A 72,089-nucleotide genomic window follows, 5' to 3' on the forward strand; every position below is an offset into this window, starting at 1 on the left:
TGGAAAAGACTCTGATGCTGGGAAAGGTTGGGGGCGGGAGGAGAAGGGGACGACGGAGAATGAGATGGCTGGATGGCATCACCGACTCTGTGGACATGAGTTTGAGTGTACTCTGGGAGTTGGTGATGGACAGGGAGGCCTGGCGTGCTGTGATTCATGGGGTCGCGGAGAGTCGGACACGACTGAGCGACTGAACTGAACTGAACTGAACTCTGCATATAAATTAAGTGAACAGTGTGACAATATACAGCCTTGTCATACTCCTTTCCTGATTTAGAACCAGTTTGTTGTTCCATGTCCAGTTGTAACTGTTGCTTCTTGACTTGCAGATTTCTCAAAAGCCGGTCAAGTGGTCTGGTTTTCCCATCTCTTTAAGAAATTTCCACAGTTTGATGTGATCCACATGGTCAAAGGTTTTAGCATCGTCAATAAAGCAGAAGTAGATGTTTTTCTGGAAGTGATTTCTTTTTCGATGATCCAATGGATGTTGGCAATTTGATCTCTGGTTCTTTTGCCTTTTCTAAATCCAGCTTGAACATCTGGAAATTCACAGTTCATGTACTGTTGAAGCCTGACATGGTGAATTTTGCCTATTACTTTGAAAGCATGTGAGATGAGTGCAGTTGTGTGGTTGTTTGAACATTCTTCGGAATTGCCTTTCTTTGGGATTGAAATAAAGACTGACTTTTCGATTCCTGTGGTAGGTGCTGAGTTTTCCAAATTTGCTGGCATATTGAGTGCAGCACTTTCACAGCATCATCTTGTAGGATTTGAAATAGCTCAACTGGAATTCCATCAACTCTACTAGCTTAGTTCATAGTGATGCTTCCTAAGTCCCAAGATGTTTGGCTCTAGGTGTGTGATCACACCATCAAGGCTATCTGGGTCATGAAGATTTATTTTTACAGTTCATGTGTGTTTTCTTGCCATTTCTTCATAATATCTTCTGCTTCTGTTAGGTCCATGCCTTACTGTCCTTTATAGTGCCCATCTTAGATGAAATGATATCACTCTACACACCAGCAAATAAGACTTCCAACTACGCAAGTGCCAGAGAAGATATGTATCTGGACACTGCATATATTCTGTTCAAAGTCTACATTGGTGCTACAGTTTTCTGCAAAGGCCTGGCACTACTGCTCCTTAGCTTGTGCAATCACATACCCAGCAGTCCCTCTGGCTTGTGAGTCAGTGGGAGGAATAAGGGCACAAGGACAGGGACCCGCAAGAATGTCATCACAGTCCGTCAAAGTGGCTGGCTGTGGTAGTGGAAAGCAGCTTTTCATCACAAGAGATATTTAAATCAATAAAGAGCAGAACATGAACTTGATGAAATTATATTTAAAGACTTGTAAACATTTTCAAGCATACTCACTATGATTAGGAAACCACTGTAACCACAATGAAATTTCTAGGACACCTAGGCCATCAGGCATGAAAGGCAGCGTCATAAGCACTGGATGACCAGGATAATCCCTGTGTGACCACTTTGGAAAGCCCTGTGGCTATGTGGAGACTGTAGCATGGGCAGGTGAGGGGAAGTCAAGTTCAGTTTTAGACGGGCTGTGATGGAGGTGCCACACAGGTCGTGAGCGAAGATGTCACGTTCCGACGTACATAGTCAAATCTGGAGCTCGCAGGGAAGTCAGGGCTAGAGATACAGTTTGGAAGTGCTCGTCATGTGGACAGACTCTAAGGCTGTGAGCCTGGAGGAGGTCTCTGGAGCGGGGAGGGTGGAGAGAAGAGGGAAGATCCAAGGACTGAGGGCCCTGAAACACTTCGACTGGTGAAGGATAAGAGTCACCATGGAGACGCAGATGTAGACGGAGGGGCAGGAGGGGAACCAGGAGAGGGTGGTGTCCACAGATCAAGTGGTTTCAAGGAGGAGGGAAGAAGCAGTTGTGTCTGAGGCAGCTGAGAGGTCAAAATGAGAGCTGAGAATTGATCACGTATTCAGCAGTGTGGAGGCCACTTGTGAAGTTGTCAAGGGTAGTTCCATGGAACAGTGGCATCTGAGATCTGGAAGTGGGAGGACAGATTGGAGGAGAGGGCATGGAAATTAGACGGCTCTTCTGTGAGTTTTTCTGTCCAGGCAAACTGAGGAAAAAGCCAGATGAAGAGATAGTGGGGCCTAGAGATATTTATATGGGAGCTCATAGTTCTTATATGTAAAGGGGAACCGTGCACCTGTCAGGTGAAAGGAGACAATTACTGCAGCCAGATAGTTGTGTAAGTGTAAAGAGGACAGGATTGCCCTATACTTCCTGCTTTATTTGCCAAGTAATGGGCAAGATTTGAGCAAAGGTGATCTGGCAGATAATGTATTGCCTGAAGAGTCCAGTGCACTTCTCTTCCTCTGTAGTAAGTTTAGTCCAGGCCAGGTGATTTTAAATATTTCACCTAGGATACTGCACCCTGCCAGGGTAGGTGCAATGAGACTCTACGGCTGGCTGGTCACCCTTCCTCCCCACTCCCACAAATACTTAACAACCTCTGGCAGCAACAAAAAGCAGCAGTGTCTCAGACCACAGCAGAGCTCAGAGAAGCCTCCAGAGGAAGCAGAGGAATCAGCATGGTGGAGTTTGCACCTTTGTTTGTGCCACTGGAACGCAGGCTGCAGACCTTTGCGGTCCTGCAGTTGATCTTCTCTTACTTGGCCCTGCGTAAGGAAAACTGAGATGGGTTTGGGAGGCCTTGGGCACTTGCCACTTCAGGTGTACATGGTGCATTGATGTGGAAAGATACAGATCTTAAGGTGGATGCTGAACCTAGTGCCTGAGGATCACCTGGGCTGAGGGACATCTTGTTCACATGGCCTTGGGGAAGCTTTGCCAGCTAGAATTGTCTGACTGTCCATGCCCACATCAGCCCAGCCTGGGACCTGGGGGTATCTAGAGGAGGACAGAGGGTCAAGTTCCTTGAGTCTGGAATTAGAAGAAGGACAGGTGAGAAAAGGCATCCGAACCCTCTGATGCCATGAACAGTAGCTTGTACCTTGTACCTTATCTCAAGGGCAAAGGGGATCCCCAGGAAGCCTTTAGGTACAGGAGTGACAATGTCCAATCTGTGGGAGACAAGCTGTAATTTAGGGATCTTCTGTGTTGGAGTGTTGGGGGTGACAGATGACAGGGAGCCTTTGTTATCAAATCATATTTGAGTCTACTTATCTGAATAGGGTAAAGCTCCTAAATGATAGTGGGTTGTGGTGAAAGAAAGTGTAAGCTTTATTACAGGGGCCAAGCAAGTAGTCCAGAGAGTTAAGCCGCAAAATGCATGAAACCCCTTTGATTACCTGGGACCAGTGTCTAGAGACTGAACAAGGTAAAATTGCTGGGCGCATGAACAGCTCTTAGAGAATCGTCTGATTGCTTGTTGATGAGGTAACTGGGAGTCACCATCATCAACCTTCTGGTTTGCCCTGGTCTATGGGCTGGTGAGCAACTTCTTCCATCTGCTGGGAGTTCAGTATTTGCAAAGCTGCTCAATGATGAGTCTCAACATTATCTATGGCTCTTGGGAACAAACTAAAATTCTTTGAATTTGTGGAACGGTTAAACTGTTATTTATTGATTGATTGGGAGTGTTTTCTTTCTGTATTTATGATTTCTGTTAATAATTTTACTTTTGAAATTTGGGGAAGGCTTAGGAAGCTGAAGATTTTCTACAAATCAGAGGCAGGCAGAGAACATGAGGGACCTTTCCCAGGAAGGCTGCATAGGTCCTGCTCAATTACACAGTCACAGTCTACATCAGGGGTCACCATATAGATCCATGATCGAAATCCAGGTCCCTGATTGTTTTTGTGTTTGTACAGCCCATAAGCGAAGTATGTTTTTTTTTCCATTTTAAATGCTTGCATTTTAAATGATTCTGTGCCTATGCAATATCCTCCAAGTTTCCTTTTGAGCCCCAGTGTCTGAAATGCTTACAATTTGGCTCTTTAAAAGATTGCTTACCCTGGTCTATGGAGGCTGGCCTTGGGTGGAGAGAAGGGGCTTTTTTCCAAAGATATTAGGAATAAATCTAGAAGGCGAATTGTACAGGCCTTCAGGAAAGTTAAGTTTTCCCAGGAGGCCAGTAAATGCTGCACGTATAGTGAAGAGATGGTTCATACTGGCCTAGTATGAGCAGTTGTTTGTTGCCGCTGCTGCTGCTAAGTCGCTTCAGTCGTGTCCGACTCTGCGCGACGCCATAGACGGCGGCCCACCAGGCTCTGCCGTCCCTGGGATTCTCCAGGCAAGAACACTGGAGTGGGTTGCACAGTTGTTTGTGTAGGGGCAAAGATGTGGCCAGAAAGTTCCACCGGAACCTGTTACTGAGGACTCAGGCCCCAGCAACAAATAATTTCCAGTGGGTTATTTGTATAATCTGTTTCTTTCCTCTTTTTTAATTCACACACTCACACAGGAAGGTAAGCTCCTTTCAGATAGTTGGTCTTGTTCTCATCGCATCTCAATCTCCAAAAGAGTTAATGTTGAATAATGCTTTGTGAATGAATGAATGTTGGGAGCATGATATGGACATAATAGTAGACTTGAAACCACCACTCATCCTACTGGCTTTCTGTATGAGGTTAGCTAACCTGAATACCCTCTCTGGGTCTTGGTAAAGTGGGATCTTACGTCTTTCCTTCTTGGTATTATGAGGGGAAAGAAGGTGTTTCCTTTCTTTAGGGTCTGAAAAGGCACCCAAGTTAAGATTTTGCCTGCTGACAGTACTTAAAGGAGAGGTCAGAGTGAGGGAGACATTTAGATGGGGGAGTTTTATGGATGAAGTAGAAATACCCACATTTATAAATTATTTTTTCTGACTGAAAAACAAATACATGCTATTTTAACACATTGAAACAAAATGTGTGTTCTAAGAGTCAAAGATTTCCCCCAAATCCTACCCTACAATGAACAGCTATTAACACCTTGGTCTTATTCTCTCAACCTAGATGGAAGTTCTAATTTCTGGGTACAGAGGTTCAGTTTAGGAAGATGAAAAGAGTTCTAAGATGAAGGTTGATATAGTTACACAACAATGTGAATTAATTACACCAAATTGACTCTCAAAAATCAATTCGAGTATATGTCCATGAGAGGGGTTGCTGGGTCCTATTGTATTCTAATATTTTTATAAGAAATCTCCATACTGTTCTCCTTAAGGCCTCTGTCATGAGCCCATAATTTGGAAGGAAATAATCTCCCCAGTGTTCATAATAGCACATTAACAATAGCTAGGAGATGGAAGCCACCTCAACATCCATTCAGTTCAGTTCAGTCGCTCAGTCGTGTCCGACTGTCCGCGACCCCATGAATCACAGCACGCCAGGCCTCCCTGTCCATCACCAACTCCCGGAGTTCACTCAAACTCATGTCCACAGAGTTGGTGATGCCATCCAGCCATCTCATTCTCGGTCGTCCCCTTCTCCTCCTGCCCCCAACCTTTCCCAGCATCAGAGTCTTTTCCAGTGAGTCAAATCATCGCATGAGGTGGCCAAAGTATTGCAGTTTCAGCTTTAGCATCAGTCCTTCCAATGAACACCCAGGATCGATCTCCCTTAGAATGGACTGGTTGGATCTCCTTGCGGTACAAGGGACTCTCAAGAGTCTTCTCCAACACCACAGTTCAAAAGCATCAATTCTTCGGCGATCAGCTTTCTTCACAGTCCAACTCTCACATCCATACATGACCACGGGAAAAACCATAGCCTTGACTAGACGGACCTTTGTTGGCAAAGTAATGTCTCTGGTTTTTAATATATGATCAAGGTTGGTCATAACTTTCCTTCCAAGGAGTAAGCGTCTTTTAATTTCATGGCTGCAATCAGCATCTGCAGTGATTTTGGAGCCCCAAAAAATAAAGTCTGACACTGTTTCCACTGTTTCCCCATCTATTTCCCATGAAGTGATGGGACCAGATGCCATGATCTTCATTTTCTGAATGTAGAGCTTGAAGTCAACATTTTCACTCTCCTCTTTCACTTAAATCAAGAGGCCTTTGAGTTCCTCTTCACTTTCTGCCATAAGGGTGTTGTCATCTGAATATCTGAGGTTATTGATATTTCTCCCAACAAGGTTGATTCCAACTTGTGCTTCTTCCAGCCCAGCGTTCCTCATGATGTACTCTGCATACAAGTTAAATAAGCAAGGTGACAATATGCAGCCTTGACGTACTCCTTTTCCTATTTGGAACCAGTCTGTTGTTTTATGTACAGTTCTGACTGTTGCTTCCTGACCTGTGTACAGGTTTCTCAAGAGTCAGGTCAGGTGGTCTGGGATTCCCATCTCTTTCAAAATGTTCTACAGTTCATTGTGATCCACACAGTCAAAGGCTTTGGCATAGTCAATGAAGCAGAAATAGATGTTTTTCTGGAACTCTCTTGCTTTCTCCATGATCCAGCAGATGTTGGCAATTTGATCTCTGGTGCCTCTGCCTTTTCTAAAACCTGCTTGAACATCTGGCAGTTCACAGTTCACATATTGCTGAAGCCTGGCTTGGAGAATTTTGAGCATGACTTTACTAGCGTGTGAGATGAGTGCAATTGTGCGGTAGTTTGAGCATTCTTTGGCATTGCCTTTCTTTGGGATTGGAATGAAGACTGACCTTTTCCAATCCTGTGACCACTGCTGAGTTTTCCAAATTTGCTGGCATATTGAGTGCAGCACTTTCACAGCATCATCTTTCAGGATTTGAAATAGCTCAACTGGAATTCCATCACCTCCACTAGCTTTGTTCGTAGTGATGCTTTCTAAGGCCCACTTGACTTCACATTCCAAGATGTCTGGCTCTAGGTCAGTGATGACATTATCGTGACTATCTTGGTCATGAAGATCTTTTTTGTACAGTTCTTCTGTGTATTCTTGCCACCGCTTCTTAGAGTAATGCATAAACAAGATGCCATAATACAGGCAATGGAATATTACTCAGTCACAAAAAGGAACATATTAACACCATTTTCAGCACCTGTGTGAACATGGAGATGGTCAAACTGAGGGAAGATAGTCAAAGAAAGACAAATATCACATGATATCACTTATATGCAGAATCAAAAAAGAGGTACAGATCTACTTATTTACAAAACAGAAGTAAGAAAAAAACACATGGTTAACAGGGGATAGGGGCGAAGGATAAATTGGGAGATTTGGATTCACAACACTACCCTCTGTATAATAGATAATAATAAGAATCTGCTGTTAAGCACTGGAATTTGTACTCACTACTCTGTAATGATCTGTATAGGAAAGGAATTAAAAAGCAAACCAGAGTCAATATGTGAATGAGTTTAACAGATTTACTTTCCTATACAACTGAAACTAATACAACATGTAAATGAACTATACTCTAATGGAAACTTTAAAAAAAAGTACCAAAGAGTCACTTTGATAACTGGTATATGATAAACATATTTTGCCATCATTATCATTGAAAGGACAAAACAAAGTGCTCCAAACACAACCCTGAAGCCAGCACAAGGAGGGCAGGAATTTCTGTCCATTGTTCACGGCTTAACCACCGGCACCCAACAGGTTGGAAGTGCTCTGTAGAAAGCGAACCTCTGTGAGCCCCAAACTACTTTGATTTATGCATTTTGCTACTATTCAGACTGGGCTTTCCCAATGCCTCAGCAGTAAAGAAACTGCCTGCATGCAGGAGCCACAGGAGATGCGGGTTTGATCCCTGAGTTTGGAGAGTCCCTAGTGGAGAGCATGGCAACTAAAACGAGTGTTCTTGTCTGGAGAATCCCATGAACAGTGGAGCCATGAGGGCTACAGTCCACAGGGTTGCAAAAACTCAGACAGCACTGAAGCAACTTAGCACCCACACATGCAAGATTCAGACTGGGTCGAAAGACCCCTCCTCCAGGAAGTCGGACATGAATGACAGTCTTGGTTTACCCTACTTTCAAACAGACTACAGGTGGGGGACGAACTTCTTTATGAGTATGAGCAAAGGGTGTCGAGTGGAGACAACGGAATGGAGAGAATGCAATATTCTCTAACAGAGAGGCTCAGTCAGCATCAGATTAGAGACAGCCCTGAAGACCACCTGACCCTGAGTCAAAACCAGGATTAGCCTGTAAAGAAACTCAGAATCATAAGGCTCGGAGGTATTGCTCACCGGGGCTGTTTCTAGCCCTGCTGCAGTCCTGATGAAGAAGCCAAGCATGAGTTGCCCTCTTCCTCCCTCCTTTCTTCAGTGGGACAGGGCCTGGCAGCAAAGGAAAGAGCTCAGCAAAAGCTAGAGCTCAGGGAGTTGTATCAACAGAGCCGCTTAGTGTAGCTGGAACATGAGGCATGAGCCGGAACATGGTGAGTGAGACTGGAACAAGAGAGGGTTTGGGCCACCAGTGGGGAGTATGAGCTCAGGCTGAGCTGCTTGAGCTGAGTGTCAAAGTTATAAGAAGTCATGGGGGCACTTTACCTAAAGAGGGAATGTGGTGGGATGTATCTATGGAAAGATGGGCTGGGAGTAGACAGGAGCTGGGCTGGGTAGAGAGAATACCTTTCCTCTGGGGTTCTAAAGATTGGGTACCAGAAAAGTTCAAGCTGTCACATCTCCATCAGGCCTTTAGTGAGCATCTGGTGGATACAGAGAGAAAAGGAGGTGGAGGGGGAAGACTCAAATGAGTAAGCAATCTGGTGCAGTGGGTCAATGCGAGTTTGAAATTAGGCCAACTGGTTTCAAATCCAAGCTCTCAATGTGCTACTGGTGATGTTGACAACATTCTCCCTTCCTCCAAACCTTGGGAAGCTGATCTCTTCCTCCTAGGAGTGGGGCTGGAATGGATAGTGCTGCTAGAGCTGGGTAAACAGGGAGAGCTTGTTCCTTCATATCTCTGACCACTAATGGTCCCTCTTTCTTTTCCCAGACTTTGTCTGCAGCATAGTCTTCATTGGACTCCTGTTCACAAGATTCTGGTTGATCAGTATCCTGTATGCAATCTGGTGGTACCTGGATCGAGACAGGCCATGGCAGGGGGGCAGGCAGAGTGCTTTCATAAGGCGCTGGACCATATGGAAGTACACGAAGGACTATTTCCCCATCTCGGTGAGTATGGGGCAGACTAGGGAGTGGTCAGGACCACAGTCCCCACGTGTCCATGGGGATGTTTGACCCTGTGTGCAGTGAGCAGAATACTGGGCCAGGAGCAGGAGACAGGCTTCTACCACTATATGGCTAGGGGAAGAATCAACTACTGTCTGAATATGGTTGTCTGACTTCAGTGAGGTGAGGACACTATGACAAATGATGAATGAACAGGATTTGAGGAATGGCAACCCACTCCAGTAGTCTTGCCTGGAGAATCCCATGGACGGAGGAGCCTGTATACTACAATCCATGGGGTCGCTAAGAGTCGGACATGACTGCGCGGCTTCACTTTCACTTTTCACTTTCATGCATTGGAGAAGGAAATGGCAACCCACTCCAGTGTTCTTGCCTGGAGAATCCCAAGGACAGGGCAGCCTGTTGGGCTGCCATCTATGGGTTTGCACACAGTTGGACACGACTGACGTGACTTAGCAGCAGCAGTAGGCCATGTAGTGCAGCTCACTTATGTATCTTACAGGTGTAAATCCCTCAACAGTCTAAGTTTGGGGTGAAGCAATCTGTAATGGAAACAAGATTTTCAGAGCATCTGGATGACACTTTATCAGATGAGGGTACTGATACCCTGAGAGAGAAGAAGGTGTGAGCAAGATATAAAGCAGCTTCTGTTACTGCTTTTAAAGTGTGTGCATTGGCTCTGAGAATAGAAACAGAGCAGAGAGCCCTCAGGGTGACCCTGTGTGTCTGGTATGTTGTGTGTCCTTGGACAGAGCTTTGCTTATTCTCAATCTCAGCTTCCTCCGGCATCCACTAAACAGTCCAGTTCCTCCTCTTCTGCCTATCTCTTAATCTCTGATCTCTGGCTCATGGTACCTCACGTCCATTTTGTACACTGAACTCTGGACCAAGGATCAATCCTTAGGGATGCAGGTCCCTAAATTTTAGGGACTGATGTTTGCTCCATTCTGAATCCCAGACAGACTGAATGCTTGGATGTCAGCAGCTGTGATGGCTGATTATCTAGTGGGACTAGGAAGAGGGAGGCAGCGAGCACACAGAGAGGAGCCAGGCAGGGACAGGCGGCCCTCTCTGGACACAGGAGAGAAGGATGTATACAGTGACACCTCTGCGAGTGGATATCATAGGTTCTAATACAGGGTCTGCAATACGCCCGTTGTACGACCTTGGGTGAGTTACACATGCTCTCTGATGTTCAATTTCTTCATGTGTAAAGTGGAAATCTGCCACATTCATCAGTGGCTTGCGTGGATTCCAGGAGACATCAGGTGATCCTGGGGCTTGCAAGGACAGCATCTGGCTCTCCTTTCACCCCTGCAACTGCTGTCATTTGTACATCTGGCAGAAAAACTCTGCTGAGCGTCTCTATGCTGGTCTTATCTATGTCTGTTCTGTTCCTCCTTTAACCAGGTTTCTCCCCCAGAGGATTTCTCAAATAGGACACTACTGACAATGTGGCAAACATTTTTGCAGAAATTTCATGAGCACAGTGTTCCGATTTGTAGGCCACTGCAGTCCTGTGGCAACAACAGCTGCAGATGGCGGGCAGTACCAATGAGTGGCCAGCAGAGGGAGAGATGACATGCACTTCCACCGCCCTGTCCTGGACTGGGGCCTGCAGGAGGTGCTGCGGCTCACAGATTCTGGACTCTTGTCACCTCCCAGGACAACTTCCAAATCATCCACACACCTTAGCAGAGCAGGCCCTGCAGGAATCTTTGGTTGGCAGTGGATAGGGGCGTCAGAGAGTCTCTGCTATCTACTGGAAACAAGTGTACAACCTTAGGGTTGTCAGGTGTTTTGTTCTGAGGCCTTTCTGAGGACTGTATTCAGAGACAGCCTCTCAGAAATCTCTGAGGAGCTGTTCTGAAAGGGAAGGGAGAAGTCAGTACTTACGGGACTTTGTTGGAAAAAACAAAACAAAACAAGCCATGTAGCTAAACATCAAAAAATTGCTGCCAGTCAAAAAGCAGACATCTCCAGTTAATGATTTTCATGTTTTTCTACATACGGGGAGATACAAAATCTGGGCTCACTGCAATTATTCCTGTGATGTGCATGCTCACTCTCTGTGACCAGTATCCTATTATCTTCCATCCCAAATTCCTTTCAAGGCCCATTGTCAATTGCAGCTACAGTGGTGGCTGACTTGAAGGCAGGCAAGCAACATCCCTTGTCCTAACAACTCTGCTGGGATTACTCCACTCACAGTCTCTGTGCTGTGATTTTATGAGCTAGTGCCTAATGGTAGAGTTTCTAGAGAATTTAGGAGACTACTTCTGAGCACTGGAGCATCTTAATGCACCTTATGGACTTCCTACAGAGGTAATGGTGGAGAATCAGGCCGTGCTTCCCCGAGGACAATTGATTCCCCCTCATCCTGTGATCAGTTCAGGAGCTGGGTTTATGTGTAAGATATCATTTTCCAGGAACAGTAGTGTCTACACAGTCCAAGACCTGGCAGGGATGCAGTGCTGTTGGCAGGCTGTGACCTGGTATCAGGAAGTGCTGCAGACTTGACAGGATACCTCCCTGACCCCTCTCCACCCACACCTGTGGGCATCACTAGAGACTTCATGGCCCTCCTCCCAACCTCTATCTTCTATACCCTGGGGTCTCTTACACAGAGTCACAGGGTCTCAGGTTTCCAGCTCTTTACCCAGAATAGAACTCCAAATGCCACAAAACTTGGTGAGAGGCTCACTCCCTCCTGTTCTGGCTCCTTCATTTTGGTCATGCTCTCCCTGGGACATGGTCTACCTTCATATAGGACAGTGGCTTGTCTCCTGTCTTCTTCCTAGGTGTCCTACCTCTGCATTGTGCAGGGTTCTTCCTTTCCTGGCATACGGCATTGGCCTCATCCATTCGTGGTACTGTGTTCTCTGTCTTTATTCCATAGCCTCCCTGAGTATCTCCTCTGTTTCATGCTTGCACCAGGGACAAGGATCCTCAGACAAGTCATCTCCCATCACAGGACACTCACATGGAGTGTGATAGCACAAGAGATCAGCCCAGAAACTTAGCAGGCAGACAAGAGTGGGGTTTGGGGGGAGTGGGTGAAGCCCTGATTCAACAGATTGCTGTCCCTATAGCTGGTCAAGACTGCTGAGCTGGACCCCTCCCGGAACTACCTCGCTGGCTTCCACCCTCATGGGGTCCTTGCCACTGGAGCATTTACCAACCTGTGCACAGAGAGCACGGGCTTCTCCTCAGTTTTCCCAGGCATCCGCTCACATCTGATGATGCTGCACTGGTGTTTCTGGGCCCCGTTCTACAGGGATTACATCATGTCTTCAGGTGAATTTTTCCACTCTTTCTATCCCAGGACTATGGGGGCTGAATTCATGAGGAGGGATTTGTAAGGAGAACGGCCAATTGTTCTGTACTTCTTCCAAGTGAAGGTGCAGTGGACAAGGAGATGAGACCCAAGGAAGTATTTCCCATAGCTCTGTGCTCAGTGATGAGCTTGGTGGGAGAATTGGGAAAAGGGGTAGTGCTCGGTGCCTGTCATTAGGGGACTGCCAGCTGGGGAGTGGGGAGAGCCCAAGTCACATACTCCTGAACTGTGCTTGCCGCCTTCACACTGTACGTGACCACTTTCCTCTCTCCCCAGGGCTGGTCTCATCAGACAAGGAGAGTGCTACTCACATTCTGAGCAGGAAAGGAGGTGGCAACCTGCTGTCCATTGTTGTTGGGGGCGTCCAGGAGTCACTGAATGCCAGGCCGGGAACCTACAAGCTGGTGCTGAGGAACCGCAAGGGCTTCATCAGGCTCGCCCTCATGCACGGGTATTGGGGAGAGGATTCTGGTTCAGCTGGAGATTGGCAAGGATTATAGTTTGGAGGGAAGACTGCAGAGGCAAATGTAGGTCCTATTTTGGCAGGTAAAGTCTCCATTCATTAACAATGAAGAGTGTATGTTGGTGATAGAAGCACTGTCTCAGGCCCACATACCCAGAGAAGATTCTAGAAGGAAAATTTTGTGACTAAAGGGATTAAGTCTTAAAGGTCATATTGCTGAAAGTTTGCATTCCATCTGATATCTAGGAACTCTAGAGAATGGAGCTTGGGACATAACTTAAAGCTATTCTCCTATCTTTAAACATCTGTGAAGAATACAAAGCTAGCTGGAGGAGATTTTTCCCAGAAAGTCTGCAGATTTTTTTTTTTTTTTTTTAATCTTGGAGGACTCACAGCAGCATTCTGGTTTGTCTCTCATGATCCAGTAACCAGAAAGGGTTAATCTTGGACTTGTGCTGGACCTGCTTCTGTAACTTTAACCCTCATCTTGCAGCTTTTGTTACTGTGGGAACATATAATGGGCTACCTAAGGAAGGTAACCTGAGCTGCCCTGCTGTAAAGGACTGTAAGGAAGTGAAAATTAAACATTCTCCTGCCTGAGGATCCCCATTCTTGGGGACATTTGCAAGGATTAAATAGTCTTTTCAGTTTGTTTCCTCACCTATATCCCAATCTATGATCCATGAAGAACTTGGCAACCTGGCCCTTCAGGATGGTTATTTGGAGGCACTAGCGTGCCATCTTCTTGGTCAGCCACTACGAATAAAGTCCCTTCCCCATCCCAACACTACATCTCAGATCACTGGCCTATCTTGTGGCAAGCAGAGTGAGCATGGACTCAGTAACAATCAAGTGCCAGTCTTTGGCCCTGAGAAGAGCCAAGACCTGCTTGAAGTTCTAAGACAAGACTGTGGCAGTTCTGGGAGAAACTCGAGACCTCTTACTCTTGTCCCAGGGCTCTGTCCTCTGCTCCAGTTCCTGCTCACTAGGTCCCTTCAGGGGGCTAGTTGACCAGCTATGCCTTCTTGCCCCTCCACACGCCCTCTCTCCTGTCTCCCTCTAGGGCAGCTCTGGTGCCGATCTTCTCCTTTGGGGAGAATGACATATATGACCAGGTTGAGAGCTCTCCTGGTTCCTGGTTGCGGTGGTTTCAGGACCGACTTCACAAGAGCATTAGAGGCTCCATCCCTCTCTTCTATGGCCGTGGAGTCTTCCAGTACAGCTTTGGTCTTATGCCCTACCGCCGACCCATCACCACTGTGGGTGAGCCTAGACCCCGGGCTGGGAGGGGAAGGGCTATAGAGAAAGAGGCCTGGGCTTGTGCTGCAAGGAGACCTGGACACAGAGCAGCGCACCCTTCACTTTGTGGAGCACAAGTTCTAGAGTGTGAGACAGACACAGAGGCAAGTAACCCTATGAAAGGCAGTCTAGAATGAGAAGAGTAACAGGGGCGTGAAGCCCAGTAGCCACTACTGATTCCTGAGCCCCTGCAGTGTGTCAGGCACTGCACTGGCTCCTAACATGTGGCAGCTTAGTTTTCCCAACAACTTGTGAGGAGGGACTCTCATCCCCATTTTTTTGATTGCAAACACAGACCCACAGAAGGTAAATCACTTCCAAGAGATCAGGCTGCCCTTGGTATCAAAGTTGAGGTTTGATAGGGGTATTTGACTTTTTATTATGCAAGAGAAGGAGGGTATAATTCTGACTACAGGATCTAATGACAGTAATTAGAGAGGGTGGATACATGACCATGGCAGCTCTGTTAGAATTCTGTGTAAAATGGAAATCAGCAGGCTTTGAAGGAGAGCCAGAGGAATTTCCTTGTAAATAGTGGGCATGGGCTCTAGTCCATAGACTTAGCACCATCTTTCAGCTATTTGCTTTCTTCTTGAATTCCAGCTGGGTTCCAAGGCAGTACTAATAGAGCTGTTCACCTCTACTCACCCAGTCATTTCTTAGTTGAGTCCAGGCAACCCCCTCTAACAAACTTTCTTTACATTGTGTGGTGCATTCCATGAATGTTTATAGTGCTGCTTCCTCCAGACCATTCCCAAGAAAGAAGACATGGCAGCTGCTTTCTGATCCACCTCCTCCCATAGCCACAAGTTCTTCCAATCATGGCATCTGAGAATCCCAGATTCACCTTTCCCTGAAGCTAAGCGTGCATCCCAAGGGCTTACACCCTGGTACTGATTGTTCCTGGCTATGTGACCTTGAACAGGCTATTTAACCTCCCTGGGCCTCATTTCCTCAGCAGTCAAATAGGAATAATACCAGGTAATATCCCCATAGGGTTGTTAAGATAACATAAGAGATAATGCATGCAAATGCCTGCTGGCTGTGTTGTTGATATATCAGAATCTTGAAGTTGACCTTACATCTTAGTAACACAAAAAAGAATTGAAAGGGAGGGAGTTAGAGTGCTTACCTGGTCAGATGACCATTGCAGTGGGAACACCAAGGTCCCTGTGCCTTCAGTGGTTCCTCATCTGGACCACCACTCACCTCTGTGTCTTGCAGTGGGGAAGCCCATCGAGGTGCAGAAGACACCACATCCCTCCCAGGAGGAGGTGGACAGGCTTCACCAGCGCTACGTGAAGGAGCTGGAAAATCTCTTCGAAGCCCACAAGCTCAAGTACAACGTCCCCAGAGACCAACACTTGGAGTTCTGCTGAGCACCTCCCCAGAGTAGGGGCTCTTCCAAAAGGCAGGGCTGGAATTAGGGAGGATGGAGGGAGGTGCTGTGATCTGAGAAGGCTTCCTGGAGGTGTCTGTTGAACACATCTCTAGAGCCTTCACTGACCTCTGAAGCTCCACCCCACACCAGGCCTTGGGTCACAGCTGGCTTCTGTGAGAGGAGACCAACTCTGGCATCAGTGATTTACTCTTTTGCTGTGACTCCTGTGTAATGGGTCCTCTTCATGTCTGCCCACCTGAGAAATGGGAGAGATGCTGGGAGAGAATGATGTCTGTGTCTCTGTCCTTTGTGATCTTGACACTCAATAAGCGGGACAAAGAGCAGCTCCAGTGAGCAAGTTTCTCTTCCTCTGCCTTGAGTGACAGCACAGACAGACAGCAAGTGCAGGGCTTCTCCTAGAAGCTCCTGCATCCTGCATCGTTCCTGTCCCAACTCCTCCCTCCCAGAGCTGGAGAGGAAGGCCAGGCCACAACCTCTTGATTCATCCAGGCACCTTTGAGTTTCTGATCGTATGAGCCCCAGGCTGGCATCCAGAGGGGCCCGTGAGGTGCGGAAGGAGAATTCAGCTCTGTCACTGGCTAAATGACCATGACCAGACTTCTTCACCCTTCTTCTGAGTCTCTGTTTTCCTGCTTGACTAAAGTGAGCTCTCACCTCACTCTATGTCACAAGAGTTGAGAGCTCCATGAGATAGCCCCTACTCATCCTTTGTAACTTCAGCCCTGAGCTTGACACAAAAGGGAGCTCCATAAATGTCAATTTATCAGTGAAAGGATTCTGTTTCAGCCTTCTCCTTTTCTTCCTCCCTACTCCCCAACTGGGAACACTGATCAAAGCCTTGCATTTAATCCCAACCTGGTCCTACAGCCCTGCTGCCATGTTTCCCCTTCCCACATGGTGGATCCAATGGTGCACAGATAGCATGTTGCGTCTTCCTCCCTGACCAGTCAGCTCCAACTTACCACCTCACCTCTGCCCAGCTCTGTGGGAGACAAGGGAGAGGCTAAGTACAGACACAGGGTATACCAGGGAGAGAAGGAACATGAAGAGTGCATGGTCCTGTGTGTCTGCAAGCAGGGAGGGCAAGGGCATGATCTGATGAGAGATATTCTGGGCCACTGGTCAGTGATACACATCATAAGGGAGGGTACAGGATGGGAGCGTTGGGCCAGTAGTCTGAGCCCTAACACACATGTGGGCACTGGGAGCAACTGAGGCTTCCCACTCAGTTCATTCATGAGGAGGCAGCCAACCCGTCCTAGTGTGGAGGGGCAAGAGCTTTGACTTGGGCTGGGGGACCCACTCTCAAGCTCACTCACAAAGCTTCTGGCAGAAGGCTTCAGAGCCCTGCTAGTAGGCTGGTCAATTACCTGGTAGTTGCCACTGACCAGACTTCTCCAGAGCAAGCCTGTCACGAAGGAAAGACAGAGGCTGAGAGAATGAGAGAGCAGCACACACCTTCTAGTACCTAAAATCTCAGTCACTTGGCATCAGTTCTGCCTTATTCTCTCAGTTGGATTCGAGTCCCTAAGTCCATTTCACACTCAGGAGGAGGAGGTGACACCTGGAGGTGATGTCACTGGAGGCATCTTGCCGGCATTACCACAGTGATAGCCCATGAGCCCTCAGAGACTAGACGAGGCAACTCCAGTGCTGTGGGTGCTGCTGGAGGCAGTCTGCCTGCAGGACAAAAGCTGAATAGCCCACACAGCAGAGCCCCATGTGGGGCAAAGTTGTGAGCATAGGTCAGAGGTAAGAATCATGGTTGTGATCCCAGGCCTGGCTGGAACACAGCACAAGGTGCCAATTAGACTTTGGGCACCTGGATGGGGGGTGGGGGATGGGGAGAGATTGATTGGTCCAGAGGGAGGAAGATCCCCTCATTCCCACGACTTTGGGAAAAAAGGAAGCAGAAAGCCTGAACTCAGAGGAGTGCAGCCTAGTGAGGACCCAAATATTATATCCGCACTGGAGTTTATGTGAACAAAGATGTGCTTCAGTGTGTTAAGCACTGACACTGGGCTGCTTGTTCTGCAGTCGGCATCACCATGGATACAGAGAGCCAGGGCTGCACAGCTAGAGTCCAACACTACACAGACCCTGCTCCCTGACAGCCCACAGTGCTCTCAGTCTGCCTGAAGGGACTTGCCCTCATAGGAAGATCTCCCCCCAACATACAGGCTGACTCAGACAGTCCAAGGACCACAGGAGCTGTCAGGTATGGTAGAGAGGCTCAGAGGCCCTCAGGGTTGGGCAGAGCTGGAGTCTCCTCCTGAAATCAGGCTGCTGTTGACCTGGAACAAGTTCTCAGACATCATGACCCACAGGGGACAAAGGACCTACTGGGGTCTAACCTGGTGACACTTCTGGATGGTAATGAAGTGACAGTTGACATGGGGTCAGTCAGCACAGATCTGTCTGCAATTATGTGGGCTGGCCAAGCCTCACCCTTGCATGTGGAATGGACTTTGCTAGGGTCAGGAGATGGGAGAGGTGGGAGTATGGGAGCTGTGAGAGAGCAAAGGCAGAGAGGAGGGAGCGGTCAGAGCACACGTGGGTGAGATTTCGTGGTAAGAGTCAGGGTCAAAGTGAGGTTTAGGAAACAGGAGGCTAAGGTTTAGGAAATAGCAAACTTCTATGGAGATGAAGTGGGCTGTCAGACAGGGTGCCTGTGAATTACTGCCTGCTGTCTGGGGGACTACTGTCCTGTCCAAGGGTTAGGAATTCATCCCCGGGTAGGGAGGAGGCCTGGGAGGTGCCTGGGCTGAAGCGAGTTATGGACCAGATAGAAGGGCAGTGGATGCCTCAGGCTGGACCGAGCGTCTGTCTTAGTTTCCCCACAGCAGGGCAGAGTCAGCTGCCTGAGCAACTTGCTAGTGAGCGCCGACTCTGAGCTGGCCTTGGGTGGATGCTACGCATGCAGGATCTCAGTGTAACTAACTGACCTCCTCATAGACATGAGGTTCTCAACAAGGGTTAAAGACCTTTCTAGAATCCTGATCCCATTATGAAACCTGTGTTCCCAGGTGTCCTTCTATCACCTTGCCTTCTGTGTCCTCAATCTGGGCAGAATTGTACACTGAAAACAGCACTGGAATCAGCTGGGTTCACGCCCCACCCACCAGACCCACCTGCTGGCTGCATGTCCCCTCACAACACTCATTCCCTCCCATCTTCATCTACAAATGGTTCATCCACAACTGAGGGTCCAACTAATGCCGCTCTTCCTCATCCTTTCTGTTGATAAATGCTTGGAAAGGGTTTTAAAAAACCTGAGCCTGTTTGTGTCAAGCACCAACTATGTATAGAGTTTTGTTAGAATCCATATCTTTCTCTCACTCCCTACCAGAGAGCTAAGCTGAATGTTTCCTTCTTCTACAGGTTGAACTGGTGCCATGTCTGTCAAGTTACATCCCTAGTGAGAGAATGAATAGAAACAGATGGGCAAGAAGTCTCCGTCTCTCAGCTATTTTATCAGGGGCCCTGAATCGAACAAGAACAGCATCAAACCCTGGTCTTATCACTAAATATCAATGATGAAGAATTAAAAGGACCATCTTCCTCAAAAGGTGTTAAAAACGTTAGAAATTCTTGTTGGAATTACCCTAGATTAGTGGGAAATATTACCTCAATATCTTATTTTAAAGGTCCAGATTTTTGGACTATTTCCTTTTTTCTAATCTAGCATGGACTAAACTATTTTTAAGTTTTGTTTTTGTTGTTGTTTTGGCACTAACTTGTGTTTAACTCTTTGTGATCCCATGAATTGTAGCCCACCATCCTCATCTGTCTATGGCATTTCCCATGCAAAACTACTGAACTCAGTTGCTCTTTCCTTTTCCAGGGGATCTTCCCAACTTAGCATCGATTCTGTGTCTCTCAAAATTCTCCAAGACAGGCTTCAGCAATATGTGAACCGTGAACTCCCAGATGTTCAAGCAGGTTTTAGGAAAGGCAGAGGTAACAGAGATCAAATTGCCAACATCCGCTGGATCATGGAGAAAGCAAGAGAGTTCCAGAAAAACATCTATTTCTGCTTCATTGACTATGCCAAAGCCTTTGACTGTGTGGATCACAATAAACTGTGGAAAATTATGAAAGAGATGGGAACCCCAGACCACCTGACCTGCCTCTTGAGAATACTGTATGCAGGTCAGGAAGCAACAGTTAGAACTGTACATGGCACAACCAATTGGTTCCAAATAGGAAAAGGAGTACGTCAAGGCTGTATATTGTCACCTTGCTTATTTAACTTATATGCAGAGTACATCATGAGGAACGCTGGGCTGGAAGAAGCACAAGCTGGAATCAAGATTGCTGGGAGAAATATCAATAATCTCAGATATGCATATGACACTACCCTTATGGCAGAAAGTGAAGAGGAACTCAAAAGCCTCTTGATGAAAGTGAAAGAGGAGAGTGAAAAGGTTGGCTTGAAGCTCAACATTCAGAAAACAAAGATCATGGCATCTGGTCCCATCACTTCATGGGAAATAGATGGAAAAACAGTGGAAACAGTGTCAGACTTTATTTTTTTGGGATCCAAAATCACTGCAGATGCTGATTGCAGCCATGAAATTAAAAGATGTTTACTACTTGGAAGGAAAGTTATGACCAACCTTGATAGTATATTAAAAAGCAGAGACATTACTTTGCCAACAAAGGTCCGTCTAGTCAAGGCTATGGTTTTTCCCGTGGTCATGTATGGATGTGAGAGTTGGACTGTGAAGAAAGCTGATCGACGAAGAATTGATGCTTTTGAACTGTGGTGTTGGAGAAGACTCTTGAGAGTCCCTTGTACCGCAAGGAGATCCAATCAGTCCATTCTAAGGGAGATCGATCCTGGGTGTTTATTGGAAGGACTGATGCTAAAGCTGAAACTCCAGTACTCTGGCCACCTCATGCGACGAGTTGACTCACTGGAAAACACCCTGATGCTGGGAAAGGTTGGGGGCGGGAGGAGAAGGGGACGACAGAGAATGAGATGGCTGGATGGCATCACCGACTCTGTGGACATGAGTTTGAGTGAACTCCGGGAGTTGGTGATGGACAGGGAGGCCTGGCGTGCTGTGATTCATGGGGTCGCGGAGAGTCGGACTTGACTGAGCGACTGAAATGAACTGAACTGAACTGAACTGTATTGGCAGAAACTCTCTTTACCACAGAGCCACCCAGGAAGCCCAACCATTTGAAAATGCAATATAATTTACCCGAGAAATGAAGGGAACAAAGGCAAGCTGTTTAAATCCAGTTATTAGGTTCAATACACATAGAACTTCTGTGCCACATTTCTGTATGGTTTATAAGCGGTTACTCTTCATCTCTGTACTTTTCTTGTCAAGAACCAGGAACAGGCAGCTCATGGACAAGGCAGGGCCTCAGACCACCCAGGAGCAGCACTGCCCCACTACGTGTGATGCTGCCTGGTGCCGGTGCCAGCCGGCAAAGAGAACAGGTCCAGACCGCAAAGACGTAGAAGCCTGAGAAAAGAATTAAGGAGTAAAGAATGGGGTCGAGAGGACTGAATGCTCGTGAGGCAAATCAGCGACTTTACTGAAAAGGGCCAGGGTTTTTATACAAAGTGAGACAGGGAACAGGGTACATAAAAATACCAAGTCATTTACCAGGTTAGTTATTGCATGTATAGAAGATTACAAAGGCTTGTTTGCTTTCTAAGACAAGCTTGGTATTTAGATTAATGCTCACGAGATAAGTAAAACTAGTCCGCAGGCTATAAAGATTAGGGAGTACATTCTTAATCTATTTTAAGAGATAAGGAAAACATACCTACATAAATCTGGGGGAAAAAACAAGAAGCCTATCAAAGGATTATTTGCTCTGTTTTTCTCAAGGAAGAACAAATAAGGCCTGGTAAACGTTTTATGACTCTCTTAAGGGGTGGCGGGACAGGGAAGAGCACTTACAAGGCATTCCCAGCGCCAACATTTGGGGCCTTGTTCAGGCCGGCTCCCCGCAGCCTGGCCGTTGGCCTGTAAAGGTGGTTGCGAGGTGAGGGGCATAGACTCCCTGGTGGACTTCTGAGCATTGTTCACTGGTCAGTTGGGGCCATCATCTTAGCCCCTGATACCTGGTAGGATGAGTGGCTCTGGGAAGGGAAGTGTCTGAAGTCACAGACACTATGTATTTGAAGTCACATAGCTGGAAAGCGAGCAGCACAGGACTGGCCTCAACTCTCATCAGGACTCTTCCAATCTGCCTTGAAGGAGGACCCTGGAATATGCCTCCCAGATGCACCTGCAAGAAAGAGGGGTGGTCCCAGTTGCAGAGCTGCCTGCACAGGGGCAACTGATCCTAGACAGATCCAGGAGGGATGTCAGCCTTGGCCACTTTAGCCCAAATCAGGACCACTCTGATGGGCCATTTTGGTTCACCTTTGCCCTCTGCACAATTCCACTCTCTTCCTTCCTCATAAATTTTCCAATAGGAGGAAATGCAATGAATGATCACCATTTGCGTGAACATTTGCATGTTCACCATTTGTGATGAGGAAATAGAAATCAATACCTTGACCTGATATCATTCTACACACCAGCAAATAAGATGTCTGACTACACAGAGAGCCAGAGAAGAGATGTATTTGTGAACACTGCATATATTCCATGCAGAGTCTACATGAGTACTTCAGTTTTGTATAAAAGCCTGGCACTACTGCTCTTTAGCTTGTGCAATCACATACCCAGCAGTCCCTCTGGCTTATGATTCTGTGGGAGGAATAAGGGCACAGGGACAGGGACCAGCGAGAATGTTATCATCAGAGTCCATCAAAGTGGCTGGCTGTGGTGGTGGAAAGCAGCTTTCCATTGCAAGAGATATTTAAATCACAAAAGAGTAGAGCATGAACTTGTAATAAAAGGATATTCAACTGACTTGTAAACATTTTCAAGAATACTCACCTCCATTAGGAAAGCACTGTAACCACAATGAAATTTCCAAGGCACCTAGGTGATCAGCCATGAAAGGCAGAGTCCTAAGTACTGGATGACCAGGATATCCCCTGCCTGACCACTTTGCTAGACTCTGTGTGTATGTGGAGACTGTAGCATGGGCAGGTGAGGAGAAGTCAAGTTCAGTTTTAGACGGGCTGTGATGGAGGTGCCGAGCAGGCTGTGAGTGAGGATGTCAAGTACCCACCTACATAGTCAAGTCTGGAGCAGAGAGGGCGGTCAGGGCTGGAGATGCAGATTGGAAGTCTTTGTCTTGTAGACAGACTCCAAGGATGAGGTCTCTACGGGAGAGAAGGTAGAGAGAAGAGAGAGTTCCAAGGATGAGGGGACAGAGGGGTCCTGAAACACTTAGTCTGGTGAAGGGTAAGAGCCACCATGGCAACCCAGGGGCAGCCAGAGGGGCAGGAGGGAAAGCAGGAGAGTGTGGTGTCCACAGACCAAGTGACTTCAAGGAGGAAGGAGGGAATGGCTGTGTCTGGCTGCTGAGAGTTCAAGACCAGAGCTGAGAATTGACCACTAGATTTAGCAGTTTGGAAAACACTGGTGAAGTTGTCAAGGGCAGTTCCATGGAGCAGTGCATCTGAAGTCTAGAGGAGGGAGGACAGAATGGCAGGGGAGGGTGTGGAAATCAGACGGCTCTTCCATGAGTCGTACTGTCCAGGCAAACAGAAATAGGGCAGGAGATGGTGGAGTTGGTGGGGCCTAGAGATATTTAAATGGGAGCTGGTACTGATTATTTGTAAAAGGGAACCATGAACCTGGCAGGTGAAAGGAGACAATAACTTAGCCAAGTAGTTGAGTAGCTGGGAAGAGGGCAAGATTGCCCTATACTCGCTGATTCACTTGCCAAGTAATGGGCAAGATTTGAACAAAGGTGATATGGTAGATAATGTATTGCCTGAAGAGTCCATTGCACTTCTCTATCTCTGTTATAAGTTTATCCAGGCCAGGTGAATTAAAAGTTTTCACCTGGGATACTGGTCTCTGCCAGGGTAGGTGCAATGAGATTCTAGGGCTGGCTGGATACACCAGAAGAACACCCCAGCCCCCACAAATGCTTCGCAACCTCTGGCAGCAAAAAAACCCAGGAGGTGTCTCAGACCACAGCAGAGCTCAGAGAAGCCTCCAGAGGAAGCAAAGGAATCAGCATGGTGGAGTTTGCATCTCTGTTTTTGCCACTGGAACGCAGGCTGCAGACCTTCGCGGTCCTGCAGTTGATCTCTTACTTGGCCCTGCAAAAGGAAAGCTGAGATGGGTTTGGGAGGCCATGGGCACCTGCCGCTTTAGGTGCACATGGTGCATTGATGGGGAAAGATACAGATCCTAAGGTGGATGCTGAACTTAGTGCCTGGGGATCACCTGGGATGAGAGACATCTTGCTTACATGGCCTTGGGAGAACTTTTCCATCAAGAGTGTCTCTGACTGTCCATGTCCAGTTTAGCCCAGCCTGGAACCTGGGAGTGTCCAGAGGAAGATAGAGAGTCAAGTAACCTTGGGCCTGGAGCTAGAAGGAGGGCAGCTATAAAAGGCATCCGGACCCTCTGATGCCAGGAACAGCAGCTTGTACTTTGGCCCTTATCTCGAGGACAAGGGGATCCCCAGGAGGGCTTTAGGTACAGGAATGACAAGGTCCAAACTGTGGGTGACAAGCTGAAATTTAGGGATCTTCTGTGTTGGGGTGTTGGGGGAGACAGATGACAGGGAGCAGTTGTTAGGAAATCAGATTTGACTCTTCTCGTGGGAACAAAGTAAAGCTCCTAAACTGACAGTGGCTTGTGGTGAAACAAACTGCAGGCTTTATAGGAGGGGCCAAGGAAGGAATCCAGGGAACTAAGGCTCAAAATCCTATCATTTTGCCCTTTGTTACTGTTCATGGGGTTCTCAAGGCAAGTATACTGAAGTGGTTTGCCATTCCCTTCTCCAGTGGACCACATTCGGCTGTGGTCCATGTGATCAGATTGGCTAGTTTCCTGTGATTATGATATCAGTCTGTCCGCCCTCTGGTACCCCCTAGCAATACCTACCGTCTTATTTGGGTTTTCTTACCTTGGTCGTGGAAAATCTCTTCAGAGCCGCTCCAGCAAAGTGCAGCCGCTGTACCTTACCTTGGGTGAGGGGTATCTCCTCGAGGCCGCCCCTCCTGACCTTGAACGCGGAGTAGCTCCTCTCGGCCCTCCTGCGCCCGCGCAGCCACCGCCAAAGGGCAAAATGATAGGATACTGAATGAGGAATTCCCCAGGTCAGTAGGTGCCCAGTATGCTACTGGAGCTCAGTGGAGAAATAACTATAGAAGGAATAAAGGGATGGAGCAAAAGCAAAACCAATACCCAGTTGTGGATGTGACCAGTGATAGAAGCAAGGTCCGGTGCTGTAAAGAGCAGTATTGCATAGGAACCTGGAATGTTAGGTCCATGAATCAAGGCAAATTGGAAGTGGTCAAACAGGAGATGGCAAGAGTGAACGTTGACATTCTAGGAATCAGTGAATTAAAATGGACTGGAATGGGTGAATTTAACTCAGACGACCATTATATCTACTACTGTGGGCAGGAATCCCTTAGAAGAAATGGAGTAGCCATCATGGTCAACAAAAGAGTCCGAAATGCAGTACTTGGATGCAATCTTAAAAATGACAGGATGATTTCTGTTCGCTTCCAAGGCAAACCATTCAATATTACAGTAATCCAGGCCTATGCCCCAACGAGTAATGCTGAAGAAGCCGAAGTTAATCGGTTCTATGAAGACCTACAAGACCTTTTAGAACTAACACCCAAAAAAGATGTCCTTTTCATTATAGGGGACTGGAATGCAAAAGTAGGAAGTCAAGAAACACCTGGAGTAACTGGCAAATTTGGCCTTGGAGCACGGAATGAAGCAGGGCAAAGGCTAATAGAGTTTTGTCAAGAGAATGCACTGGTCATAGCAAACACCCTCTTCCAACAGCACAAGAGAAGACTCTACACATGGACATCACCAGATGGTCAACACCGAAATCAGATTGATTATATTCTTTGCAACCAAAGATGGAGAAGCTGTATACAGTTAGCGAAAACAAGACCAGGAGCTGACTGTGGCTCAGATCATGAACTCCTTATTGCGAAGTTCAGACTTAAATTGAAGAAAGTAGGGAAAACCACTAGACCATTCAGATATGACCTCAATCAAATCCCTTATGATTATACAGTGGAAGTGAGAAATTTAGATTTAAGGGACTAGATCTGATTGATAGAGTGCCTGATGAACTCTGGACGGAGGTTCGTGACATTGTAAAGGAGACAGGGACCAAGACCATCCCCATGGAAAAGAAATGCAAAAGAGCGAAATGGCTGTCTGAGGAGGCCTTACAAATAGCTGTGAAAAGAAGAGAGACGAAAAGCAAAGGAGAAAAGGAAAGATATAAGCATCTGAATGCAGAGTTCCAAAGAATAGCAAGGAGAGATAAGAAAGCCTTCCTCAGTGATCAATGCAAAGAAATAGAGGAAAACAACAGAATAGGAAAAACAAGAGAGCTCTTCAAGAAAATTAGAGATTCCAAAGGAACATTTCATGCAAAGATGGGCTCGATAAAGGACAGAAATGGTATGGACCTAACAGAAGCAGAAGATATTAAGAAGAGGTGGCAGGAATAAACAGAAGAACTGTACAAAAAAGATCTTCACGACCAAGATAGTCACGATAACGTGATCACTGACCTAGAGCCAGACATCTTGGAATGTGAAGTCAAGTGGGCCTTAGAAAGCATCACTACGAACAAAGCTAGTGGAGGTGATGGAATTCCAGTTGAGCTATTTCAAGTCTTGAAAGATGATGCTGTGAAAGTGCTACACTCAATATGCCAGCAGATTTGGAAAACTCAGCAGTGGCCACAGGACTGGAAGAGGTCAGTCTTCATTCCAATCCCAAAGAAAGGCAATGCCAAAGAATGCTCAAACTACCGCACAATTGCACTCATCTCACACGCTAGTAAAGTCATGCTCAAAATTCTCCAAGCCAGGCTTCAGCAGTATGTAAACCGTGAACTCCCAGATGTTCAAGCAGGTTTTAGAAAAGGCAGAGGCACCAGAGATCAAATTGCCAACATCCGCTGGATCATGGAGAAAGCAAGAGAGTTTCAGAAAAACATCTATTTCTGCTTTATTGACTATGCCAAAGCCTTTGACTGTGTCGATCACAATAAACTGTGGAACATTCTGAAAGAGATGGGAATCCCAGACCACCTGACCTGCCTCTTGAGAAACCTGTATTCAGGACAGGAAGCAACTGTTAGAACTGGACATGGAACAACAGACTGGTTCCAAATAGGAAAAGGTGTACGTCAAGGTTGTATATTGTCACCTTGCTTCTTTAACTTATATGCAGAGTACATCATGAGGAATGCTGGGCTGGAAGAAGCACAAGCTGGAATCAAGATTGCTGGGAGAAATATCAATAACCTCAGATATGCAGATGACACTACCCTTATGGCAGAAAGTGAAGAGGAACTCAAAAGCCTCTTGATGAAAGTGAAAGAGGAGAGTGAAAAGGTTGGCTTGAAGCTCAACATTCAGAAAACAAAGATCATGGCATCTGGTCCCATCACTTCATGGGAAATAGATGGAAAAACAGTGGAAACAGTGTCAGACTTTGTTTTTTTGGGCTCCAAAATCACTGCAGATGCTGATTGCAGCCATGAAATTAAAAGACGCTTGCTCCTTGGAAGGAAAGTTATGACCAACCTTGATAGTATATTAAAAAGCAGAGACATTACTTTGCCAACCAAGGTCCGTCTAGTCAAGGCAATGGTTTTTCCCGTGGTCATGTATGGATGTGAGAGTTGGACTGTGAAGAAGGCTGACCGCCGAAGAATCGATGCTTTTGAACTGTGGTGTTGGAGAAGACTCTTGAGAGTCCCTTATACTGCAAGGAGATCCAACCAGTCCATTCTAGAGGAGATCAATCCTGGATGTTCATTGGAGGGACTGATGCTAAAGCTGAAACTGCAATACTTTGGCCACCTCATGCGACGAGTTGACTCACTGGAAAAGACTCTGATGCTGGGAAAGGTTGGGGGCGGGAGGAGAAGGGGACGACGGAGAATGAGATGGCTGGATGGCATCACCGACTCTGTGGACAGGAGTTTGAGTGAACTTCGGGAGTTGGTGATGGACAGGGAGGCCTGGCATGCTGTGATTCATGGGGTCGCGGAGAGTCGGACACGACTGAGCGACTGAACTGAACTGAACTGAACTGAAGGCTCAAAATGCCTGAAACTCCTTTGATTACCAGGGAACAGGGTCTAGAGACTTTGTGAGGTAGAGTTTCTGGGCACATGATCAGCTCCTAGAGAGTCATCTGATTACTTGGTGGTGAGGTAACTGGGAGCCACCATCATCAACCTTCTGGTTTTTCCTTGTCTGAGGTCTATGGGCTGGTGAGCAACTTCCTTTACCTGCTGGGGGTTCAGTATCTGCAAAACCTCTCAAAGATGAGTCTTAGTATTATCTTCGGGTGTCAGGAACAAACTGAAATCTTTGAATCTGTGGAATTGTTAAATTCTTACTTCTTTTTCTTGCTTAACTGTTTTCTTTTCTTTCTGTGTTTATGATTTCTCTCAAAAATTTTATTTTTGAAATTTGGTGAAGGCTCAGGAAGCTGAAGATTTTCAACAAGTAAGAGGCAGGCAGAGAACATGAGGGATCTTTTCCAGGAGGGCTGCATAGGTCCTGCTTGATTACAAGGTCACAATCTACAAAGGGGGTCAACATGTAGACTCAGGGGCCAAAACCAGCCCCCTGATTGTTTCTGTATTTGTACAGCCCGTGAACGATGAATGGTTTTTACATTTTAAATGCTTGTATCTTAAATAATGTTGTGCCTATGCAATATACTTCAAGTTGCCTCTTGAGCCCAAATGTCTGAAATATTTATGATTCAAAAAGGTTTACTTGGTTCTGGTCAAGTGAGACTGGCAATGGGTGGAGAGAAGGGGCTCTTCTCCAGTGATAGTAGGAGATGAGTCTACAGGGCAGAATGCACAGGCTGGCATGAAAGTAAGGGTTTCTGGGGGTCAGTAAACACTGCAAATATAGTGACAAGCTCGTTCACGTTGGGCGTAGAGCCGGTGATTGGGGAGGGATGAAGTGGCCAGGAAGGTCACTGAAGACTGGGATGTCACTGAAGACTCCGATCCCAGAAAGAAATAGTTTCCAGTGGGTTACTTGTTTAATCTGTTTCTTTCCTCTTCTCTATAATTCACAAACTCACGCAGGAAGGTAAGCTTCTTTCAAATAGTTGGTCTTGTTCTCATCTGCATCTCCATCTCCGAGAAGAGTTGATGTTGATAAATGTTTGCTGAATGAATAAATCTTGGGAGCATCATATGGACATGATAGTAGAGTTGAAACCACCACTCATCCTACTAGTTTTCTATGTGAGTTTATCCAATCTGGATATCTTCTCTGGGTTTCAGGAAAGTGGAATATTACATTTTTTCCTTCTTGGTGTTATGAGGGGCAAAAAGGGGTTTCCTTTCTTCAGGAACTGGAAAATACACCCGAGTTAGGATTTAGCCTGCTGACAGGGCTAAAGGGTGAGCCCAGAGTGAAGGAGATGTTTAAATGTGGGTAGTTCTATCTAATCAAGTGGAAATGCCAGTATTTTTAAATTCTTTATTTCTGACTAAAAAACAAATACATACTATTTTAGCACATCCAAACAAAATGTGTGTTCTGAAAGTGAAAGACTTCCACCAAATCCTACTCTACAAGTAACTGCTATTAACAACTTGGTTTTATTCTCTCGACCTCGATGGGAGTTTCTGTTTCATGGGTACAGAGGTTCAGTTTAGGAAGATGAAAAGAATTCTGAGATACAGGCTAGTATAGTTATACAACAGTTGTGAATTAATTTATTGCTGCCAAATTGTCTCTCAAAAATCATTTTGAGTATATGCCCAGGAACAGGATTGCTGGGTCCTATGGTTAATCTAGTTTAGATTTATAAGGAATCTCCACCAGTTCAGTTCAGTTCAGTCGCTCAGTTGTGTCCGACTCTCCACGACCCCATGAATCACAGCACTCAAGGCCTCCCTGTCCATCACCAACTCCCGGAGTACACTCAAACTCATGTCCACAGGGTCGGTGATGCCATCCAGCCATCTCATTCTCCGTCGTCCCCTTCTCCTCCCGCCCCCAACCTTTCCCAGCATCAGAGTCTTTTCCAGTGAGTCAACTCGTCGCATGAGGTGGCCAAAGTATTGCAGTTTCAGCTTTAGCATCAGTCCCTCCAATGAACACCCAGGATTGATCTCCTTTAGAATGGACTGGTTGGATCTCCTTGCAGTATAAGGGACTCTCAAGAGTCTTCTCCAACACCACAGTTCAAAAGCATCAATTCTTCGGCAATCAGCTTTCTTCACAGTCCAACTCTCACATCCATACATGACCACGGGAAAAACCATAGCCTTGAGTAGACAGACCTTGGTTGGCAAAGTAATGTCTCTGCTTTTTAATATACTATCAAGGTTGGTCATAACTTTCCTTCCAAGGAGCAAGCGTCTTTTAATTTCATGGCTGCAATCAGCATCTGCAGTGATTTTGGAGCCCAAAAAAATAAAGTCTGACACTGTTTCCACTGTTTTTCCATCTATTTCCCATGAAGTGATGGGACCAGATGCCATGATCTTTGTTTTCTGAATGTTGAGCTTCAAGCCAACCTCTTCACTCTCCTCTTTCACTTTCATCAAGAGGCTTTTGAGTTCCTCTTCACTTTCTGCCATAAAGGTAGTGTCATCTGCATATCTGAGGTTACTGATATTTCTCCCAGCAATCTTGATTCCAGCTTGTGCTTCTTCCAGCCCAGCGTTCCTCATGATGTACTCTGCATATAAGTTAAATAAGCAGGGTGACAATATACAACCTTTATGTACACCTTTTCCTATTTGGAACCAGTCTGTTGTTCCATGTCCAGTTCTAACGGTTGCTTCCTGACCTGCATACAGGTTTCTCAAGAGGCAGGTCAGGTGGTCTGGGATTCCCATCTCTTTCAGAATGTTCCACAGTTTATTGTGATCGACACAGTCAAAGGCTTTGGCATAGTCAATGAAGCAGAAATAGATGTTTTTCTGAAACTCTCTTGCTTTCTCCATGATCCAGCGGATGTTTGCAATTTGATCTCTGGTGCCTCTGCCTTTTCTAAAACCTGCTTGAACATCTGGGAGTTCACGGTTTACATATTGCTGAAGCCTGGCTTGGAGAATTTTGAGCATGACTTTACTAGCGTGTGAGATGAGTGCAATTGTGCGGTAGTTTGAGCATTCTTTGGCATTGCCTTTCTTTGGGATTGGAATGAAGACTGACCTCTTCCAGTCCTATGGCCACTGCTGAGTTTTCCAAATCTGCTGGCATATTGAGTGTAGCACTTTCACAGCATCATCTTTCAAGACTTGAAATAGCTCAACTGGAATTCCATCACCTCCACTAGCTTTGTTAGTAGTGATGCTTTCTAAGGCCCACTTGACTTCACATTCCAAGATGTCTGGCTCTAGGTCAGTGATCACGTTATTGTGACTATCTTGGTCGTGAGGATCTTTTTTGTACAGTTCTTCTGTGTATTCCTGCCACCTCTTCTTAATATCTTCTGCTTCTGTTAGGTCCATACCATTTCTGTCCTTTATCGAGCCCATCTTTGCATGAAATGTTCCCTTGGAATCTCTAATTTTCTTGAAGAGGTCTCTTGTTTTTCCTATTCTGTTGTTTTCCTCTATTTCTTTGCATTGATCACTGAGGAAGTCTTTCTTATCTCTCCTTGCTATTTGGAACTCTGCATTCCGATGCGTATATCTTTCCTTTCCTCCTTTGCTTTTCGCCTCTCTTCTTTTCACAGCTATTTGTAAGGCCTCCTCAGACAGCCATTTCGCTCTTTTGCATTTCTTTTCCATGGGGATGATCTTGGTCCCTGTCTCCTGTACAATGTCACGAACCTCCGTCCAGAGTTCATCAGGCACTCTATCAATCAGAAAGGAATCTCCATACTGTTCTCCATAAGGTCTCTGTCATGAGCCCATAATTTGAAAAGATAAAAGCACCCCAATGTTCATAACAACACATTAAAAATAGCTAGGACATCGAAGCCACCTACCTATCCATTAGAGTAATGGATATAGAAAATGTGGCATTATGATAATGGAATATTACTCAGTCATAAAAAAGGAACAAATTAATTCCATTTCCAGTAGCATGTATAGACCGTGAGATTGTCAAACTGAGTGAAGATAGTCAAAGAAAGACAAATATCACATGGTATCACTTATATGCACAATCGAAAAAAGGTATACTAATGCACTTACTTACAAAACAGAAGTAGAGAAAAAAACTTATAGCTACCTGGGGCTAAGGGAGAAGGATAAATTGGGAGATATAGATGGACAAAGAACACTACTATATATACAATAGATGACAATAAGAACCTCCTGGATAGCACAGGGATCTCTACTCAGTGCTCTGTAATGGTCTATATAGGAAAAGAATTAGACAAAAACAGAGTGGATATATGTATGTGTATAACAGATTTACCTCTCTATACACCTGAAACTACTACAACATTGTAAATGAACTATACTCAAAGAAAACTTTAAAACAACACTAAAATACCAAAGTCATTTCAATGACAAGTATTTTGTTAAAGGTATTTTACCACCATAAAAATTGAAAGGAGAAAATAAAGTGCCCCAAACACAACACTGAATTCAACAGCACGAGGGCAGGAATTCCTGTCTGTTGTACACGGCTGTACCGCTGGCACCTGGCACTGTAGGTACTCTGTAGAAAGAGCCTCTGTGAGCCCTGACCTGCTTTGGCTTATGCATTGGACTACTATTCAGACTGGGCTTTCCAGTCGCTCAGCTGTAAGAATGTGCCTGCAATGCAGGAGCCATAGGAGGTATGAGTTCGATCCCTGGGTTGGGAAGATACCCTGGAGGAGGGCATGGCAAGTCATTCCAATATTCTTGCCTGAAGAATCCCACAGACAGAGGAGCCTGGCTGGCTATAGCCTATACAGTTGCAAAGAGTCAGACACAACTGAAGCAACTGAGCACCCACACATGCACTATTCAGACTGGGTCAAAGTCCCCTTCTCCAGGAGGTAGGCTATGAATGACAGGCCCGGTTTACCCTACTTCACGTGGAGAATGAACTTCTTTAAGAGTATAAGCACAGGGTGCTGAGTGGAGGGAATGGAACAGAGAAGATGCAACATTCTCTAACAGTGCGGCTCCATTGGCATGAGATTAAAGACAGATCCACAGACCACCTGACTCGGAGTCAAAGCAGGGATTCATCTGTGAAAGGGACTCAGAATCATAAGTCTGGGAGGAATTGCTCACTGGGGCTGTTTCTAGCCCTGCTGCAGTCCTGATGAACAGTCCAGGCACGAGTTGTCCTCTTCCTCCTTCCTTCCTTCAGCAGGAGAGGGCCTGGCAGCAAAGGAAAGAGCTCAGCAAAAGCTAGAGCTCAGGGAGTGGTATCAGCTGAGCAGTTTTGTGTAGCTGGTGTAAGGTCGCGGAAACGGGCGTCTCAAGCTGTAGGGAAATAACCCAGACACCAAGGGAAAGTAACAGGCTTTATTGGCAGTGTGCTCCGGGGCAGAACCCACTGACCGCAAGAATGGCCACGAGGAGTTCTGCCCCGAACAAAGGCAGGGTGAGATTTTTATGCCTTCGGGGCAGGAAGTGGCATCATATAACCTGGACAGGCCTAAGATAAGGTAAAGCTCGGGAATGCGAGATTGTGAGTGGTCAGCTAGACCGGGTTGGTCACTCTGGAGGTCAGGAAGGGCGAGATAGATCTCGGCAGAGGGTTATTACGTCAGAAATTCCTCAGCGGTTTGGCGGGACTTTTTCCCTCCAGCAGGGGATGGAGAGGGGAAGAAGGAGCCAAGATAGCCACCGGGAAGGGGAAGCCAAGAAGGCCACCAGGGTCCGACCTTACAGTTGGAACATGAGGTGCATGTGGTGAGTGAGACTGGAGCAAGAGAGGGTTGGGCCACCAGTGGGGAGCATGAGCTCAGGCTGAGCTGCTTGAGCTGAGCCTCAAAGTTATAGGAAGTCACGGGGCAATTTTAACTAAAGGAGGAATGTGGTGGGATTTATCTATGAAAAGATGGGCTGGGGGTAGACAGGAACTGGGCTGGGTAGACAGAAAACCTTTTCTCTGGGGTTCTAAAGAATGGATACCAGAAAGAGTTCATCCTGTCATATCTTCATCAGGCATTTATTGAGCACCTGGTGAATACAGCCAGAGAGTGAGGTGGAGGGGGAAGTGAGTAAGCAATCTGGTGCAGTGGGAAAATGCGAGTTTGAAATTAGGCCTGCTGCTGCTAAGTTGCTTTAGTCGTGTCCAACTCTGTGCAACCCCATAGAAAGCAGCCCAGCAGGCTCCCCCATCCCTGGGATTCTCCAGGGAAGAACACTGGAGTGGGTTGCCATTTCCTTCTTCAATGCATGAAAGTGAAAAGTGAAAGTGAAGTCGCTCAGTCGTGTCCGACTCTTAGTGACCCCATGGACTGCAGCCTACCAGGCTCCTCCATCCATGGGATTTTCCAGTCAAGAGTACCAGAATGGGGTGCCATTGCCTTCTCTGGAAATTAGGCCAACTGGTTTCAAATCCAGGCTCTCAGTGTGACACTGGTGGTGTTGACTGCATTCGCTCCTCCTTGAAGCCATGGGAATCTGATCTCTTCCTTCAGGGGTGAGGGCTGGACTGGACAGTGCTGCTAGTGCTGGGTGGATGAGGATAGCTCATTCCTCATACCTCTTACCACTGAAGGTTTCTGCTTCCCTTCCCAGACATTATCTTCTATGTAGTTTTCACCGGTCTCCTGTTCACAAGATTCTGGATGATCAGTATCCTGTATGTGATCTGGTGGTACCTGGATTGAGACACCATGGCAGGGGGGCAGGCAGAGTGCTTTCCTAAAATGCTGGACCATACGGTAGTGCACGAAGGACTATTTCCCCATCTCAATGAGTAGGGGGCTGGCTAGGGAGTGGTCAGGACCACAGTCCCCATGAGTCCATGGAGAAGTGTGACCCTGGGTGCAGTGTGCAGAATATTGGGCTGGGAGGCAGGAGACAGTTCCCCACCACTCTGTGGCCAGTGGAAGAGTCAGCTTCTCTCTGGCTACTGTTCTCCAACTTCAGTGAGGTTGGAGAGTGAGGCCACTATGAGGACTTGGTGAAAAAAACAGGATTTGAGGAACCCCGTAGACCACGAAGTGCAGCACAATTATGATGCTTACAGGTGTAAATCTGTAAGGAATTTACAGATTTTACAGTGGGGTGAAGGAGTCTGTAATGAAAACAAGATTTTCCGAGAGCACCTAGCTGACACTTTATCCGACGATGATACTGATACCCTGAGAGGGAAGAAAGTGTGGTCAAGGACATAGAGCAGGGTCTTTCATTGATTTTAAAGCGTGTGCATTAGCTCTGAGGTTAGAATCAGAACAGAGAGCTCTCAGAACGTATCCTGCCCCAACTTTGATATGCTTTGTGTCCTTAGACAGAACTTGGCTCATTCTGAATCTGTTTCCCCAGAGATCTGCTAAACAGTCCGATTCCTCCTCTTCTACCTATTTCTTAATGTCTGATCACTGACCCATGGTACCTTATGTCCATTTTGTACACTGACCCTGGACCCAAGGATCAGTCCTTAGGGATGCAGCCCTCTGAATATGAATGAACTGACCTTTGTCCATTCCTGACTCCCAGATAGGCTAAACCCTTGGATGTCAGCAACTGTGATGGTTGATTATCTAGTGGGGCTAGGAAGAGGAAGGCAGTGAGGACACAGAGAGGAGCCAGTGGGGACAGGCGGTCCTCTCTGGACACAGGAGACAAGAATGTATGCAGTGACACCTCTGCGAGTGGACATCATCGGTTCTAGGACAGGGTCTGCAACATAGCAGCTGTATGACCTTGGGTGAGTTACACATGCTCTCTGAGCTTCAGTTTTTTCATGTGTAAAGTGGAAATGCTGCCACATACATCATTGCACTGTGTGGATTCCATGAGACATCAGGTCATTCTGAGACCTTCTAAGGACAGCATTTGGCTCTCCTTTCACACCTGGAGGGGCTGTCAATTGCACATCTGGCAGAAAAGTCATGCTGAGCATGTCTGTACTTGTGAGAGGATTTCTCAAATAAGGCACTGTTGAAATTGTAGGAAACTGAACCTGATTTGCAGAAATTTCACCTGCACAGAGTTCAGAATTGTGGGCTTCCATGGGAACTCAACGGTAAAGAATCTGGCTGCAATGCAGAAGACCTGGATTTGATCCCTGGGTTGGAAAGATCCCCTGGAGAAGGGAACCACTACCCGCTATGGTTTTTGGGCCTGAACGATTCCATGCTCTGTATGGTCCATGGGGTTGCAAAGAGTCAACACGACTGAGCGACTTTCCTTTTCACTTTCACTGCAGTCCTGTGGCATCAACACCTGCAGAGGGCGGGCAGTACCCCAGTGGGGCCAGCAGAGGGAATGATGACATGCACTTTGACTCCCCTGTCCCAGAGTGAGGCCTGCATGGGGCACTGTGGCATGCAGATTCTGGACTTTTGTTATCTCCTAGGAGAACTTCCAAGGTATCCACAAACCTTTACAGAGTAGCCCTTGAGGAGTTCTTAAGATGGCAGTGAATAGGGGGCCAGGGAGTCTCTACTGTCTACTGAAAACAGGTGCACAACCTAAAAGCTGTCAGTGGTTTTGTTCTGACACATTGCTGAGTACTGTAGGTGGGAGATAGCCTCTCAGGAATCTCTGAGGAGGTGTTCTAGAAGGTAAAAAGGGAGGAGTCAGGACTTATGGGTTTTTCAGGGGGAAAAGAAAAACCAAAACATGTAATTAAACATCAAAAGATTTTGCCAGTCAATAAGCAGATGTCTCCAATTAATGATTTTCATGTTTTTCTACATGCTATGCTATGCTATGCTAAGTCACTTCAGTCGTGTCCGACTCTGTGTGACCCCATAGACGGAAGCCCACCAGGCTCCCCCTTCCCCGGGATTCTCCAGGCAAGAACACTGGAGTGGGTTGCCATTTCCTTCTCCAATGTGTGAAAGTGAAAAGTGAAAGTGAAGTCGCTCAGTCGTGTCCGACCCATAGCGACCCCATGGACTGCAGCCTACCAGGCTCCTCCATCCATGGGATTTTCTAGGCAAGAGTACTGGAGTGGCTTGCCATTGCCTTCTCCGGTACATATGGGGAGATAAAAAGCTGGGCTCATTGCAATTATTCCTTTGATGTGCATCCTCATTCTCTGTGTCCGGTAACCTATTTTCCTCCATCTTGAGTTCCTTTCAAGGCCCATTGTCAGCAGCAGCTACAGTGGCTGCTGGCTTGAAGGCAGGCAAGCAACATTCCTTGTCCTATCAACTCTGCTGGGCCTACTCCACATCACAAGCATTTGCGCTATGATTCTATGAGCTACTACCTAGTGGTAGAGTTTCTAGCAAAATTCGGAGACTACTTCTGAGCACTGGAGTTTTCTAAATGCACCGTATGGGCTTCCTATGAGCTAATGGTGGAAAATCAGGATATCCCAAGGACAACTGCTTCCCCCTCATGCTGAAGATCAGTCTAGGAGGTGGGTTTCTGTGTAAGATATCATTATCCAGGAACAGCAGTGTCTACACAGACCAAGAGAGCAGGGATGAAGTGCTGTGGGCAGGTTGTGACCTGGTATCAGGAAGTCCTACAGACTTGGCAGGACAGCTTCCTGGCCCCTCTCCACCCACACCTGCGGGCATCACTAGAGACTTCATGCCCCTCCTCCCAGCCCCTACCTTCAGCACCCTGGGGTCTCTTACACTGAGTCACAGCGACTTAGGGGTCCAGCCCTCCACCCGGGACAGAGCTCCAGCTGCCACAGTCCTTGGAGAGATGCTCACTCCCTCCTGCAATGGCTCCTTCATTCTGGGTGGGCTCTGCCTGAGACAGGGTCTCCCTTCATGTAGGACAGGGGCTTGGATCCCTGTCACCCTCCCAGGAGTCCCACCTCTGCCTTGGGCAGGGGCCTTCCTCCCCTGTGGGCTTTATCAGCTTCATCCATTCGCATGTCTGTTCTCTCCCTCTTCATCCCACGGTCTCCCAGAGCATCTCCTGTGCTCCAGGCCTGCCCTGGGGACAAGGATCCTCAGATAGGCTGTATCTAACCTCAGGACACTCACATGGGGGTTTATAGCACTTGGGCAGAGGGGACAAAGAAGAGGTCCACACAGAAAATCAGCAGGTGGACCAGCAGGGGAACAAGGTGCAGCCCTGATTCACCAGATTGCTCTTTCTTCTGCTGGTCTAGACCGCCGACCGGGACGCTTCCTGGAGCATCCTCATTGGCTTCCACCCTCATGGGGTCCTCGCCACTGGAACTTTTACCAACCTGTGCACGGAGGGCACGGGCTTCTCCTCAGCTTTCCTAGGTATCCGCTTGCATCTGATGATGCTGCACTGGTGTTTCTGGGCCCCTGTCTACACGGATTACATCATGTTTTCAGGTGAATTTTTCCACTCTTTCTATCCCAGGACTATGGGGGCTGAAGACATGAGGAGGGATTTGGAAGGAGGATGGCCAATTGTTCTGTACTTCTTCCAAGTGAATGTGTAATAGACAAGGAGATGAGACCCAAAGAAGCGTTTCCCATACATAGCCTTTGCTCAGTGATGAGCTTGGTGGGAGAATTGGGAAAATTCCTTGTTGGCAGGGAACTCCCAGCTGGAGAGTGGGGTGGAGCCCAGGCAACATATTCCTGAACCATGCTTGCCCACTTCACACTGCACGTGACCACCTTCCTCTCTCCCCGGGGCTGGTCTCATCAGACAAGGAGAGTGCTGCTCACATCCTGAGCAGGAAAGGAGGCGGCATCCTACTGACCATCGTAATTGGGGGCGTCCAGGAGTCCCTGAATGCCAGGCCTGGAGCCTACAAGCTGGTGCTGCGGAATCACAAGGGCTTCATCAGGCTCACCCTGATGCATGAGTATTAGGGAGAGGATTCTGGTTCAACTGGAGATTGGCAAGGATTGTAGTTTGGAGGGAAGACTGCAGAGGCAAATGCAGAACTTATTTTGGCAGGCAGAGTCTCCATTCATAACAATGAAGATTGTATATTGTTGATAGATACACTGCCTCAGGTCCACATACCCAAAGAAGATTCTAGAAGAAAGATTTTGTAACAAAAAGGGTTAACCTCAACGGTCATATTGCTGAAAGGTTGCATTGCATCTGAGATCTAGGATCTCAGGGAGAATGGAGCTTGGGACAAAGCTTAAAGCTATTCTCCTATCTTTAAACATCTGTGAAGAATACACAGCTAGCTGGAAGAGATTTTCCCAGAAAGTCTGCAGATGTTTTATATCTGGGAAGACTCTCAGCACTCTTCTGGTTTCTCTCATGATCCTGTAACCAAAAAAGGTTAATCTTGAATTTTTTCTGTACCTGATCTGTGACTTTAACCCTCATCTTGCGGCTTTTGTTACTGTAAGAACGGATAATGGGCTGCCTAAGGAAGATAACCTGAGTTGCCCACCTGTAAAGGACTGTAAGTGAAACTAACACATTCCCCTGCCAGACACTCGCCTTCTATTAGACATTCGCAAGGATCAAATAGTTTTTTTAGTTTATTTCCTCACCTATATCCCAATCTATGATCCATAAAGAACTTGGCAACCTGGCCCTTCAGGATGGTTATTTGGAGGCACTAGCGTGCTGTCTTCTTGGTCACTAAATTCGAATAAAGTCCCTTCCTCATCCCAAAACTTCCTCTCAGATTCACTGGCCTATCTTGTGGCAAGCAGAGTGAGCATGGACCATCCCAGTGCCAGTCGTTGGCACTGAGAAGAGCCATGACCTGCATGAAATTATAAATCAAGAACGTGGCAGTTCTAGATGACACCCGAGGCCTCCTACTTTTGTCCCAGGACTTTGTCCTCTCCTCCAGTTCCTGACCCCTAGGTACCTAAGGGAGGCTAGGCGACCAGCTTGTGCCCCTCCACATGCCCTCTCTCCTGTCTCCCTCTAGGGCAGCTCTGGTGCCGATCTTCTCCTTTGGGGAGAATGACATATATGACCAGGTTGAGAGCTCTCCTGGTTCCTGGTTGCGGTGGTTTGAGGACCAACTTCACAAGAGCACTAGAGGCTCCATCCCTCTCTTTTATGGCCGTGGAGTCTTCCAGTACAGCTTTGATCTTATGCCCTACCGCCGACCCATCACCACTGTGGGTGAGCCTAGACCCGGTCTGGGAGGGGGAAGTGTTATAGAGTTAGAAGCCTGCACTTGTGCTGCAAGGAGACATGGACCAGAACACCCTTGACATTGTGGAGGACACTTTCTAGTGTGTGAAATAGACACACAGGCAAGTAACCCTATGAAAGGCAGTAGAATGAGAAGAGTAACAGGGACACAAAGGTCAGTAGCCACTACAGATTACTGAGCCACAGCAGTGTGTCAGACACTGTACTTAGTCCTTACATGCAGCAGCTTATTTTTCCCAATAACTTGGGAGGTAGGATTCTCATCCACATTTTATTGCTTGGAAACCCAGATCCACAAAAGGTAAATCAATTCCAAGAGATCACCCTGCCCTTGGTAACAAAGTTGAGGTTTGATAAGAGTACTTGCCTTTCTATTATGCAAGATAGTTCAGTTCAGTTCAGTTGCTCAGTCGTGTCCGACTCTTTGCGACCCCATGAATCACAGCACGCCAGGGTCTCTATCCATCACCAACTCCCTGAGTTCACTCAGACTCATGCCCATCGAGTCGGTGAAGCCATCCAGCTATCTCATTCTCTGTTGTCCCCTTCTCCTCCAACCCCCTATCCCTCCCAGCATCAGAGTTTTTTCCAGTGACTCAACTCATCGCATGAGGTGGCCAAAGTATTGGAGTTTCAGTTTTAGCATCAGTCCTTCCAATGAACATCCAGGATTGATCTCCTTAGAATGGATTGGTTGGATCTCCTTGCAGTCCAAGGGACTCTCAAGAGTCTTCTCCAGCAACACAGTTCAAAAGCATCAATTGTTTGGCGCTCAGCTTTCTTCACAGTCCAACTCTCACATCCATACATGAACACGGGAAAAACCATAGCCTTGATTAGACGGACCTTTGTTGGCAAAGTAATGTCTCTGCTTTTAAATATACTATCTAGGTTGGTCATAACTTTCCTTCCAATGAGTAAGCGTCTTTTAATTTCATGGTTGCAATCAGCATCAACAGTGATTTTGGAACCCCCAAAAATAAAGCCTGACAGTGTTTCCACTGTTTCCCCATTTATTTCCCATGAAGTGATGGGACCAGATGCCATGATCTTCGTTTTCTGAATGTTGAGCTTCAAGCCAACTTTTTCACTCTCCTCTTTCAATTTCATCAAGAGGCCTTTGAGTTCCTCTTCGCTTTCTGCCATAAGGGTGGTGTCATCTGCATATCTGAGGTTATTGATATTTCTCCCGGCAATCTTGATTCCAGCTTGTGCTTCTTCCAGCCCAGCGTTCCTCATGATGTACTCTGCATATAAGTTAAATAAGCAGGGTGACAATATACAACTTTGACATACTCCTTTTCCTATTTGGAACGAGTCTGTTGTTCCATGTCCAGTTCTAACTGTTGCTTCCTAACCTGTATACAGGTTTCTCAAGAGGCAGGTCAGGTGGTCTGGTATTCCCCTGTCTTTCAGAATTTTCCACAGTTTATTGTGATCCACACAACCTTACAAATAACTGTGAAAAGAAGAGAAGCGAAAAGCAAAGGAGGAAAGGAAAGATATAAGCATCTGAATGCAGAGTTCCAAAGAATAGCAAGGAGAGATAAGAAAGCCTTCCTCAGCGATCAATGCAAAGAAATAGAGGGAAACAACAGAATAGGAAAGACTAGAGATCTTTTCAAGAAAATTAGAGATATCAAGGGAACATTTCATGCAAAGATGGGCTCGATAAAGGGCAGAAATGGTATGGACCTAACAGAAACAGAAGATATTAAGAAGAGGTGCCAAGAATACACAGAAGAACTGTACAAAAAAGATCTTCACGATGAAGATAATCACAATGGCGTGATCGCTCACCTGGAACCAGACATCTTGGAATGTGAAGTCAAGTGGGCCTTAGGGAGCATAACGACGAACAAAGCTAGTGGAGGTGATGGAATTCTAATTGAGCTATTTCAAATCCTGAAAGATGATGCTGTGAAAGTGCTGCACTCAATATGCCAGCAAATTTGGAAAACTCAGCAATGGCCCCAGGACTGGAAAAGGTCAGTCTTCATTCCAATCCCAAAGAAAGGCAATGCCAAAGAATGTCAAACTACCACGCAGTTGCACTCATCTCACACGCTAGTAAAGTCATGCTCAAAATTCTCCAAGCTAGGCTTCAGCAATATGTGAATAGTGAACTTTCAGATGTTCAAGCAGGTTTTAGAAAAGGCAGAGGCACCAGAGATCAAATTGCCAACATCCGCTGGATCATGGAGAAAGCAAGAGAGTTGCTTGATAAGGAGGGTTTAATTCTGACCACAGGGTCTAATGACAGTAACTGGATAAGGTGGATACAAGACCATGGCAGGTCTGTTAGATCTGTGTTTAAAGTAGCAATCAGCAGTCTCTGAAGGAGAGCCAGATGGATTTCCTTCGAAATAAAGGACATGGGCTTCAGTCCATAGACTTAGCACCATCTTTCAGCTATTTGCTTTCTTCTTGAATTCCAACTAGGTTCCCATGGCAGAACTAATAGAGCTGTTCATCCCTGCTCACACAGTCATTTCTTAGTTGAGTACAGGCAAACCAACTACCAAACTTTCTTTGCATTATGTGGTGATAGTCTCATGAATGTTTATAGTGCTGCTGCCTCAGGATCATTCCCAAGAGAAGAAGACAGGACAGCTGCTTTCTGATCCACCTCCTCCCACAGACACAGTCTCTTCCAATCATGGCATCTGAGACTCCCAGATCCACCTTTCCCTGAGGCTAAGAGCCCATCCCCAGGGCTTAAATCCTGGTACTGACTTTTTCCTGGCTACGTGACCTTGAACAAATTATTTAACCTCTGTGGGCCTCACTTCCTCACCAATCAAACAAAATAATAGCAGGTATATCCCCACAGGATTGTTAGGATATCATAAGAGATAATGCATGCAAATGTCTGCTGGCGGTGCTGTTCATACAGAGATTTTGAAGTTAACCTAACATCTTGGATTCTATAACCCAGAAGAGAATTGATAGGGAAGGATTTAGAGTGCTTACCTGCTCAGATGACCATTGTAGTGGGGACACCAATGTCCCTGAGCCTTCAGTGGTTCTGACTCTGAGCCACCACTCACCTCTGTGTCTTGCAGTGGGGAAGCCCATCGAGGTGCAAAGGACACTACATCCCTCCCAGGAGGAGGTAGACAGGCTTCACTAGCACTACATAAAGAAACTGGAAAAACTCTTCGAAACGCACAAGCTTAAGTACAATATCCCCAGAGACCAACAGTTAGAGATCTGCTGAAAGCCACCCAGAGGATGGGCCTCTCCAAAATGTAGGGCTGGCATTAGGGAGGATGGAGGGAGGTTCTGTGATACCAGAAGGCTTCCTGGAGGTGTCTGTTGAACACATCTCTAGAGCCTTCACTGACTCCTGAAGCTCCACCCCATGTTAGTCCTTGCGTCACAGAAGGCTCCTGGGAGAGGAGACCAGACTTTGGCATCAGTGATTGTTCTCCTGCTGTGACTCCTCTGTAATGGGTCCTCTTCATGTCTGCCCTGCTGAGAATGGGAGAGATTCTGGGAGACAATGATGTCTGTGTCTCTGTCCTCTGTGATCCTGTCACTCAATGAGCAGGACAAAGAACAGCTCCAGTGAGCAGGTTTCTCTTCCTCTGCTTTGAGTGACAGCACAGAATCCACCAGCAAGTATAAGGCTTTCTCTTACAAGCTCCTCCAGCCAAAACCTCCTGATTCAACCAGGCACCTTTGAGTTTCTGAGTCATTTGAGCCCTGGGCTGGCAGCCAGAGGGGCCCATGAGGTGGGGAAGGAGACTTCAGCTCTGTCACTGGCTAAATGACCATGAACATACGTATTCACCCTTCCTCTGAGTCTCTGTTTTCCTGAGTGGCTAACGTGATCTCTGACCTCTGGTCTGATGTCACATGAGTGGAGAGCTCCATGAGATAGCCCCTACTCATCCTCTGTAACTTCAGTCCTGAGCTTGACACAAAAGGGAGCTCCTAAAGTCAGTTTGTCAATGAAAGGATTCTGTTTCAGCCTTCTTCTTTCCTTCCACCCTACTCCCCAACTGGGAACACTGATCAAAGTCTCCCATTTAATCCCAGCCTGGCCCTGCAAACCTGCTGCCATGTTTTCCCCTTCCCACATGGTGGATCCGATGATCCACAGAATGGCATGTTACCTCTTCCTCCCTGACCAGTCAGCTCCAACTTACCACCTCTGCCCTGTTCTCTGGGAGAGAAGGGGGAGGGTATGTACAGACACAGGGCAGACCAGGAGGAGAAGAAACATAGGAGTGAATGGCCCTTTGTATCTGCAAGCAGGGAAGAGGAGGACATGCCTCTGATGAGAAGTATTCTGGGCCACTCGTCAGTGACACACACCATAAGGGAGGGGACAGGATGGGAGCATAGGGCCAGTATTGTGAGCCCTAACAGCTATGTGGGAAAATAGCTTTTCTTCCAACAGAAGGTAATACCACCAATAACTATGAATGTGGTCCATCTCAGGAATGCAAATATGTGTCCAAGCCTGACTTAAACCTTATCATTGACCATGCGCAAGTCACATCCCCTGAAAACTTCAGAGAAACAAGCATCATGATGTGCACCTCGAATCTTAGGAGTGGAATAGAGTCAATGAAATAATTAACCACTGTACATCTTGTGAGGAACAGCGGGAAAGTAAAAGTCACTCAGGCATGTCCAACTCTTTGGGACTCCATGGACTGTAGCCTGTCAGGTTCCTCTATACATGGACTTCTCCAGGCCAGAATACTGAGTGGGTTGCTTTCCTTCTCCAGGGGATCTTACCAATCCAGGGATTGAACTCAGTTCTCCTGCATTGCAGGTGGATTCTTTACCATCTGAGCCACTAGGTAACCAACAGGTTGGCAGGTGTAACTAGAAGTCAGGTCGTATATAACCCAACATCTCATGATGGCCTGTTCTGACCTGATCAGGTGGGTGTTATATGTTCCTAAGACAAGTGGGAATCAAGAGCAATAGGTTTGAGATGGGGAGTGATGGTTTCCATCAGGGAAGACCGAGGAGGTGGCAGGTGGACACGAACATGAAGGCAAGGCAAAATTCCCCAAAAGGATAAATTCCTGCCCACTGCAATTTTCCATTCTTGGGTAAGAAACCACTGCAGACCTTAGTGTCTGAAAGCAGCATGGAGTTATTATGCCTTCACTTTTCTGGGTGGCTCGGTGGTTTTCCATGTGTTCCTGCTCTCTCATCTACTGTGTTCTGGAACCTGCAGATCTCTTTCCTTGGACACCTTATCTCCTCAGATTGGTCAGTGACTGTCCCCTCCTTTGTCACATCAGCTCCACGCTCCCCACGATCCCAATCCCTTTCCGCCCCAGCTCACTCTCCTGATCACAGTCAGTGACTCGTGTTGTGGGCTTGCTTGGGGTGAAAGGTCATGAGCATTAATGGATGAGTGGTCAATTATGTACCCTGGGCACTGGGAGCAACTGAGGCTTCCCCTCAATTCATTCATGGGGGGGCAGCCAACCCGTCCTAGTGTGGGGGGACATGAGCTTTGATTTGGACTGGAGGACCCACTCTCAAGCTCACTCGCAAAGCTTCTGGCAGAAGGCTTCAGAGCCCGGCTACTGGGCTTGTCAGTACCTGGTAGTTGCCACTGACCAGACTTCTCCAGAGCAAGCCTGTCACGAAGGAGAGACAGAGGGTGAGAGAATGAGAGAGCAGCACACACCTTCTAGTACCTAAACTCTCAGTCACTTGGCATCAGTTCTGCCTTATCTCTCAGTTGGATTCGAGTCCCTAAGTCCATTTCACACTCAGGAGGAGGAGGAGACACTTGGAGGTGATGTCACTGGAGGCATCTTGCCGGCATTACCACTAGACTAGGCAACTCCAGTGCTGTGGGTGTTGCTGGAGGCAGTCTGCCTGCAGGACAAAGGCTGAATGCCCACACAGCAGAGCCCCATGTGGGGCAAAGTTGTGAGCACAGGTCAGAGGTAAGAATCATGGCTGTGATCCCCGGCCTGGCTGGGAAACAGTACAAGGTTCCAATCAGACTTAGGGCACCTGGATGGGGGGTGGGGGGTGGGGAGAGACTGGCTGGGCCAGAGGGAAGGAGATCCCCTCATTCACCGCAACATTGAGCCACACAGAAGGAAGCAGAGAGTGTGAACTCGGAGAAGTGCTCAGTAGTGAGGAACCCAAATAGTTACATCCCCACTGGAGTTTATGTGAACAAAGATGTGCTTTTATGTATTAAACACTGACACTGGGATGTTTTTTGGCATTGCCATGGATACAGAGAGCCAGGAGCTGCACAGCAAGGGTCCAACACTACACAGCACCTGCTCCCTGACAGCCCGCAGTACTCTCAGCCTGCCCGAAAGGACTTGCCCTCATAGGAAGATCTCTCCCCAACACACAGGCTGACTCAGACAGTCCAAGGAGCACAGGAGCTGTCGGGTATGGCAGAGAGGCTCAGAGGCCCTCAGGGTTGGGCAGAGCTGGAGCCTCCTCCTCAAATCAGGCAGCTGTTGACCTGGAACAAGTTCTCAGACACTACTACACACAGGGGTCTAACCTGGTGACACTCCTGGATGGTAATGAAGTGACAGTTGACATGAGGTCAGTCAGCACAGATCTGTCAGCAAACACGTGGACTGGTCAAGCCTCACCCTTGCATGTGGAATGGACTTTGCTAGGGTCAGGAGATGGGAGAGGTGGGAGCGTGGGAACTGTGAGAGAGCAAATGCAGAGAGGAAGGAGCGGTCAGAGCACACGTGGGTGAGATTTCGTGGTAAGAGTCAGGGTCAAAGTGAGGTTTAGGAAACAGGAGGCTAAGGTTTAGGAAACAGCAAACTCCTATGGAGATGAAGTGGGCTGTCAGACAGGGTCCCTGTGAATTTTGCCTGCTGTCTGGGGGACTACTGTCCTATCCAAGGGTTAGGAATTCATCCCCAGGTAGGGAGGAGGCCTGGGAGGTGCCTGGGCTGAAGCGAGTCATGGACCAGATAGAAGGGCAGTGGATGCCTCAGGCTGGACCGAGCGTCTGTCTTAGTGACCCCACAGTAGGGCAGAGTCAGCTGCCTGAGCAACTTGCTAGTGAGCGCCTACTCTGAGCTGGCTCTGGGTGTCCGCTACACATGCAGGATCTCAGTGTAACTAACTGACCTCCTCATAGAGATGAGGCTCACAACAGAGGATAAAGACCTTTCTAGAATCCTGGTCCCATTATGAAAGCTGTCTGCCCAGGTGTCCTGCTCTCCCCTTGCCTTCTGTGTCCTCAGTCTTGGCAGAATTGTACACTGAAAACAGCACTGGAATCAGCTGGGTTCACGTCCCACCCACCAGACCCACCTGCTGGCTGCATGTCCCCTCACAACACTCATTCCCTCCCCTCTGCATCTATAAATGGTTCATCCACAACTGAGGGTCCAACTAATGCCAGCTCTTCCTCATCTGTTCTTTTCATAAATGCTTCCAAATGGCTTTAAAAGATGTGAGAGGGTTTGTATCAATCACCAACTAGGTATGGACTTTTTAAAAATTCCATGTCTTCCTCTCACTCCCTACCAGAGAGCTGACCTGAGTGTTTCCTTCTTCTACAAGTTGAACTGGTGCCACGTCTCTCAAGTTATATCCCTAGTGAGAGCTTAGATAGAAATAGATGGGCAGGAAGATTCTTTCTCTCAGCTATTTTACGAGGGGCCCTGAATATTAACAAGAACATCATCAAGCACTGGTCTTATCAGTAAATATCAGTGATGCAGGATTAAAAGGGCTACGTCCCTCACAAGGTGTTAAAAATGTCAGTTGTTCTTATTGTAGTTACCCTAGATTAGTGGGCCTCCCTTGTGGCTCAGCTGGTAAAGTATCCGTCTGCAATGTAGAAGACCTGGGTTCAATCCCTGGGTTGGAAAAATCCCCTGGAGAAAAGAAGGGCTACCCACTCCAGTATTCTGGGCTGGAGAAGTCCATGGACTGTATAGTCCACAGGGTCACAATTCACTTCACTTGATTAGTGGGAAATATTACCTCAATATGTTATGTTAAAGGTTGATATTTTTGCCTTATTTCTTTTTTGTAACCTACCACGAAGTTATTTATTTTTAATTGCTTTTGTTGTTGTTTTGGCAGTAAGTTGTGTCCAACTCTTTGTAAGCCCATGAAGTGTAGCCTACCAGACTCCTCTATTTATGGGATTTCACAGGCAAAAATAACTGAACTCAGTTGCCATTTCCTTCTCCAGGGGATCTTCCTGACCCAGTATTGATCCCACATCTCTTGCATTTGCAGGCAGATTCTTTACCACTGAGCTACCAAAGAGGACCATCCATTTGTAAAATACAATATAAATTACCAAAGAAATGAGAAAACACACATTTCAAATCAAGTTTTTAATAATTAGTTTTATACACCTACAACTTTTTTGCCACATTGTTCAAAGGTTTCTGAGCAGTTACTCTCCAATTCTGTACTTACCTTGTCAGGAACCAGTAACAGGCAGAACCAGACAAAGCAGGTCCTCAGACCACAGAGGAGTCACACTGCCCCAGGACATAGGGTGCTCCCCGGTTGTTTACTTTAAGGGGGTTGTAAACAAGTTGACTCACTGGAAAAGACTCTGATGCTGGGAAAGGTTGGGGGTGGGAGAAGAAGGGGACGATAGAGAATGAGATGGCTGGATGGCATCACCGACTCTGTGGACATGAGTTTGAGTGAACTCCAGGATTTGGTGATGGACAGGGAGGCCTGGCGTACTGTGATTCATGGGGTCGCGGAGGGTCGGACACGACTGAGCGACTGAACTGAACTGAACTGAATGTGAAGGGCAAAGAACAGCTGGTGGACTGCTGAGCACTGTACATGGGTCAGTAGGGGCTCCCATCTTAGCCCCTGATATCCAGTAGGATGAGGAGCTCTGAGAAGGGAAGGACTTGTCTGAAGTCACACAGCTGGGAGGTGGCCAATACAGGACTGGTCTCAGCTCTCATTCAGGGCTCTTCCAACCTGTCTTGAGGGAGGACCCTGGAAAATGACTGCTAGATACAACTTCAAGACAGAGGGGTGGTCCCAGCTGCAGAGTTTCCTGCACAGTGGTAACTGATCCTAAGACAGATCCAGGTGGAATGTCAGCTTTGGTGACTTTAGCCCAATTCAGAACTTCTCTGAGAACCTATTTTGGTTCAACTTCTCTCTCTCAATTTCACTATCTCCTTTGCTCATAAATTTTCCAATAGGAGGAATGCAATCAATAAAATCATGTTCACCATTCATGATGAGGAAATGGAAATCAATACCATGATCCGATCACTCTCAGTTCAGTTCGGTTCAGTCGCTCAATCATGTCCAACTCTTTGTGATCCCATGGATTGCAGCATGTCAGGCTTCCGTATTCATCACCACGTCCCAGGGTTTACTCAAACTCATGTCCATAGAGTCAGTGATGCCATTCAATATCTCATTCTCTATTGTCCACTTCTCCTGACTTCAATGTTTCCCAGCATCAGGGTCTTTTCCAACAAGTCATTTCTTCGCATCAGATGGCCAAAGTATTGGAGTTTCAGTTTCAGCATCAGTCTTTCCAATGAATATTCAGGATTGATTTCCTTTAGGATGGACTGGTTGGACCTCCTTGCAGTCCAAGGGACTCTCAAGAGTCCTCTCCAACACCACAGTTCAAAAGCATCAATTCTTTGGCGCTCAGCTTTCTTTATAGTCCAACTCCCACATCCATACATGACTACTGGAAAAACCGTAGCTTTGACTAGATGGATCTTTGTTGGCAAAGTAATGTCTCTGCTTTTTAATGTGCTGTTTAGGTTAGATGACCATTATATCTACTACTGCGGGCAGGAATTCCTTAAAAGAAATTGAGTAGCCATCATGGTCAACCAAAGAGTCCGAAACGCAGTACTTGGATGCAATCTCAAAAACAACAGAATGATTTCTGCTCATTTTCAAGGAAAACCATTCAATATTATAGCAATCCAAGCCTATGCCCCAACCAGTAATGCTGAAGAAGCCGAAGTTGAATGGTTCTATGAAGACTTACAAGACCTTTTAGAACTAACACCCAAAAAAGATGTCCTTTTCATTATAGGGAATTGGAATGCAAAAGTAGGAAGTCAAGAAACACCTGGAGTAACAGGTAAATTTGGCCTTGGACTAAGGAATGAAGAAGGGCAAAGGTTAATAGAGTTTTGGCAAGAGAACGCACTGGTCATAGCAAACAGCCTCTTCCAACAACACAAGAGAATACTCTACACATGGACATCACCAGATGGTCAACACCAAGATCAGGTTGATTATATTCTTTGCAGCCAAAGATGGAGAAGCTGTATACAGTTAGCAAAAACAAGACCGGGAGCTGACTGTGGCTCAGATCATGAACTTCTTATTGCCAAATTCGGACTTAAATTGAAGAAAGTAGGGAAAACCATTAGACCATTCAGGTATGAGCTAAATCAAATCCCTTATGATTATACAGTGGAAGTGAGAAATAAGTTTAAGGGACTAGATCTGATAGACAGAGTGTCTGATGAACTATGGACGGAGGTTATTGACATTGTACAGGAGACAGGGATCAAAACTATCCCCATGGAAAAGACATGGAAAAAAGCAAAATGGCTGTCTAGGAGGCCTTAAAAATAGCTGTGAAAAGAAGAGAAGCGAAAAGCAAAGGAGAAAAGGAAAGATATAAGCATCTGAGTGCAGAATTCCAAAGAGTACCAAGGAGAGATAAGAAAGTCTTCCTCAGAAATCAATGCAAAGAAATAGAGGAAAACAACAGAATAGGAAAGACAAGAGATCTCTTCAAGAAAATAAGAGATACCAAGGGAACATTTCATGCAAAGATGGGCTCCATAAAGGACAGAAATGGTATGAACCTAACAGAAGCGGAAGATATGAAGAAGAGGTGGAAGAAAACACAGAAGAACTGTGCAAAAAAGATCTTCACGACCCAGATAATCACAGTGGTGTGATCACTCACCTAGATCCAGACATCCTAGAATATGAAGTCAAGTGGTCCTTAGAAAGCATCACTACGAACAAAGCTAGAGGAGGCGATGGAATTCCAGTTGAGCTATTTCAAATCCTGAAAGATGATGCTGTGAAAGTGCTGCACTCAATATGCCAGTAAATTTGGAAAACTCAGCAGTGGCCACAGGACTGGAAAATGTCAGTCTTCATTCCAATCCCAAAGAAAGACAATGCCAAAGAATGTACAAACTATCGCACAATTGCACTTATCTCACCCGCTAGTAAAGTCATGCTCTATATTCTCCAAGCCAGGTTTCAGCAATATGTGAACTGTGAACTTCCAGATGTTCAATCTGGCTTTAGAAACGGCAGAGGAACCAGAGATCAAATTGCCAATCTCCGGTGGATCATGGAAAAGGCAAGAGAATTCCAGAAAAACATCTCTTTCTGCTTTATGGACTATGCCAAAGCCTTTGACTGTGTGGATCACAACAATCTGTAGAAAATTCTGAAAGAGATGGGAATACCAGACCACCTGACCTGCCTCTTGGAAACCTATATGCAGTTCAGGAGGCAACAGTTAAAACTGGACATGGAACAACAGACTGGTTCCAAATAGGAAAAGGAGTACGTCAAGGCTGTATATTGTCACCCTGCTTATTTACCTTATATGCAGAGTATATCATGAGGAACGCTGCGCTGGAAGAAGCACAAGCTGGAATCAAGATTGCTGGGAGAAATATCAATCACCTCAGATATGCAGATGACACCACCCTTATGGCAGAAAGTGAAGAGGAACTAAAAAGCCTCTTGATGAAAGTGAAAGAGGAGAGTGAAAAAGTTGGCTTAAAGCTCAACATTCAGAAAACGAAGATCATGGCATTGGCCCCATCACTTCATGGGAAATAGATGGGGAAACAGTGGACTTTATTTTTTTTGGCTCCAAAATCACTGCGGGTGCTGATTGCAGCCATGAAATTAAAAAATGCTTACTTCTTTGAAGAAAAGCTATGACCAACCTAGACAGCAAATTAAAAAGCAGAGATATTACTTTGCCAACAAACGTTCTTCTAGTCAAGGCTATGGTTTTTCCAGTGGTTTCATGTATGGATGTGAGAGTTGGACTGTGAAGAAAGCTGATCTCTGAAGAATTAATGCTTTTGAACTGTGGTGTTGGAGAAGACTCTTGAGAGTCCCTTGGACTGCAAGGAGATCCAACCAGTCCATTCTAAAGGAGATCAGTCCTGGGTGTTCACTGGAAGGACTGATGCTAAAGTTGAAACTCCAATACTTTGGCCACCTCATGCGACGAGGTGAGTCACTGGAAAAGAGTCTGATGCTAGGAGGGATTGGGGGTTGGAGGAGAAGGGGACGACAGAGAATGAGATGGCTGGATGGCATCACCGACTTGTTGGACATGAGTTGAGTGAACTCCGGGATATAGTGATGGACAGGGAGGCCTGGCGTGCTGTGATTCATGGGGTCACAAAGAGTCGGACATGACTGAGTGAACTGAACTGAACTGAACTGAGGTTAGTCATAGCGTTCCTTCCAAGGAGCAAGTGTCTTTTAGTTTCATGGCTGCAGTCTCCATCTGTAGTTATTTTGAAGCCCCCCAAAATAAAGCCTGTCACTGTTTCCATTGTTTCCCCATCTATTTGCCATGAAACGATGGGACCAGATGCCATGATCTTAGTTTTCTGAATGTTGAGTTTGAAGCCACATTTTTCACTCTCTTTCACTTTCATTAAGAGGCTGTTTAGTTCTTCTGCACTTTCTTGCGTAAGGGTGGTGTCATATGCATATCTGAGGTTATTGATATTTCTCCCAGCAATCTTGATTCCAGCTTGTGCTTCATTTAGCCTGGGAATTCTCATGATGTACTCTGCATATAATTAAATGAGCAGGGTGACAATATATAGCGTTGATGTACTCCTTTTCCTATCTGGAACCAGTCTGTGTTCCATGTCCAATTCTAGCTGTTGCTTTTTGACATGCATGGAGATTTCTAGAAGGCAGGTCAGGTGGTCGGTATTCCCATCTCTTTAAGAAATTTCCCCCTTTGATGTCTCTTGCCTTTCTTTAATGGACCAGAACCTGGTGGTCCAGAGTTGACGATGAGAAAGTGAAAGAAGGAAAGAGACTAATATCCCTGTGTTACACATAAAACCTATAAAGCGCTATACTCTGTGTGAGTATATATACCGTTTTAGAAGGTAACTTCTTCAGATAAAGATCAAAAGACCAGACTTTACAAGTTACCAAGGAAGCAAGGAGTAATAGAGGCCATAAAGCCAAAAAGACAAACCATATCAAAAGAGGGTCGTAAATAATTACTTTCACCACATGGAAAAGCTAATCAAGGAAATCCTATACATGCATTCCCTCTCATGATCTCAGTCCTGGGAGCAGTGTGCCACTCTGCTAGTTCCTGTCCGGAACTGATAAGGAACAGCGGGCTCATGAGAGACTGGAAACAGCACACAGGAATCCTACCGTTAAATATTCCCTGACAGATGTCATCCACAAGGTCAAAGGTTTTGGCATAGTCAATAAAGCAGAGGTAGATGTTTTTCTGGAACTGGATTTCTTTTTCGAGGATCCAATGGATGTTGGCAATTTGATCTCTGCCTCAAAGAGATCAGCCTCTTCTAAATTCAGCTTGAACATCTGGAAGTTCACAGTTCATGTTCTGTTGAAGCCTGGCTTGGAGAATTTTGTGTATTACTTCGAAAGCATGTGACATGAGTGCAATTTGTGGTTGTTTGAACATTCTTTGGCATGGCCTTTCTGTGGGATTGGAATGAAAACTGACTTTTCCAGTCCTTTGGCCACCGCTGAGTTTTCCAAATTTGCTGGCATATTGAGTGTAGCACTTTCACAGCATCATCTTTTAAGATTCGAAATAGCTCAACTGGAATTCTATCACCTCCACTCGCTTTTTTTCATAGTGATGCTTCCTAAGGCCCAGGATGTTTGACTCTAGGTGAGTATTCACACCATCATGGTTATCAGGGTTTTGAAGACTGTTTTCGAAAGGTCTTCTGTGTTTTCTTGCAATTTTTCTTAATATCTTCTGCTTCTGTTAGGTCCATACCATTTATTTTTTTAATATAAATATATTTTAATTGGTGGCTAATTAATTTACAATATTGTATTGGTCTTGCCATACATTGACATGACACCACCATGGGTGTACATGTGTTTCCCATCCTGAACCCCCCTCCCACCTCCCTCCGCATTCCATCCCTTAGGTCATCCCAGTGCACCAGTCATGAGCATCCTGTATCTTGCATCGAACTTGGACTGGCGATTCCTTTCACATTTGATAATATACATGTTTCAATGCCATTCTCCCAAATCATCCCACCCTCACCATCTCCCACAGAGTCCCAAAAACTGTTCTATACACCTGTGTCTCTTTTGCTGTCTCGTATACAAGGTTAAGATTACCATCTTTCTAAATTCCATATATATGCGTTCAGTCAGTTCAGTTCAGTCGCTTAGTCGTGTCTGACTCTTTGCGACCCCATGAACCACAGCACACCAGGCCTCCCTGTCCATCACCAACTTCCGGAGTTCACTCAAACTCATGTCCATCGAGCCTGTGATGCCATGTCAGCCATCTCATTCTCTGCCGTCCCCGTCTCCTCCTACCCCCAATCCCTCCTAGCATCAGATACTTTTCCAGTGAATCAACTCGTAGCATGAGGTGGCCAAAGTATTGGAGTTTCAGCTTTAGCATCAGTCCTTCCAATGAACATCCAGGATTGATCTCCTCTAGAATGGACTGGTTGGATTTCCTTGCAGTCCAAGGGACTCTCAAGAGTCTTCTCCCGCACCAAGTTCAAAAGCATCAATTCTTTGGCACTCAGCTTTCTTCACAGTCCAACTCTCACATCCATACATGACCACTGGAAAAACCATAGCCTTGACTAGATGGACCTTAGTTGGCAGAGTAATGTCTCTGCTTTTCAATATGCTATCTATGCTGGTGATAACTTTTCTTCCAAGGAGCAAGCGTCTTTTAATTTCATGGCTGCAATCAGCATCCGAAGTGATTTTGGAGCCCAAAAAAATAAAGTCTGACACTGTTTCCACTCTTTCCCCATCTATTTCCCATGAAGTGATGGGGCCAGATGCTATGATCTTCGTTTTCTTAATGTTGAGCTTCAAGCCAACTTTTTCACTCTTCTCTTTCACTTTCATCAAGAGGCCTTTGAGTTCCTCTTCACTTTCTTCCATAAGGGTGGTGTCATCTGCATATCTGAGGTGACTGATATTTCTCCTGGCAATCTTGATTCCAGCTTGTGCTTCTTCAAGCCCAGCGTTCCTCATGATGCACTCTGCATATAAGTTAAATAAGCAGGGTGACAATATACAACCTTGACGTACTCCTTTTCCTATTTGGAACCAGTCTGTTGTTCCATGTACAGTTCTGACTGTTGCTTCCTGACCTGCATACAGGTTTCTCAAGAGGCAGGTCAGGTGGTCTGGTATTCACATCTCTTTCAGAATGTTCCACAGTTTATTGTGATCCACACAGTCAAAGGCTTTGGCATAGTCAATGAAGCAGAAATAGATGTTTTTCTGGAACTCTCTTGCTTTCTCCATGATCCAGCAGATGTTGGCAATTTGATCTCTGGTGCCTCTGCGTTTTCTAAAACCTGCTTGAACATCTGGAAGTTCACGATTCACATATTGCTGAAGCCTGCTTGGAGAATTTTGAGCATGACTTTACTAGCATGTGAGATCAGTGCAATTGTGCGGTAGTTTGAGCATTCTTTGGCATTGCCTTTCTTTGGGATTGGAATGAAGACTGACCTCGTCCAGTCCTGTGGCCATTGCTGAGCTTTCCAAATTTGCTTGCATATTGAGTGCAGCACTTTCACAGCATCATCTTTCAGGATTTGAAATAGCTCATTTGGAATTCCATCACCTCCACTAGCTTTGTTCATCGTGATGCTCTCTAAGGCCCACTTGACTTCACATTCCAAGATGTCTGGTTCCAGGTGAGTGATCACACCATTGTGATTATCTTCATCGTGAAGATCTTTTTTGTACAGTTCTTCTGTGTATTCTTGCCACCTCTTCTCAATGTCTTCATGCAAAGATGGGCTCGATAAAGGACAGAAATGGTATGGACCTAACAGAAGCAGAAGATATTAAGATATGTGAATCGTGGATCACAATAAACTCTGTGGATCACAATAAACTGTGGAACATTCTGAAAAAGATGGGAATCCCAGACCACCTGACCTGCCTCTTGAGAAACCTGTATGCAGGGCAGGAATCAACAGTCAGAATTGTACATAAAACAACAGACTGGTTCCAAATAGGAAAAGGAGTACGTCAAGGTTGTATATTGTCACCCTGCTTATTTAACTTATATGCAGAGTACATCATGAGGAATGCTGGGCTGGATGAAGCACAAGCTGGAATCAAGATTGCCAGGAGAAATATCAATCACCTCAGATATGCAGATGACACCACCCTTATGGCAAAAAGTGAAGAGGAACTTAAAGGCCTCTTGATGAAAGTGAAAGAGGAGAGTGAAAAAGTTGGCTTGAAGCTCAACATTCAGAAAACGAAGATCATGGCATCTCGTCCCATCACTTCATGGGAAATAGATGGGGAAACAGTGGAAACAGTGTCAGGCTTTATTTTTTTGGGCTCCAAAAAAACTTCGGATGCTGATTGCAGCCATGAAATTAAAAGACGCTTGCTCCTTGGAAGGAAAGTTATCACCAGCCTAGATAGCATATTGAAAAGCAGAGACATCATCTAGTCAAGGCTATGGTTTTTCCAGTGGTTATGTATGGATGTGAGAGTTGGACTGTGAAGAAAGCTGAGCGCCGAAGGATTGATGCTTTTGAACTGCGGTGCGGGATAAGACTCTTGAGAGTCCCTTGGACTGCAAGGAGACCCAAACAGTCCATTCTAGAGGAGATCAATCCTGGGTGTTCAGTGGAAGGACTGATGCTAAAGCTGAAACTCCAATACTTTGGCCACCTCATGCCACGAGTTGACTCACTGGAAAAGTGTCTGATGCTGGGAGGGATTGGGGGTAGGAGGAGATGGGGACGGCAGAGAATGAGATGGCTGGATGGCATCACCGACTCGATGGACATGAGTTTGAGTGAACTCCGGAAGTTGGTGATGGACAGGGAGGCCTGGTGTGCAGTGGTTCATGGGGTCGCAAAGAGTCAGACACGACGGATCGACTGAACTGAACTGAACTGAACTTCTCAATATCTTCTGCTTCTGTTAGGTCCATACCATTTCTGTCCTTTATCGAGCCCATCTTTGCATGAAATGTTCCCTTGATATCTCTAATTTTCTTGAAAAGATTTCTTGTTTTTCCTATTCTGTTCTTTTCCTCTATTTCTTTGCCTTGATCGCTGAGGAAGGCTTTCTTATCTCTCCTTGGTATCTTTGGAACTCTGCATTCAGATGCTTATAACTTTCCTTTTCTCCTTTGCTTTTAGCTTCTCTTCTTTTCACAGCTATTTATAAGGCCTCCTCAGACAGCCATTTTGCTTTTTTGCATTTCTCTTCCATGGGGATGGTCTTGGTCCCTGTCTCCTGTACCATGTCACGAACCTCCGTCCAGCATTCATCAGCACTCTATCACATCTAGACCCTTAAATCTATTTCTTACTTCCACTGTATAATCATAAGGGATTTGATTTAGGTCATATCTGAATGGTCTAGTGGTTTTCCCTACTTTCTTCAATTTAAGTCCGAATTTGGCAATAAGGAGTTCATGTTCTGAGTCACAGTCATCTCCTCGTCTTGTTTTTGCTAACTGTATACAGCTTCTCCATCTTTGGCTGCAAAGAATATAATCAATCTGATCTTGGTGTTGACCATCTGGTGATGTCCATGTGTAGAGTCTACTCTTGTGTTGTTGGAAGTAGGTGTTTGCTATGACCCGTGCGTTCTCTTGGCAAAACTCTATGAGCCTTTGCCCTGCTTCATTCTGTGCTCCAAGGCCAAATTTGTCTGTTACTCCTGGTGTTTCTTGACTTCCTACTTTTGCATTCCAGTCCCCTATAATGAAATGGACATCATTTTTGGGTGTTAGCTCTAAAAGGTCTTGTAGGTCTTCATAGAACTGTTCAACTTCGGCTTTTTCAGCGTTACTGGTTGGGGCATAGACTTGGATTACTGTAATATTGAATGGTTTACCTTGGAAACGAACAGAAATCATTCTGTCGTTTTTAAGATTGCATCCAAGTACTGCATTTTGGACTCTTTTGTTGACCATGATGGCTACTCCATTTCTTCTAAGGAATTCCTGCCCACAGTAGTAGATCTAATGGTCATCTGAGTTAAATTCACCCATTCCAGTCCATTTTAGTTCACTGATTCCTAGAATGTCAACGTTCACTCTTGCCATCTCCTGTTTGATCATTTCCAATTTGCCTTGATTCATGGACCTAACATTCCAGGTTCCTATGCAATATTGCTCTTTATAGCATCGGACCTTGCTTCTATCACCAGTCACATCCACAAGTGGGTATTTGTTTCACTTTGGCTCGATCCCTTCGTTCTTTCTGGAGTTATTTCTCCACTGATCTCCAGTAGCATACTGGGCAACTACCGACCTAGGGAATTCCTCATTCAGTATCCTATCATTTTGCCTTTTGATACTGTTCATGGGGTTCTCAAGGCAAGTATACTGAAGTTGTTTGCCATTCCCTTCTCCAGTGGACCACATTCTGTCAGACCTCTCCACCATGACCCGTCCGTCTTGGGTGGCCCCACACGGCATGGCTTAGTTTCATTGAGTTAGACAGGGCTGTGGTCCATATGATCAGATCAACTGGTTTTTTGTGATTATGATTTCAGTGTGTCTGCCCTCTAATGCCCCCTCCCAATACCTACCGTCTTATCTGGGTTTCACTTACCTTGGTCGTGGAGTATCTCTTCACAGCTGGTCCAGCAAAGTGCATCCGCTGAACCTTACCTTGGACGAGGGGTATCTCCTCAAGGCCACCCCTCCTGACCTTGGTTGTGGAGTAGTTCCTCTCGGCCCTCCTGTGCCCGCGCAGCCACCGCCTCTTGGACATGGGACAGCTCCTCTCAGCCACTGCCCTGAACTTGCACGTGGGGTAGCGCCTCTTGGCCGCTCTTCTGTGCGTGGTCGGTTATGCCGAGCCAGTGGCTCTCGCGTTAGTATACTGTATTGGTGTTTTTCTTTCTGGCTTAATTCACTCTGTATAATAGGCTCCAGTTTCATCCACTTCATTAGAACTGATACAAATGTATTCTTTTTAATGACTCAGTAATACTCCATTGTGTATATGTACCAAAGCTTTCTTATCCGTTCGTCTGCAGATGGACATCTAGGTTGCTTCCATGTCCTGGCTATTATAAACAGTGCTGCAGTGAACATTGAGGTACATGTGTCTCTTTCAGTTCTGGTTTCCTCACTGTGTATGCTCAGGAGTGGGATTGCTGGGTCATAAGGCAGATATCTGAATGGTCTAGTGGTTTTCCCTACTTTCTTCAATTTAAGTCTGAATTTCGCAATAAGGAGTTCATGATCTGAGCCACAGTCAGCTCCTGGTCTTGTTTTCGCTAACTGTATACAGCTTCTCCATCTTTGGCTGCAAAGAATATAATCAATCTGATTTTGGTATTGACCATCTGGTGATGTCCATGTGTAGAGTCTTCTCTTGTGTTGTTGGAAGAGGGTGTTTGCTATGACCAGTGCATTCTCTTGACAAAACTCTATTAGCCTTTGCCCTGCTTCATTCCGTGCTCCAAGGCCAAATTTACCTGTTACTCCAGGTGTTTCTTGACTTCCTACTTTTGCATTCCAGTCCCCTATAATGAAGTGGACATCTGTTTTGGGTGTTAGTTCTAAAAGGTCTTGTAGGTCTTCATAGAATTGATTAACTTCGGCTTCTTCAGCATTACTGGTTGGGGCATAGGCTTGGATTACTGTAATATTGAATGGTTTGCCTTGGAAATGAACAGAAATCATTCTGTCATTTTTAAGATTGCATCCAAGTACTGCATTTCAGACTCTTTTGTTGACCATGATGGCTACTCCATTTCTTCTAAGGAATTCCTGCCCACAGTAGTAGATATAATGGTCATCCGAGTTAAATTCACCCATTCCAGTCCATTTTAATTCACTGATTCCTAGAATGTCGACGTTCACTCTTGCCATCTCCTGTTTGACCACTTCCAATTTGCCTTGATTCATGGACCTAACATTCCAGGTTCCTATGCAATATTGCTCTTTACAGCACCGGACCTTGCTTCTATCACTGGTCACATCCACAACTGGGTATGGTTTTGCTTTTGCTCCATCCCTTTACTCCTTCTAGAGTTATTTCTCCACTGAGCTCCAGTAGCATCCTGGGCACCTACCGACCTAGGGAATTCCTCATTCAGTATCCTATCATTTTATTACCATCTTATTTGGGTTTCTCTTACCTTGGTCGTGGAAAATCTCTTCACAGCTGCTCCAGCAAAGTACAGCCGCTGTACCTTACCTTGGACGAGGTGTATCTCCTCAAGGCCGCCCCTCCTGACCTTGAACGTGGAGTAGCTCCTCTCGGCCCTCCTGCGCCCGGGCAGCCACTGCCTGTTGGACGTGGGGTAGCTCCTCTCGGCGCCGGCCCTGGCCTCAGGCGTGGGGTAGCTCCTCACGGCCGCACCTCTTTGCCTGGTTCGTTGCGCCGGGGCCGGCGTCTCTCGCGTCGCGTCTGCGTCGCCAGGGCCGGCGTCTCTCACATCGCGTCTACTAGACCATTCAGATATGACCTCAATCAAATCCCTTATGATTACACAGTGGAAGTGAGAAATAGATTTAAGGGACTAGATCTATATAGAGTGCCTGATGAACTCTGGACAGAGGTTCGTGACATTGTACAGGAGACAGGGACCACCATGGAAAAGAAATGCAAGAGAGCGAAATGGCTGTCTGAGGAGGCCTTACAAATAGCTGTGAAAAGAAGAGAGGCGAAAAGCAAAGGAGAAAAGGAAAGATATAAGCATTTGAATGCAGAGTTCCAAAGAATAGCAAGGAGAGATAAGAAAGACTTCCTCAGTGATCAATGCAAAGAAATAGAGGAAAACAACAGAATAGGAAAAACAAGAGACCTCTTCAAGAAAATTAGAGATTCCAAGGGAACATTTCATGCAAAGATGGGCTCGATAAAGGACAGAAATGGTATGGTCCTAACAGAAGCAGAAGATATTAAGAAGAGGTGGCAGGAATACACAGAAGAACTGTACAAAAAAGATCTTCACGACCAAGATAGTCACGATAATGTGATCACTGACCTAGAGCCAGACATCTTGGAATGTGAAGTCAAGTGGTCCTTAGAAAGCATCACTACTAACAAAACTAGTGGAGGTGATGGAATTCCAGTTGAGCTATTTCAAGTCTTGAAAGATGATGCTGTGAAAGTGCTGCACTCAATATGCCAGCAGATTTGGAAAACTCAGCAGTGGCCACAGGACTGGAAGAGGTCAGTCTTCATTTCAATCCCAACGAAAGGCAATGCCAAAGAATGCTCAAACTACTGCACAATTGCACTCAGCTCACACGCTAGTAAAGTCATGTTCAAAATTCTCCAAGCTAGGTCAGCAGTATGTAAACCGTGAAATCCCAGATGTTCAAGCAGGTTTTAGAAAAGGCAGAGGCACCAGAGATCAAATTGCCAACATCCGCTGGATCATGGAGAAAGCAAGAGAGTTCCAGAAAAACATCTCTTTCTGCTTCATTTACTATGCCAAAGCCTTTGACTGTGTCGATCACAATAAACTGTGGAACATTCTGAAAGAGATGGGAATCCTAGACCACCTGACCTGACTCTTGAGAAACCTGTATGCAGGTCAGGAAGCAACAGTTAGAACTGTACATGGCACAACCAACTGGTTCCAAATAGGAAAATAGTACGTCAAGGTTGTATATTGTTACCTTACTTATTTAACTTATATGCAGAGTACATCATGAGGAACACTGGGCTGGAAGAAGCACAAGCTGGAATCAAGATTGCCAGGAGAAATATCAATCACCTTAGATATGCAGATGACACTACCCTTATGGCAGAAAGTGAAGAGGAATTCAAAAGCCTCTTGATGAAAGTGAAAGAGAAGAGTGAAAAAGTTGGCGTGAAGCTCAACATTCAGAAAACAAAGATCATGGCATCTGGTCCCATCACTTCATGGGAAATAGATGGAAAAACAGTGGAAACAGTGTCAGACTTTATTTTTTGGGCTCCAAAATCACTTCGGATGCTGATTGCAGCCATGAAATTAAAAGACACTTGCTCCTTGGAAGGAAAGTTATGACCAACCTTGATAGTATATTAAAAACCAGAGACATTACTCTGCCAACCAAGGTCCGTCTAGTCAAGGCTATGGTTTTTCCCGTGGTCATGTATGGATGTGAGAGTTGGACTGTGAAGAAAGCTGATCACCGAAGAATCGATGCTTTTGAACTGTGGTGTTGGAGAAGACTCTTGAGAGTCCCTTATACTGCAAGGAGATCCAACCAGTCCATTCTAAAGGAGATTAATCCTGGATGTTCATTGGAGGAACCGTTGCTAAAGCTGAAACTGCGATACTTTGGCCACCTCATATGACGAGTTGACTCACTGGAAAAGACTCTGATGCTGGGAAAGGTTGGGGGCGGGAAGAGAAGGGGACGACGGAGAATGAGATGGCTGGATGGCATCACCGACTCTGTGGACGTGAGTTTGAGTGTACTCCGGGAGTTGGTGATGGACAGGAAGGCCTGGCGTGCTGTGATTCATGGGGTCACAGAGAGTCGGTCATGGCTGAGCGACTGAACTGAACTGAAGGCCGATATATTTCCAGATTTTTAAGGAATCGCCACACTGTTCTCCATAGTGGCTATGATAGTTTCCATTCGCACCAAGAGTGTAAGAGGGTTCCCTTTTCTCCACATCCTCTCCAGCATTTATTGTTTGTAGACTTTTGGATAGCAGCCATTCTGATTGGCGTGAAATGGTACCTCATTGTGGTTTTGATTTGCATTTCTCTGATAATGAGTGATGTTGAGCTTCTTTTCATGTGTTTGTTAGCCATCTGTATGTCTTCTTTGGAGAAATGTCTGTTTAGCTCTTTGGCCCATTTTTTTGATTGGGTCGTTTATTTTTCTGGAATTGAGCTATAGGAGTTGCTTGTATACTTTTGAGATTAATTCTTTGTCCGTTGCTTCATTTGCTGTTATTTTCTCCCATTCTGAAGGCTGTCTTTTCACCTTGATTATAGTTGCCTTTGCTGTGCAGAAACTTTTAATTTTAATTAGGTCCCATTTGTTTATTTTTGCTTTTATTTCCAATATTGTGGGAGGAGGGTCATGGAGGATCCTGCTGTGATTTATGTCGGAGAGGGTTTTGCCTATGTTCTCCTCTAGGAGTTTTATAGTTTCTGGTCTTACGTTTAGATCTTTAATCCATTTTGAGTTTATTTTTGTGTATGGTGTTAGAAATCTGAATGGTGTTAGAAATCTGTATGGTGAGACGCGGGAGACGCCCGGCTCCGGCGGCGCAGGCGCAGACGCGGGAGACGCCCAGCTCCGGCGGCGCAGGCGCAGACGCGGGAGACGCCCGGCTCCGGCGCAACCGACCACGTGCAGAATCGTGGCTGAGATGAGCTACCCCGCGCCCAGGGTTAGGGCGGTGGCCGAGAGGAGCTGTACCACGTCCAGTAGGCGGTGGCTGCTTGGGCACCGGAGGGCCGAGAGGAGCTGATCCACATTCAAAGCAGGAGGGGCGGCCTTGAGGAGATACTCCTCGTCCAAGGTAAGGTACAGCGGCTGTGCCTTGCTGGAGCAGCTGGGACGAGATACTCCACGACCAAGTGGAATATAAGAATCCAGTGTTCTGGGGAGGAAGGAACAAGATGGCGGAGGGATAAGATGGCAAGACCACTTTCTCCCCCACAAATTCATCAAAAGAACATTTGAACGCGGAGTAAAGTCCACAAAACAACTTCTGAATACTGTCAGAGGACATCAGGCTCCCAGAAAAGCAGCCCATTGTCTTCTAAAGGAGAGAGAAGAAATCCAGCTCCACCCACCAGAACACCGACACATGCTTCCCTAACCAGGGAACCCGGACAAGTCACCCGTCCAACCCCACACACAGCGAAGAAACTACATAATAAAGAGAACTCCACAAACTGCAAGAAGAGGGAAAGGCCACCCCAAGCAAAGCAATATAAGCAAGATGAAGAGGCAGAGAAATACTCAGCAAGTAAAGGAACAAGATAATTGCCCACCAACACAAACAAAAGAAGAAGATATAGGGAATTTACCTGATAAAGAATTTCAAATTTTGATGGTGAAAATGATTCAAAATCTTGAAAGCAAAATGGAGTTACAGATAAATAACCTGGAGAAAAGGATTGAGAAGATGGAAGAAAGATTAATAAGGACTTAGAAGAAATAAAAAAGAGTCAATATACAATGAATAATGCAATAGATGAGATCAGAAACACTCTGGAGGGAACAAACAGTAGAATAACAGAGGCAGAAGACAGGATAAGTGAACTAGAAGATAGAATTTTAGAAATAAACGAAACAGAGATGAAAAAAGAAAAACGAATTAAAAGAAATGAGGACAATATTAGAGACCTCTGGGACAATGTTAAACGCTCCAACATTCGAATCATAGGAGTCCCAGAAGAAGAAGACAAAAAGAAAGACCATGAGAGAATATTTGAGGAGATAATAGTTGAAAACTTCCCTAAAATGGAGAAAGAAATAATCACCCAAGTCCAAGAAACCCAGAGAGTCCCCAACAGGATAAACCCAAGGCGAAATACTCCAAGACACATATTAATCAAATTAACAAAGATCAAACACAAAGAACAAATATTAAAAGCAGCAAGGGAAAAGCAGCAAATAACACATAAGGGGATTCCCATAAGGATAACAGCTGATCTTTCAACAGAAACTCTTCAGGCCAGAAGGGAGTGGCAAGACATACTTAAAGTGATGAAAGAAAATACCCTACAGCCCAGATTACCACACCCAGCAAGGATCTCATTCAAATATGAAGGAGAAATCAAAAGCTTTACAGACAAGCAAAAGCTGAGGGAATTCAGCATCACCAAACCAGCTCTCCAACAAATGCTAAAGGATCTTCTATAGATAGGAAACACAGAAAAAGTGTATAAACTTGAACCCAAAGCAATAAAGAAAATGGCTACGGGATCGTACTTATCAATAATTACCTTAAACGTAAATGGGTTGAAATTTTCAAAAAGGCTAGGAAACAATTCTCATAGCCATCAATAATTCAGTGTTGAGTTCATGAATAGTTTTTAAAGTTTGGGACAAACTGTAGTATTTGCTATTTGAAGTACTATTTGTAATTGGCATATTACAATGTAACATTGGTCTTCATTTCCAACTTAAAACGCCTAAAAATGCCTAACAGATTTTTAGATTTGTGAATTTTAATTGAAATGTATTTTACGATGTTATTAAACCTGCAGAAATATTGAAATATTTCAGAGAACTTATTCACTGTACATTTAATTTATTTTATTTATTAAAGTTATGAACTGTAGGAAGTTTTACTTGTTGGGTCAAATGCTTGTTGCTTCAAATGCTTGTTGCATTTGAAGTGCTAGTTACAAGAAAATCAAATACCTTCAATGTATAAATGCTATTAAGTTTTTAAAGGACTCTGGAGTATAAGTAAGTTTGTTTAAAGAAATTTAGTCTGTTCAACTTGAAAAAATATATAAATAAAATTGGATTATTTGATTTAAAAAAAATAAAAAATAAACAGCACAGTCTTTTATATATTGTTAAAAGTTTAAAAAAAAATTCATTACAGCAAGGTTAGTTAGACACATGATGGATGCAGCTTTAATCCTGCCATATATTATTACAGTTAAAATGTAAATGATGAAAAATATTTTGTGCTTATCAGCATTTATATGGAAATGTGTTTTACAATGATATATGGTGTTATATTTCTATTATTGTGATGAAATAGAAAACAATACAAAAAGACGAAGTGTTTATTAAAACATGAAAAAAGAAAAAGAAATAAATGGTTTTGCAGCACTGAAGAGATTATAGAAAGTAAATAAGCTAGATCAGACCTGTTTTATGTAGTAATTTTATAGTTTATTTTAATTATTTCAGTTGTAAAATATTGTTATACTGTTAATTAGTTCTGATTGTTCATATTAAACTATTGTAATGCAAATAAATAAATAAATAAGGAAAAAAAAAAAAGAAATCTGTATGGTGTAAGTATCTGAATGCAGAGTTCCAAAGAATAGCAAGGAGAGACAGGAAAGCCTTCCTCCTGGATCATTGCAAAGAAATAGAGGAAAACAACAGAATAGGAAAGACTAGAGATCTTTCCAAGAAAATTAGAGATATCAAGGGAACATTTCATGCAAAGATGGGCTAGATAAAGGACAGAATTCGTTTTGACCTAACAGAAGCAGAAGATATTAAGAAGAGGTGGCAAGAATACACAGAAGAACTGTACAAAAAAGATCTTCATGACCAAGATAATCATGATGGTGTGATCACTCACCTAGAGCCAGACATCCTGGATTATGAAGTCAAGTGGGCCTTAAAAGCATCACTACCAACAAAGCTAATGGACGTGATGGAATTCCAGTTGAGCTATTTCAAATCCTGAAAGATGATGCTGTGAAAGTGCTGCACTCAATATGCCAGCAAATTTGGAAAACTCAGCAGTGGCCACAGGACTGGAAAATGTCAGTCTTCATTCCAATCCCAACGAAAGGCAATGCCAAAGAATGTTCAAACTACCGCACAATTGCACTCAGCTCACACGCTAGTAAAGTCATGCTCAAAATTCTCCAAACCAGGCTTCAGCAGTATGTGAACCGTGAACTTCCAGCTGGTTTTAGAAAAGGCAGAGGAACCAGAGATCAAATTGCCAACATCCACTGGATCATGGAAAAAGCAAGAGAGTTCCAGAAAAATATCTATTTCTGCTTCATTGACTAGGCCAATGCCTTTGACTGTGTCGATCACAATAAACTGTGGAACATTCTGAAAGAGATGGGAATCCCAGACCAACTGACCTGACTGTTGAGAAACCTGTATGCAGGTCAGGAAGCAACAGTTAGAACTGGACATGGAACAACAGACTGGTTCCAAATAGGGAAAGGAGTACGTCAAGGCAGCATATTGTCACCCTGCTTATTTAACTTATATGCAGAGTACATCATGAGGAATGCTTGGCAGGATGAAACACAAGCTGGAATCAAGATTGCTGGGAGAAATATCAATCACCTCAGAAATGCAGATGACACCATCCTTATGGCAGAAAATGAAGAGGAACTCAAAATCCTCTTGAAGAAAGTGAAAGAGGAGAGTGAAAAAGTTGGCTTGAAGCTCAACATTCAGAAAACGAAGATCATGGCATCTGGCCCCATCACTTCATGGGAAATAGATGGGGAAACAGTGGAAACAGTGTCAGGCTTTATTTTTTTGGGTTCCAAAATCACTGTGGATGCTGATTGCAGCCATGAAATTAAAAGACACTTACTCCTTGGAAGGAAAGTTATGACCACACTAGACAGCATATTAAAAAGCAGAGACATTACTTTGCCAACAAAGGTCCGCCTAGTCAAGGCTATGGTTTTTCCCGTGGTCATGTATGGATGTGAGAGTTGACTGTGAAGAAAGCTGAGCACCAAGGAATTGATGCTTTTAAATTGATGTGGTGCTGGAGAAGACTCTTGAGAGTCCCTTGGACTGCAAAGAGATCCAACCAGTCCGTTCTAAAGGAGATCAGTCCTGGGTGTTCATTGGAAGGACTGATACTAAAGCTGAAACTCCAATACTTTGGCACCTCATGCAAAGAGTTGAGTCACTGGAAAAGACTCTGGCTCTGGGAGAGATTGGGAGCGGGAGGAGAAGGGGACGACAGAGAATGATATGGCTGGATGTCATCACCGACTCGATGGAGGTGAGTTTGAGTGAACTCCGGGAGTTGGTGATGGACAAGGAGGCCTGGCGTGCATGGGGTCGCAAAGAGTCAGACACCACTGAGTGACCGAACTGACTGACTGACTGATGCTGTTAGAAAGTATTCTAGTTTCTTTCTTTTACAAGTGGTTGACCAGTTTTCACAGCACCACTTGTTAAAGAGATTGTCTTTGCTCCAATGTATATTCTTGCCTCTTTTGTGAAAAATAAGGTGTCCATATGTGCATGGATTTATCTCTGGGCTTTCTATTTTGTTCCATTGATCTATATTTTTGTCTTTGTGCCAGTGCCATACTGTCTTGATGACTGTGGCTTTGTAGTAGAGCCTGAAGTCCCGCAAGTTGATTCCTCCAGTTCCATTCTTCTTTCTCAAGATTGCTTTGGCTATTCGAGGTTTTTTAATTTCCATACAAATTCTGAAATTATTTGTTCTAGCTCTGTGAAAAATACCATTGGGAGCTTGATAGGGTTTGGATTGAATCTATAGATTGCTTTGGATAATATACTCATTTTCACTATATTGATTCTTCCAATCCATGAACACGGTGTGTTTCTCCATCTATTAATATCCTCTTTGATTTCTTTCACCAGTGTTTTATAGTTTTCTATATATAGGTCTTTTGTTTCTTTAGGTAGATATATTCCTCAGTACTTAATTCTTTTCTTCGCAATGGTGAATGGAATTGTTTACTTAATTTCTCTATTTTCCAATTATTAATGTATAGGAATGCAAGGGATTTCTGTGTGTTGATTTTATATCCTGCAACTTTACTATATTCATTGACTAGCTCTAGTAATTTTCTGATAGAGTCTTTAGGGTTTTCTGTGTAGAGGATCATGTCATCTGCAAGCAGTGAGTGTTTTACTTCTTCCTTTCCAATTTGGATTCCTTTTATGTCTTTTTCTGCTCTGATTGCTGTGGCCAAAACTTCCAAAACTATGTTGAATAGTAGTGGTGAGTGGGCAACCTTGTCTTGTTCCTGACTTTAGGGGAAATGCTTTCAATTTTTCACCATTGAGGATAATGTTTGCTGTGGATTTGTCATATACAGCTTTTATTATGTTCAGGTATGTTCCTTCTATTCCTGCTTTCTGGAGGGTTTTTTTTATCATAAGCGGATGTTGAATTTTGTCAAAGTCTTTCTCTGCATCTATTGAGATAATCATATGGTTTTTATTTTTCAGTTTGTTAATGTGGTGTATTACATTGATTGATTTGCAGATATTGAAGAATCCCTGCATTCCTGGCACAAAGCTCACTTGGTCATTATGTATGATCTTTTAAATGTGTTGTTGGATTCTGATTGCTAGAATTTTGTTAAGGATTTTTGCATCTATGTTCATCAGTGATATTGGCCTGTAGTTTTCTTTTGTTGTGGCATCTTTGTCAGGTTTGGTATTAGGGTGATGGTGGCCTCATAGAATGAGTTTGGAAGTTTACCTTCCTCTGCAATTTTCTGGAAGAGTTTTAGTAGGATAGGTGTTAGCTCTTCTCTAAATTTTTGGTAGAATTCAGCTGTGAAGCCGTCTGGTCCTGGGCTTTTGTTTGCTGGAAGATTTCTGATTACAGTTTCAATTTCCGTGCTTGTGATGGATCTGTTAAGATTTTCTATTTCTTCTTGGTTCAGTTTTGGAAAGTTGTACTTCTCTAAGAATTTGTCCATTTCTTCCAAGTTGTCCATTTTATTGGCATTTAGTTGCTGGTAGTCGTCTCATGATCCTTTGTATTTCTGTGTTGTCTGTTGTGATCTCTCCATTTTCATTTCTAATTTTATTGATTTGATTTTTCTCCCTTTGTTTCTTGATAAGTCTGGCTAATGGTTTGTCAATTTTATTTACCCTGTCAAAGAACCAGCTTTTGGCTTTGTTGATTTTTGCTATGGTCTCTTTTCTTTTGCATTTATTTCTGCCCTGATTTTAAGGATTTCTTTCCTTCTACTAACCCTGGGGTTCTTCATTTCTTCCTTTTCTAGTTGCTTTAGGTGTAGAGTTAGGTTATTTAGTTGACTTTTTTCTTGTTTCTTGAGGTATGCCTGTTTTGCTACGAACCTTCCCCTTAGCACCGCTTTTACAGTGTCCCACAGGTTTTGGGTTGTTGTGTTTTCATTTTCATTCATTTCTATGCATATTTTGATTTCTTCTGTGATTTGTTGGTTATTCAGCAGCATATTTTTCAGCCTTCATATGTTGGAATTTTTAATAGATTTCTCTTGTAATTGAGATGTAATCTTACTGCTATGTGGTCAGAAAAGATGCTTGGAATGATTTCATTTTTTTGAATTCACCAAGGTTAGATTTATGGCCCAAGATGTGATCTATCCTGGAGAAGGTTCCATGTGCACTTGAGAAAAAGGTGAAATTCATTGTTTGGGAGTGAAATGTCCTATAGATATCTATTAGGTCTAACTGGTCTATTGTATCATTTAAAGTTTGTATTTCCTTTTTAATTTTCTGTTTAGTTGATCTATCCATAGGTGTGAGTGAGGTATTAAAGTCTCCCAGTATTATTGTGTTATTGTTAATTTCCCCCTTCATGCTTGTTAGCTTTTGTCTTACATATTGCAGTGTTCCTATGTTGGGTGCATATATATTTATAATTCTTACATCTTCTTCTTGGATTGATCCTTTGATCATAATGTAGTGTTGTTGTCTCTTTTCACAGCCTTGTTTTAAAATCTATTTTATCTACTCCTGTTTTATTTTGGTCTCTATTTGCGTGGAATATCTTTTTCTAGCCCTTCACTTTCAGTCTGTATGTGTCCCTTGTTTCAAGGTGGGTCTCTTGTAGACAACGTATATAGGGGGAGGGAGGAGATAGAGGTGACCTTGTGGAGAAAAAGGAGAGTCCAAAGGGGGAGAGAGCAGTCAAGCCAGTAATCTAGCTCCCAAGTAAAAATGGGTACTGAAGATTTGGTTCTTAAAGGTACAAATACCAAAAAGCAAAATTAAAAATCTAGAGTAGAGGTTGGAGTCTCAAAAATACAATATTAAAGAAAAAAACAAAGTCACAAAAATATATATATATGAAGTTTGCTTTAAAAAACAAGGTCTTCTTTTTTTGCAAAGTAATAGTAGGTTATAAAAATGAAAATTAAAGGAGTAATAGAGGACTTTAAATAAAATTCTTTTAATTTAAAAAATGATAATAGTAAAAATACATCTAGGAGACTTTCTCTGTTGTTGTTGTGGACAGTGTGGGTTCAGTTCATTTTCAGATAGTTCCTTGATCCAGCTTATACTTCTCAAGATCTATCTGCCCCTTCCTATGTAGTTAGTGCTAACTATTTCACCTGTCATTTCCAAGGTGGTTCCCTCTGTTTGTTTTAGCTCCTTCTGTTTGCTGGTCTCTTCGGCGTCTAATTTCTGCCCTGACACAAGGGGCGATGGTGGACGCTTTTTTAGGCTCACTTGATCAGTCGTGCTGTGGGGAGGGAGGAACACTGCTAACAAATAACACTGGTGTGTGCTGGCAGTGTCTCAGCCACACTGGGTTTGCCCCCACGCATGGCGTGTGTGCTTTCCCTGTCTACACTGCTTAGGCTCTAGGTTGCTCTGCTGGGAACTGTCTGAGGCTGTCCCTGGGTTGTATGCACTTCCCAGGTCTACGTTGCTCAGGTTCAGGTACTTGGGTACTCCACAAAGGCGCAAACTCGGTTAGGCCTGCATTTTGCTCCCATCCCAGGTCCGAGCAGCTCAGGTGACCAGGTGCTTGGTGAGCACGGTCGCTGCAATTTATCGCCTCCCCTGTCCCTGCCGCTCGGTTTTCTGGGTGTACAATCAGCGCACCTTCTCAGGTGTGCCGTGTGTCTCTTCTGGGGAACTGATATCTGGCTGCAACCCTCCCAGCGTAGGTCGACCATCCAGAATCCCAAGAAGTCTTGGTTAGCAAGGAAGCCTGCTTGCAGTTTGGTAGATGATGCCTCTCTGGGACCGCAGTTGCCCCCTTCTGGCTCTCGCTGCCCTTGCCTGCCTGTCTCTGGCAGAGGATGTGTCAGTCTGCAGCCGGCTAGCTCTGCTCAGTCTTTCGTTCTGTGAGCGGACCTGGTGGTGTCTTAGGTTAGGGCTTCTCACGGGGTAGCTATCCCACAGTCTGCTTTGCTAGCTCAAGATAGTTCCCTCAGATTGCCCTTGGGGCATTCAGGCTCGGTCCTTCCTCTAAGCAATGCAGCCCATACCTCCCTGTCCAGCCCCTTGCTTGCTAGTGGCAGATGCAGGCGTCTATGCTGCTTCTTCACTTGGAGTTACCTTTGGACTCGTAATCTGTGGGCTTTAATTATATATTTATCTTTCCTCCTGGTTATGTTGCCCTCTGAGGTTCCAAGGCTTACCACAGACTCGCCAGTGAGAGTGTTTCCTGGTGTTTGGAAACTTCTCT

General features: G+C 45.3%; 1 protein-coding gene and 1 pseudogene across 1 annotated transcript; both read left to right on the forward strand.

Moving 5' to 3' along the window:
* The first annotated feature begins 2,557 nt into the window (after window positions 1-2,557).
* LOC148775629 (2-acylglycerol O-acyltransferase 2-like) lies at window positions 2,558-16,292 on the forward strand. The gene is made up of 6 exons (XM_088843498.1): window positions 2,558-2,663; window positions 8,858-9,036; window positions 12,147-12,351; window positions 12,668-12,842; window positions 13,918-14,117; window positions 15,378-16,292. Exons 1-6 carry the CDS (start codon window positions 2,573-2,575, stop codon window positions 15,530-15,532), a joined length of 1,005 nt encoding a protein of 334 aa, XP_088699624.1. The 5' UTR covers window positions 2,558-2,572; the 3' UTR covers window positions 15,533-16,292.
* A 6,980-nt stretch (window positions 16,293-23,272) lies between these two features.
* LOC129554685 (2-acylglycerol O-acyltransferase 2-like) lies at window positions 23,273-43,027 on the forward strand (annotated as a pseudogene).
* The last annotated feature ends 29,062 nt before the right edge of the window (window positions 43,028-72,089 follow it).

The sequence above is a fragment of the Moschus berezovskii genome, chromosome 14 (genome assembly GCF_049115385.1).
Source record: "Moschus berezovskii isolate FMDL1 chromosome 14, NW_MosBer_1.0, whole genome shotgun sequence".
Taxonomy (NCBI): Eukaryota; Metazoa; Chordata; class Mammalia; order Artiodactyla; family Moschidae; genus Moschus; species Moschus berezovskii.

What these genes read in the sequence shown, in the direction of transcription:
- LOC148775629 (XM_088843498.1), top strand. Translation starts at nt 2,573, where the DNA reads ATGGTGGAGTTTGCACCTTTGTTTGTGCCACTGGAACGCAGGCTGCAG. An exon ending in GGATTACATCATGTCTTCAG is followed by an intron (nt 12,352 to 12,667) that starts GTGAATTTTTCC and finishes CTCTCTCCCCAG; the next exon opens with GGCTGGTCTCATCAGACAAG. An exon ending in CCGACCCATCACCACTGTGG is followed by an intron (nt 14,118 to 15,377) that starts GTGAGCCTAGAC and finishes TGTGTCTTGCAG; the next exon opens with TGGGGAAGCCCATCGAGGTG.